Raw genomic sequence first — 72,089 nt, 5'->3', positions numbered from 1 at the left:
GCCCAACTGAGTCCGCTAAGGCCCAGTACATGGGGTGGGGCGATTTTCATGTATGAAAATACATGAATAATTTGATTTGATTTTAACAATCCTAATTAGATTATGATTGTGAATTAAATTAATTAAAGGATAAATAAGTTAGGAGTTTTAATTGGATTAAATTGCTCCTATTATTATCCTATAAGGTTACTATTATTATCTTTATATTTAAGATATAATTATAGATAATAAATAAGAATTATATTCTGAATTAAATTCTTATTCAGTAACCTAATTCTATCTAACTAGGTTTTAGATACAAGAGAATATAAATACCCCCCATGTGTAATTTTCGAAATACACATACTAAACCGGGAGAGAGAATTTTCGACCCACACCATAAGGTCGAGATTATCCACTGTTTCCTTCCGTTCAATTGATTACATCTCTTTTCTCTTAATCCTTGATCTTATGTTGATTAATTAGAGACAATCTATTTTGGTTGTTATATATGGTTGAATTCTAACTTGATCTTCAATTGTTTGTTTTGTGCTTGGGAACTCGAAGTAAGAGTTGTGGGCACTTCGTTTGCAACGGTAGATAGAACTTCTAAAAGGTATTTCCTTTTATCCCTCTTTATATGAAATAACGATTAACGGATCTTGGGTTAATGGAAATAGGTTAAAAAATTTATATTTCCGCTGCCAAACATTAGCCTATTTTCCTTCAGATAGTATATTCTGGTGCATCATTTTATGTCACCTCACGGAGGGACTTCCTTACATCTTACAACAATGGAGATTTTGGCAATGTAAGGATGGGAAATGATAAATTGTCCAAGATCATGGGAAGAGGAGATATTTCCCTTGAAACCAACACAAGTTATCACCTGGTTCTTAAGGATGTGAGACATGTTCCAAACATGCATCTCAATTTAATCCCCACTGGATTACTTAATGATGAAGGATACACCAATGTTTTTGCTAAAGGGAAATGGAAGCTCACTAAGAACTCTCTCATCCTAGCACGAGGGAAGAAGGAGAACACCCTATACATGACACATGGAAAAGTTAGTAATGGGTACATAAACGCTCTTGCAGAAGACTCAATGGAGCTATGGCATAAATGGCTCGGTCACATGAGTGAAAAAGGCCTACAAATTCTAGCCAAAAGAGAGGCACTAACAGGGATGAAGCAAAGTGTGTCTCTACAATCATGCACGCATTGCTTGGCTGGAAAGCAACCTAGAACTTCATTTCAATATGGACAGACACAAAGAAAGCCCAATGTACTAGATATGGTGTACTCTGATGTTTGTGTTCCTATGACTACTAGTACTCTTGGTGGTGCAAGATATTTTGTTACCTTCATTGATGATCATTCCAGGAAGGTATGGGCTTACGCACTTAGAACAAAAGATCAAGTGTGTGAAGTTTTCAAGCAATTCCATGCCAGTGTTGAGTGAGAGACTGGTAAAATCTTGAAGTGTATTCGCACCGATAACAAGGGAGTATATATGGGGATATTGAGAAATTACTGTAGAAGTAATGGAATCAGGCATGAACGACCTGTTCTGAAGACACCTCAACATAATGGCATAGCTGAGAGAATGAACATAACAATTGTTGAAAGAATGAGAACTATGTTATCTCATGCCAAGTTGCCCAAAAGCCTTTGGGGTGAAGCCCTGATGACTGCAGTTGATCTAATCAACCTTTCTCCTTCAACGCCTTTGAATGGTGATGTCCCTAACAAGTTTTGGTCTAGAAAAGATGTTTCCTACAATCACTTGAAAGTTTTTGGTTGTGTAGCTTTTGTTCATATTCCTAAAGATGAAAGATCCAACCTCGATGTGAAATCGAAAGAATGTATCTTCGTAGGCTATGAGAATGAAGAGTTTTGGTTACAGGTTATGGGATCTTGTAGCTAAGAACATATCAGAAGTAAAGATGTTGTATTTTTTGAAGATTAGAACACTGAAGATATTCAAAGAGGTGATAAACTTAGCAAAAAAAAAGAATATCCATCTAACTTAGATCCAGTTCCTTCTCCATTGGAGGACAATGACGAGTGAGATGAACCCAATAGAATTGATGATCTAATTGATGATCCTATTATAAATGAACCAGTTGATGCTGACACGAGGGATGGTCATACAACTGATGGTGCAGTAGATGAGGGGCTAGAAGCACAAGCCCGTGAAGAGCCAGCGGTGGAATTTCAACCAAGAAGATTGACCAGGGAACGGAGACCTTCGAGTTGGTATCCTCCGAGTGAGTACATTCTTCTAACAGATGGGGGAGAACCAGAATGTTATTGATAACAACCCAAATTATTCTTGAATAAGGAATAAGGGAAAATTAATAGAAATAATGGCAAACCATTATTCCTTCTAAAAGAGATATTTATACATGATTAATGTGGAATTAATGATAATTAATGCAGGGGAGAATATGCAAATAATGAGGAAAAGGAAGGAGTCTCTAGTATTATGCCACGCCACGTGGACCATGGCGAGATACGCCATAACGAGATACGCCCGATGAGAGCGAGTAGCGGAGACCCGCCATAGCTCTCAAGGAGAGCGTACATACGCCTTGACAGATCAAAGAATACGAAAAGGGATATTCATCTTACTGACAAAATATTATCCCAAGGACCAAAAGGGATATTCACCTTGAGAACGCCGCAAGAAGAACCGGATGGCGGATCTCCACGGTTCAGCTCAGTGAGATCCGCTGGCGAACCTATGAGGCGAATCTCCTCTTTCACCTGATTCATCACAGTAACGGCTAACCGCCGACTCGGCCATAAAGACCATTAATGAGCTATCAATTAGCTAACCGCCAGGTTAAAGGTAACCAGTAACCGCCAGCTTAAAGGTAACCAGTAACCGCCATTAATGGAGCATTAATGGAGACCTTCTAGTTGCTGAAGGTTACGACTTCCTAGCTATATATAGCCTACATCCCTAGGCTATCAAGGTACACTTTCACTTACTCTTTGTCAATTCAGTTTGCTCTCTTGATCTTCCTTACTGACTTTGGCATCGGAGTGTCCCCGGCCGATCCCAACGGCGCCTCACAGGGAAGTGCTCCGATCAAGGTTTTTTCCTCGAGTTATCAATTGGTGCGGTGAGCGTGGATCTCTAACAAACAGAAGATCACAAAATCTTGATTGTATAGAGTTTCACAAAGAACAAAACAATGGAGTCAACATAATAGAAATCACAATCTCAAACTTTGGCTCAATCAGTACAACAAATCTATCCAAAGATACAGTTCTCCATATATTGGTGGGAAAGAGTTTTCTACATTAAATCTGGAATTTTATGATGAAAAAGATAAGTTTCCTCCCCTTTTTTATTCCATTTTTAATTAAAGAAAATTAAGATCCTTCACTCTTATAAAGTGCTATGAATATCATTACATGTTATTATGATAAATCTAATAAACTGTGAAAGATGAAGTCATAAACACAAATCTTTCATTAAATCTTGCATGCTTACTATGCCCTCATATTTTTATGCATGACAAGTGTAATATGATATTATCATTGAATTAGTACAAACGCATATATAAGACCCGTAATCTTGGGATTTACAAAAAAAAAATTCATCCATTCAATGTGATTTTGTCATTTGATATTAAAATATCATAAAATGGCTCATGTAATTACATATGATTTAGATCTGGTCGGTCTTTTGGATGAACATGCATATAACTATTAGAAGAAATTACAAAAAAAAATCATATTTGGTTTTTCCTTGTACAATTCACCATCTATATATGGCTTTTCTCTCTATAGTACTTTTAATATCAGAAATTCATATTTTTGAATATTGTTTTGTCAAACAGTTATTTCATTCCCTTTTTTACAAGGATGTGTCTATTCATATAAAAACTGTTTATTTGACATTGTTAGAATTTTTGTTACCAACACAAGAGACTTGAAAATATTGAGTCTATTTGTAATTATCCTGTAACTGTCCCTAACTATTAAGGTCATTATGGGCTGATGAATTACCAAATGGGATAAACAAAACTTTCATGCCCTGAGCTAACTACAAAATAGTGCAAGTGTCGGTTTCGGATCAGAATATTAATTTATGCAAAATTCTTAGGATATACATGAGAATTCCTTAAAGATTGGAGGATTGTATGTGAAGGTAGGTGAGAGTGAATTTTGAGTAATTTTCCTTACACTCCAAATTGGAGGAGAATCATGGTACATGTATTTTTCTTCCAAAATTACCCTTTCTCTTTTATTTTATTCGTACAAATGAAATGATATAAGAGTAGAGTAATTTTATATATAACTATATTATTAAACCATCACTTACCTTTCTTTAATTACACCTCATTCAAATGAGGCTTTAATGATCTCTGAATGCCATTAATGTATGGATGCACAATATTAATTGCAAGTAAATAGCAACTATGTAAGATATCTTACCCAATATAGAATGTCATAACTTTTATGACGGTTAAAATAAATATGCTATCTTGGATATTAATGCGAAATGAAATACAAAAGGACATTATTCTTAAACCATTCTCATTATGGTTATTTATTAAAAATTCATTATGATATTCATGTGCAGTAGCAATCTTTATGGTTATGACCGTTATACGTGATATTATTATTAAAACAAGCACGATTAAAATTCTATTATGAATTTGTTTGACATATAATATTTACTCGGTTTTATCCTTTGACTAAGTTCATTCTAGAGTCAGGGACCAACACGAATGAATTATTAAGTTGATTCCAAGATGAATTAAAAATTCCATAAAGAGTCATTGCATCATACATGATATTTGCCAACAAGGCAAATGCAAACATTCTTTTGCTATGAAGTATGTTCCATGGATCAAGCCATTAATCCCCAAGGTAAGTGAATATAGCTTTTATGACTTACCACAATCTTTTAATAATGGACATAGCATGCCCCACTTCTGGAGTTCTTTCAGTACTAACCCACAGGTACAAGGGAGTTGCTAATACTACAACCAGTGCAAACACTGATATGAAAAATAAAGCTCAATCCAAAGAAGTGTATATGCAGAGTCACTTCAAAAAAATTCCTTGACTATGTCATTGGCCAAAAAGGAGTTAGAGCAAATCCAGATAAAATAAAAAACCTTGCGAGAAAAAAGGTGAAAAGAGCGCCTAAATAAAAGCCATGCGAGGAAAAAGGTGAAAAGAGCGCCTAAATGAAAACCCCACAATGGGTGAGAAAGATCCAGAGGTTGAACGGGCGGATCATCATACTAGAAAGATTGTCAACAAGCATATCAAGGTATAAAACAATTCCTAGCAGAACCACCCTTGATGAGTAGACCAATCTGAAGGGGAGACCTGCGTTTGTATCAATCTGTCATGGATAAAGATATGTGCACCGTGGTTATTTAAGAAGAAGAAGGTCAGCAGTTCTCCATCTATTATGTTAGCAAAATGTTGAAGGATGCGGAGACAAGATATCAGAAGTTAGATAAAATGGCTCCCACGGTTGTGACAACATCCATCCGCGTTAAACCATATCTCCAAGCATAACCTCAACATGATCGAGATCAAGATCAAGAACCGGCTTCACCATCATGATTCAATATTAAACACACGAATGATGAGATTGAAAGGCGAGTGCATGCCGCTCTATATATACAAGAGAACAATGCAGAAAGGTACGCCATCAAGTTAACATGAATTCGCCATTCACAGCACGGATCCTAGGGTACGAAGCGGACAGAATGTTTAAAGCTTCCAACTTGCCACAATATAAAAGAAAAGATTCAATATAAGCGGGACATTACATATCCCGAACCCAAAGAAGGGGAGCATGTAACCGTTGGAAGAAACGCCAAAGCGTACTACAGGTTGGCCACCACATTGGTTGGCCACCACATTGAAGCTTGCTGGGAGCTGGCAAACTAGATAGCTTTGTCCAGAATAACAAATAACAAGATGACAAGCAGAAGACAGATCCCAAAAATAAATTCAAAAGTGTCATTAATGTCATAGAAGATGGACCAGTGTATCAGCCACCCGTGGAAAAAGCAAAAATATCCGCTCTGGATAAAACATCCCTCCATTGCTCCTTTTGCAGAAACAGGTCCGGTAATCTCTCCACATGCAGATGCATTGGTAGTAATAATGGCGATTCAAGGATGGGAGATAAAATAAAGCAAGTAAAGACACGGGCAGTTCTCGCAATGTCATCACCAAAGGTGCATTCGCCAAACTAAAGGTTGATCCGATCCAAATAGAAACAACCATTGTTGACATCATTGGAGTGACGGGTCACACTATCCAGACCAAGGGCCAGAGGTTGCAGCCCTAATTTCCATCCGTCGTCTGACAATGTACATTCCCACCAGCAAAGGAGGAGTAATGATTAGCGGGAACCAAAAGGTGGCTAAAGAGACTTATACTCGGCGTCACTATCAATCCGCCCACAATCCAAAGAGGACGAAGTTGAGAAATATTAACTTGTCACTACAGCTTTGGGCGACACAGAAAGCATATTTACATAGGAGAATGAGATCCCCACAGGAGTAAGCCCAGATGTGATTACTCATAAGTTAAACATCATTGAGGATGCGGTTCTAGTTGCTCGGAAAAGGCGGAACCATGTGCCTAAAAATCAGTATTTTTACATATTCTTATATGTGCATTAAACTGTTATAGTATCCTACATTTTATAATTTATTATTTCTCGCCATACTTCTTATATTCATTTGCCTAGCTTTTAGTGCTGATATACGCCCAGTGGCTGGCGAATGAAAAGTTCCACAGGCGGATCAATTACCTCAAAGATAGGACAATTGATCCCATCACGGGCGGATCCCCTTTCCATAAAGATAAGAAGCACAGACCCTCAGGAGCTTTCAAATGAGCTCAACTCTCTCCTCAAAGACAAGAAAAGGATTGATCACCATCAAAAGCGGGTTAAAATCGTCTCAAACATGAGATCATTACACCCTCAACTTTCTCCTCAAAGATAGGAGAACACTCTCATGGGCGGATCCATCTTTAGATGATCACCATTCGAGAAAGAGTTAAAACATTCCTTGGACGCAAGGACTTTACACTCTCTCACTCCCTTCCCAAAGAAGGGTTCACAAGTCCTACGGGCGGATCGCTTCACCTCAAAGATAGGTAGCAAGTTGATCCCCTAGGCAGCTTTACTTCCTCTAGAAGGAATAGAACAGCTTCTAAACCTTCACAAAGGTTCACACATTGGGGTACGGCTGGCCACCTACCCTAAACAATCGGAGAAATCCTAAACCATATTCTAGAAAATTACTTGCTAAAAGATATAATGCATTAGTAAAAATAGTTCTGGAAAGCAAAGGGTTCATCCAAATAATGAAGCCTCGTCTTCATCTCCAAGTAATGAAGCCTCGTCTTCATCTCCAAATAATGAAGCCTCGTCTTCATCTCCAAGTAATGAAGCCTCGTCTTCATCTCCAAGTAATGAAGCCTCGTCTTCATCTCCAAATAATGAAGCCTCGTCTTCATCTCCAAACAATGAAGCCTCGTCTTCATCAAATTCATGAAGCGTCGTCTTTATCCAATTCATGAAGCCTCGTCTTCATCCAATTCATGAAGCCTCGTCTTCATCCAATCAATGAAGCCTCGTCTTCATCCAATTAATGAAGTCTCGTCTTTATCCAAACGATGAAGTCTCGTTTTCATCAAAGTAATGAATCCTCATCTTCATCATAGAAATAACAAAGTCTCGCCTCCACAAAATGCACAAAAGTCCCTAAATGGCTGATCATTCTTACTGATCCCTAAGGGCGGGTCATTCTCCTCAATATGGCAGAACTGAAGAAAAGAAGTCCCTAAGGCGAATCGTAATCCTATGTGGTAGGAACAAATGGTCCCATAAAGGGCGGGTTATTCCCTTTCTAAAGGAAATATAACTCTCAAGAAGCCCCTAGAGAATGGATACGGTTGGCCACCTATCCACAAGGAAGCAAAAGCCCCTAAAAGTGCATCATATCCATATATGATCCCACATAGGGCGGATCTTGTTCATAAGATCCCGCATAAGGAAGCCCCAAAAGGCGCATCATTTCCATATATGATCCCCCATCTAGGGCGGGTCCACTTTCCTCCAAGATAGAAAAATGAAACACCATTTAAACAGCCCTAAAGAGCTTTTTATACCTTTAGGGGGGGCTTCTGATAACAACCCAAATTATTCTTGAATAAGGAATAAGGGAAAATTAATAGAAATAATGGCAAACCATTATTCCTTCTAAAAGAGATATTTATACATGATTAATGTGGAATTAATGATAATTAATGCAGGGGAGAATATGCAAATAATGAGGAAAAGGAAGGAGTCTCTAGCATTATGCCATGCCACGTGGACCATGGCGAGATACGCCATAACGAGATACGCCCGATGAGAGCGAGTAGCGGAGACCCGCCATAGCTCTCAAGGAGAGCGTACATACGCCTTGACAGATCAAAGAATACGAAAAGGGATATTCATCTTACTGACAAAATATTATCCCAAGGACCAAAAGGGATATTCACCTTGAGAACGCCGCAAGAAGAACCGGATGGCGGATCTCCACGGTTCAGCTCAGTGAGATCCGCTGGCGAACCTATGAGGCGAATCTCCTCTTTCACCTGATTCATCACAGTAACGGCTAACCGCCGACTCGGCCATAAAGACCATTAATGAGCTATCAATTAGCTAACCGCCAGGTTAAAGGTAACCAGTAACCGCCAGCTTAAAGGTAACCAGTAACCGCCATTAATGGAGCATTAATGGAGACCTTCTAGTTGCTGAAGGTTACGACTTCCTAGCTATATATAGCCTACATCCCTAGGCTATCAAGGTACACTTTCACTTACTCTTTGTCAATTCAGTTTGCTCTCTTGATCTTCCTTACTGACTTTGGCATCGGAGTGTCCCCGGCCGATCCCAACGGCGCCTCACAGGGAAGTGCTCCGATCAAGGTTTTTTCCTCGAGTTATCAATTGGTGCGGTGAGCGTGGATCTCTAACAAACAGAAGATCACAAAATCTTGATTGTATAGAGTTTCACAAAGAAGAAAACAATGGAGTCAACATAATAGAAATCACAATCTCAAACTTTGGCTCAATCAGTACAACAAATCTATCCAAAGATACAGTTCTCCATATATTGGTGGGAAAGAGTTTTCTACATTAAATCTGGAATTTTATGATGAAAAAGATAAGTTTCCTCCCCTTTTTTATTCCATTTTTAATTAAAGAAAATTAAGATCCCTCACTCTTATAAAGTGCTATGAATATCATTACATGTTATTATGATAAATCTAATAAACTGTGAAAGATGAAGTCATAAACACAAATCTTTCATTAAATCTTGCATGCTTACTATGCCCTCATATTTTTATGCATGACAAGTGTAATATGATATTATCATTGAATTAGTACAAACGCATGTATAAGACCCGTAATCTTGGGATTTACAAAAAAAAAATTCATCCATTCAATGTGATTTTGTCATTTGATATTAAAATATCATAAAATGGCTCATGTAATTACATATGATTTAGATCTGGTCGGTCTTTTGGATGAATATGCATATAACTATTAGAAGAAATTACAAAAAAAATCATATTTGGTTTTTCCTTGTACAATTCACCATCTATATATGGCTTTTCTCTCTATAGTACTTTTAATATCAGAAATTCATATTTTTGAATATTGTTTTGTCAAACAGTTATTTCATTCCCTTTTTTACAAGGATGTGTCTATTCATATAAAAACTGTTTATTTGACATTGTTAGAATTTTTGTTACCAACACAAGAGACTTGAAAATATTGAGTCTATTTGTAATTATCCTGTAACTGTCCCTAACTATTAAGGTCATTATGGGCTGATGAATTACCAAATGGGATAAACAAAACTTTCATGTCCTGAGCTAACTACAAAATAGTGCAAGTGTCGGTTTCGGATCAGAATATTAATTTATGCAAAATTCTTAGGATATACATGAGAATTCCTTAAAGATTGGAGGATTGTATGTGAAGGTAGGTGAGAGTGAATTTTGAGTAATTTTCCTTACACTCCAAATTGGAGGAGAATCATGGTACATGTATTTTTCTTCCAAAATTACCCTTTCTCTTTTATTTTATTCGTACAAATGAAATGATATAAGAGTAGAGTAATTTTATATATAACTATATTATTAAACCATCACTTACCTTTCTTTAATTACACCTCATTCAAATGAGGCTTTAATGATCTCTGAATGCCATTAATGTATGGATGCACAATATTAATTGCAAGTAAATAGCAACTATGTAAGATATCTTACCCAATATAGAATGTCATAACTTTTATGACGGTTAAAATAAATATGCTATCTTGGATATTAATGCGAAATGAAATACAAAAGGACATTATTCTTAAACCATTCTCATTATGGTTATTTATTAAAAATTCATTATGATATTCATGTGCAGTAGCAATCTTTATGGTTATGACCGTTATACGTGATATTATTATTAAAACAAGCACGATTAAAATTCTATTATGAATTTGTTTGACATATAATATTTACTCGGTTTTATCCTTTGACTAAGTTCATTCTAGAGTCAGGGACCAACACGAAGGAATTATTAAGTTGATTCCAAGATGAATTAAAAATTCCATAAAGAGTCATTGCATCATACATGATATTTGCCAACAAGGCAAATGCAAACATTCTTTTGCTATGAAGTATGTTCCATGGATCAAGCCATTAATCCCCAAGGTAAGTGAATATAGCTTTTATGACTTACCACAATCTTTTAATAATGGACATAGCATGCCCCACTTCTGGAGTTCTTTCAGTACTAACCCACAGGTACAAGGGAGTTGCTAATACTACAACCAGTGCAAACACTGATATGAAAAATAAAGCTCAATCCAAAGAAGTGTATATGCAGAGTCACTTCAAAAAAATTCCTTGACTATGTCATTGGCCAAAAAGGAGTTAGAGCAAATCCAGATAAAATAAAAAACCTTGCGAGAAAAAAGGTGAAAAGAGCGCCTAAATAAAAGCCATGCGAGGAAAAAGGTGAAAAGAGCGCCTAAATGAAAACCCCACAATGGGTGAGAAAGATCCAGAGGTTGAACGGGCGGATCATCATACTAGAAAGATTGTCAACAAGCATATCAAGGTATAAAACAATTCCTAGCAGAACCACCCTTGATGAGTAGACCAATCTGAAGGGGAGACCTGCGTTTGTATCAATCTGTCATGGATAAAGATATGTGCACCGTGGTTATTTAAGAAGAAGAAGGTCAGCAGTTCTCCATCTATTATGTTAGCAAAATGTTGAAGGATGCGGAGACAAGATATCAGAAGTTAGATAAAATGGCTCCCACGGTTGTGACAACATCCATCCGCGTTAAACCATATCTCCAAGCATAACCTCAACATGATCGAGATCAAGATCAAGAACCGGCTTCACCATCATGATTCAACATTAAACACACGAATGATGAGATTGAAAGGCGAGTGCATGCCGCTCTATATAGACAAGAGAACAATGCAGAAAGGTACGCCATCAAGTTAACATGAATTCGCCATTCACAGCACGGATCCTAGGGTACGAAGCGGACAGAATGTTTAAAGCTTCCAACTTGCCACAATATAAAAGAAAAGATTCAATATAAGCGGGACATTACATATCCCGAACCCAAAGAAGGGGAGCATGTAACCGTTGGAAGAAACGCCAAAGCGTACTACAGGTTGGCCACCACATTGGTTGGCCACCACATTGAAGCTTGCTGGGAGCTGGCAAACTAGATAGCTTTGTCCAGAATAACAAATAACAAGATGACAAGCAGAAGACAGATCCCAAAAATAAATTCAAAAGTGTCATTAATGTCATAGAAGATGGACCAGTGTATCAGCCACCCGTGGAAAAAGCAAAAATATCCGCTCTGGATAAAACATCCCTCCATTGCTCCTTTTGCAGAAACAGGTCCGGTAATCTCTCCACATGCAGATGCATTGGTAGTAATAATGGCGATTCAAGGATGGGAGATAAAATAAAGCAAGTAAAGACACGGGCAGTTCTCGCAATGTCATCACCAAAGGTGCATTCGCCAAACTAAAGGTTGATCCGATCCAAATAGAAACAACCATTGTTGACATCATTGGAGTGACGGGTCACACTATCCAGACCAAGGGCCAGAGGTTGCAGCCCTAATTTCCATCCGTCGTCTGACAATGTACATTCCCACCAGCAAAGGAGGAGTAATGATTAGCGGGAACCAAAAGGTGGCTAAAGAGACTTATACTCGGCGTCACTATCAATCCGCCCACAATCCAAAGAGGACGAAGTTGAGAAATATTAACTTGTCACTACAGCTTTGGGCGACACAGAAAGCATATTTACATAGGAGAATGAGATCCCCACAGGAGTAAGCCCAGATGTGATTACTCATAAGTTAAACATCATTGAGGATGCGGTTCTAGTTGCTCGGAAAAGGCGGAACCATGTGCCTAAAAATCAGTATTTTTACATATTCTTATATGTGCATTAAACTGTTATAGTATCCTACATTTTATAATTTATTATTTCTCGCCATACTTCTTATATTCATTTGCCTAGCTTTTAGTGCTGATATACGCCCAGTGGCTGGCGAATGAAAAGTTCCACAGGCGGATCAATTACCTCAAAGATAGGACAATTGATCCCATCACGGGCGGATCCCCTTTCCATAAAGATAAGAAGCACAGACCCTCAGGAGCTTTCAAATGAGCTCAACTCTCTCCTCAAAGACAAGAAAAGGATTGATCACCATCAAAAGCGGGTTAAAATCGTCTCAAACATGAGATCATTACACCCTCAACTTTCTCCTCAAAGATAGGAGAACACTCTCATGGGCGGATCCATCTTTAGATGATCACCATTCGAGAAAGAGTTAAAACATTCCTTGGACGTAAGGACTTTACACTCTCTCACTCCCTTCCCAAAGAAGGGTTCACAAGTCCTACGGGCGGATCGCTTCACCTCAAAGATAGGTAGCAAGTTGATCCCCTAGGCAGCTTTACTTCCTCTAGAAGGAATAGAACAGCTTCTAAACCTTCACAAAGGTTCACACATTGGGGTACGGCTGGCCACCTACCCTAAACAATCGGAGAAATCCTAAACCAGATTCTAGAAAATTACTTGCTAAAAGATATAATGCATTAGTAAAAATAGTTCTGGAAAGCAAAGGGTTCATCCAAATAATGAAGCCTCGTCTTCATCTCCAAGTAATGAAGCCTCGTCTTCATCTCCAAATAATGAAGCCTCGTCTTCATCTCCAAGTAATGAAGCCTCGTCTTCATCTCCAAGTAATGAAGCCTCGTCTTCATCTCCAAATAATGAAGCCTCGTCTTCATCTCCAAACAATGAAGCCTCGTCTTCATCAAATTCATGAAGCGTCATCTTTATCCAATTCATGAAGCCTCGTCTTCATCCAATTCATGAAGCCTCGTCTTCATCCAATCAATGAAGCCTCGTCTTCATCCAATTAATGAAGTCTCGTCTTTATCCAAACGATGAAGTCTCGTTTTCATCAAAGTAATGAATCCTCATCTTCATCATAGAAATAACAAAGTCTCGCCTCCACAAAATGCACAAAAGTCCCTAAATGGCTGATCATTCTTACTGATCCCTAAGGGCGGGTCATTCTCCTCAATATGGCAGAACTGAAGAAAAGAAGTCCCTAAGGCGAATCGTAATCCTATGTGGTAGGAACAAATGGTCCCATAAAGGGCGGGTTATTCCCTTTCTAAAGGAAATATAACTCTCAAGAAGCCCCTAGAGAATGGATACGGTTGGCCACCTATCCACAAGGAAGCAAAAGCCCCTAAAAGTGCATCATATCCATATATGATCCCACATAGGGCGGATCTTGTTCATAAGATCCCGCATAAGGAAGCCCCAAAAGGCGCATCATTTCCATATATGATCCCCCATCTAGGGCGGGTCCACTTTCCTCCAAGATAGAAAAATGAAACACCATTTAAACAGCCCTAAAGAGCTTTTTATACCTTTAGGGGGGGCTTCTGATAACAACCCAAATTATTCTTGAATAAGGAATAAGGGAAAATTAATAGAAATAATGGCAAACCATTATTCCTTCTAAAAGAGATATTTATACATGATTAATGTGGAATTAATGATAATTAATGCAGGGGAGAATATGCAAATAATGAGGAAAAGGAAGGAGTCTCTAGCATTATGCCATGCCACGTGGACCATGGCGAGATACGCCATAACGAGATACGCCCGATGAGAGCGAGTAGCGGAGACCCGCCATAGCTCTCAAGGAGAGCGTACATACGCCTTGACAGATCAAAGAATACGAAAAGGGATATTCATCTTACTGACAAAATATTATCCCAAGGACCAAAAGGGATATTCACCTTGAGAACGCCGCAAGAAGAACCGGATGGCGGATCTCCACGGTTCAGCTCAGTGAGATCCGCTGGCGAACCTATGAGGCGAATCTCCTCTTTCACCTGATTCATCACAGTAACGGCTAACCGCCGACTCGGCCATAAAGACCATTAATGAGCTATCAATTAGCTAACCGCCAGGTTAAAGGTAACCAGTAACCGCCAGCTTAAAGGTAACCAGTAACCGCCATTAATGGAGCATTAATGGAGACCTTCTAGTTGCTGAAGGTTACGACTTCCTAGCTATATATAGCCTACATCCCTAGGCTATCAAGGTACACTTTCACTTACTCTTTGTCAATTCAGTTTGCTCTCTTGATCTTCCTTACTGACTTTGGCATCGGAGTGTCCCCGGCCGATCCCAACGGCGCCTCACAGGGAAGTGCTCCGATCAAGGTTTTTTCCCCGAGTTATCAGTTATGAAGAAGTGTTGACTCATAATCAACAAGATGAGTGGTTAAAAGTTATGCATGAAGAAATGCAATCCCTGCATGAGAACCACATATATAATTTGGTGAGCTTACCAAAAGGTAGAAAAGCACTCAAGAACAAATAGGTGTATCGATTGAAGTCAGAAGAAAACAGCTATAAGCCTAGATATAAGACAAGGCTAGTTGTGAAATGCCTCAATCAGAAGAAAGGAATTAACTTTGAAGAGATTTTCTCACCTGTAGTGAAGATGTCATCCATACGGGTAGTACTCGGTTTGGCTGCAAGCCTGGATCTCGATATCGAACATCTAGATGTGAAGATAGCTTTTCTTCATGGAGATCTTGAAGAAGAAATCTATATGGAGCAACCAGAACGGTTCAAAGTCAAAGGAAAAGAAGATTTGGTATGTCGGCTGAAGAAGAGTTTGTACGGACTAAAGCATGCACCTCGACAATGGTACAAGAAGTTTGATTCCTTCATGATTGAGCATGGATATGGAAGGACTACCTCAGACCATTGTGTATATGTGAAAAAATTTGATGATGGTGAATTCATAATACTTTTTCTCTATGTTGATGACATGTTGCTCATAGGACAAAACAATGAAAAAATTAGCAAGCTGAAGAAAGAGTTGAGCAAGTCTTTTTCTATGAAAGACTTAGGTCCCGCAAAAAGAATCCTCGATCGGTATGAGTATAGACCGTGACAGGAGAAATCAAAAGTTGAGGTTATAACAAGAAAGTTTATATCGAAAAGGTACTAAAATGGTTTAACATGGATAAGGCAAAACCAGTTTCTATTCCATTTCCTAATCATTTCAAGCTTAGTTCGAAGCAGCGTCCTACAAGTGAGAAAGAAAGAGAGGACATGGCTAATGTGCCATATTCCACAATAGTTGGTAGTCTGATGTATGTAATGATTTGCACAAGGTCGGACATAACACATGCAGTTGGAGTTGTTAGCAGATTCCTGTATAAACCAAATAGAGAACATTGGAATGCAGTGAAATGGATTCTCAGATATCTCCGGGGAACCTCCAAAATGAGCTTATGCTTTGGAGGTGGAAAACCTGAATTGACTAACTACACAGATGCAGACATGGCAGGAGATCTTGATTCCAGAAAATCTACTTCAGGATACCTGATTACATTTTCAAGGGGAGCAGTTTCATGGTAATCAAAGTTACAGAAATGTGTTGCTTTATCAACTATAAAGGCAGAGTTTATTGCAACTACAAAATCATGCAAAGAAATGCTCTGGATGAAGCGATTCTTATAAGAATTAGGGAAAATGCAGCACAAATACATTTTGCACTATGATAGTTAGAGCGTGATCCATTTGAGCAAGAACTCGAGTTTTCACTCAAGGTCAAAGCATATTGATGTGTGATATCACTAGATACGTGATGTGTTGGAATCTAAGCAATTACAACTTGAGAAGATCCATACTGATGACACTAGTTCAGATATAATGACCAAGTCCTTACCCAAGGACAAGTATGAATTTTGTAGAGAATCAACGAGATTGCTGGAGCCTTTCACCTAATTCGGGAGGGGGAGATTAATAGATATTTCCCTCATTTGGTGAAGAGAAAAATAAGAAACAATTAAATAAAATAGAAAAAAAGAAAGGAGAAGAGAAAAAGGAGACTTTGCTAAGAAAAAGAAAGTCATAAAACTTTGCGAAGAAAATAACAGAAGAATTAAAGGAGTAAATTAGAAAGCCAAAACATATAAAGTTTTGAGAGATTAGAAAGCCTCACCTGTACCCTTACCTAAACTTTTTTCTTACCAAAAAAAGAAAGCCTCACCTGTGTGAGAGAGAAAGTCCTCTTCAGAGATAAACTAAGAGAGAGTTGAGCCACCATAGTTTGGTGAGATTATTATTGTATTGTTGTTAATTTTTCCATAGTGAAATATACAGAACTAGTTTTGTCCATTTTATTTACACAAAGATGGGAAAAGTTAGATCCTGGGACTGCCATATTTATTTATTGGCTATTTATTTTTGTCATCTTTCCCAACAGATTATTTCCGATTAAGCTCTCCACATTTGTTCCCTCAATGGATAATGGAGTAGTTGAGGGTTCATGGGCTCCTAAAGACTTCCGGACAGTATTCAACTCCTTGATTCGATCTACGAATTGAGAACAAAGAGACATATTGTCAAAATTAGCTGCATGAAATCACCTTTTATCTTTTGAAATCTTTTTTATCCGGGGTAGACAATTTCCCATTTTTTGTTACAAAGGCGGAAAAACCTTCACTTTAGATCAAAGGAAGCATCTCACAGTAAGTGCATCGCTTGCTAAGTGTTGTTCCATCTTTCTCCTTAGAGCTTAAAGTATTAGCAGTTTTCCAAGAGGCTGGATCGCAAAGGGGTTTCGTTCCACTTGGTAGCGAAAGGAGACCCTCGGGAATATGGATATTCGGGGTGTGTAACATTCGGTTTTATCCAAAACCACTTTGGTTTAAAGTTCTTAACACTTTGAACTTTCTTTTCCAATAAAGGATGACATAAAGAATTAACAGACGAATAAATCATGCCTTCTTTTGATTTTTTTAGGTGCTAAAAGGACCAAACAAGGGGCCGGTCATGTTCACATCTAAGTCAGAGCAATTTTTTTTCAAAAGAAAGCAATTCAAGCCAGGCATTGGGAGAAATTTGACAAGGACTCTGATTGAATTCATTCAAAAGAGCATAAAGAATGAGGATTCTCAATCATTTGTCAAACCTGTTTAGCAAGCAATGAAAGGTTAAAAGCAAATATATTCCTGAAATCCAAAGCTCCTTCTTCCATTGGTAAATACAATTTATCCCAATTGAGCCAATGAATCCATTTTGAATTAGAGACATGATTCCACCAGAACCAAGCAATCAATTGTTGTAAGTCATCATAGAATGTTTTTGGAAGCAAAAAGCAACACATAATATACTGGGGAATAGTTTGTGCAATAGATTTAATTAAAACCTCATTTACTCCTCTATATAATCCTTTCTCATGCCACCCACCAATCCTCCTCAACTTTATATCCTTTACAAAGTTGAAGACAACTTTTTTTATCGACCCATAATAGATGGAATGCCCAGTTCGGTCCAGTTTGGGGATTCATGAATCTCTAGGATTGGATTGAACTTTGGGGATTCCTAAAAATGTATCTCCAGGATTGGATTGAAAATTTCAGTCCGGTCCAATTCGGAGATTCGGGGATTTGGTTCCAGTCCAATATAGTACAGTTATTTAACGAGTTAAATAATAAAGTACCTATACTTTTACCAAAAATAAATTAAAAATATACTTTACAAGATAATAAATATATAAAATTCTTAATCAAAATAAATAACATGTGTTTGCAATACCAAATATTAATTTCAACGTAAATTAGTAATTGGTGAATCGAATTGCTAAAGAACATAATCTAAAATCAGTTGATTTGAGTTCTAAAATCATTTGCTTCCTCCAAATGTTGCTTTACAACTAAAAGAACTCAACAATCTAATTAAAATATGGATACAAGAGATGCTGCAACTTCAGGATCAGAACAATTTTAGCATCTTAACGCACACAAATCTTAAGAAATGCACAACTTAAGCTAAATACTAACAAATTAAATTACAATAGCAGAAAAAACTTGACTAGATTCTAACAAGTTAAAATTCAATAACAGAAATCAAAATTTGACTAAAGCCAAACATTACCAAATTAATTGAGCTATTTTCATTATCATATGTATACAAATTTTAGGATTTAGCCAACAACCAAAAGAAATAGTAGGAGAAACAATACTTGAAACTAAAATTGCAAACAATTAGATTTCACTTTAGAGAGGAAATTGAGAAGATGACGTCAGAACTAGGATTCTAATAAAATAGAATTTTAGAATAGGAAGAAAAAAGAATGAGAATAGAGAGAAGAATATAGAAGAAAGAAAGGAAGATTTCATTAATCAATTACATAATCAATTAGTACATGCTGATTCTCTTAAATAGGAAACAAGACAAGGAAAGTACAGCTGCCTAACAAATCATCGCACTAATAATTCTAACCTAGCTTAGATAAGAATAGGAAATACAACCTACCTTAAATCACCCTAATAATTCTAACATATCCTAAATAAGAATAGGAAATATAACCTACCTTAAATAAAAATAGGAAATACAACAATTCACTAAATAGGAAAAAATAAAACTTCATATATAAAATATAAATTTAATATGATAAATCTTCAATTCTTTCAATCCAGTTTGGGTCAATCCAATCCAATTCGGTTATCAATCCAGTTCTGGATAAGTTCGGTCCAGTTCTTTGACAAAAATTCAACAATTCAGTTTGGTCCACTTCTTTGGAAAAAGTGAATAGTTCGGTCTAATTCTGGATCTTTTTACTCGGATATTCGGTCCAATCCAGTTTCTCCAGGATCCGCGCCCAGCCCTAGCAAGCAATGACAGGTTAAAAGCAAATATATTCCTGAAATCCAAACCTCCTTCTTCCATTGGTAAATGCAATTTATCCCAACTGAGCCAATGAATCCGTTTTGAATTAGAGACATGATTCCACCAGAACCAAGCAATCAATTGTTGTAAGTCATCATAGAATGTTTTTGGAAGCAAAAAGCAACACATAATATAATGGGGAATAGTTTGGGCAGTAGATTTAATTAAAACCTCATTTACTCCTCTATATAATCCTTTCTCATGCCACCCACCAATCCTCCTCAACTTTATATCCTTTACAAAGTTGAAGACAACTTTTTTTATCGACCCAAAATAGATGGAATGCCCAAATATTTTGCAAAGGAAATAACCTCTATAACATCCAAACGACCAGCACAACAAACACGACAATCAATAAGGACAACGTAACTGAAAATAATATTTGTCTTGTCATAATTAATATGTTGCCCAGATGTCTGCACATATACCCGAAACAAATTTCGGACAACATCACATTCTGTTGAATTTGCTTTAAGAAAGACGATAAAATCATCCACAAAGAATAAGTGTGAAATTATGGGATTAGTATGACTCACTGGAATACCATTCAAAGCTCTACCAGACGCAATTTTCCTAACCAATATCGATAACCCTTTTGCACAAATAAAAAACAAATAAGGTGAAAGAGGACCCCCTTGAAGAAGACCCCTACTTGGTTTAACATAACCTTTAGACATCATATTTATAAGAAAAGAATGTGAAGCTGAAGACAAACACCATTGTATTAAGTTGACACAACACCTCGGAAAACCCATAACCAACATAATATGCATTACAAAGCTCTATTCAACCCTATCATATGCTTTGCTCATATCTAACTTCAACGTGCAGATCCATTTTTTACCCCTCATTATATGCTTCATAGAATGAAGCAATTCAAAAGCAATCAAAGCATTATCAATAATTAAACGACCGGGTACAAAAGCACTTTGTGAAGGGTGGATAATAGTTCATAAACAAGATTTTATCCTGTTAGCCAGTGTTTTAGCCATAAGTTTGTAAGCCACATTGCACAGGCTAATAGGTCTAAATCTTTGAGAGAACTAGGTGATCAAACTTTTAGGATAAGGGTTATAAAAGTATGGTTCAAACGAGAGGGGAAAGTTGCATCAGTGAGAATATTTAAGACAAGAGATACAACCTGACTACCCACCACATCCCAATAAGTCTTATAAAAGAAACCCGACATACCATCAGGACCCGGTGCTTTTGAACTGTCAATTTGTTTTAGAGCCTCTAAAACATCCTTTACAATAAAAGGGTGAGATAATGTATGATGTTGCTCATAGCTGAGATTTAAATAAATTGAGTCTAGAATCTCTACACTATCAATATGATTTATATTACTGAATAAGTCAGAGAAATAAGAAGTCACAATTTCCTCAAAACCATCCTCCTTGTCATGCCACACACCATTACTATCCTTCCACCGCTTTAAAAAATTCTTCGTGCACTTGCCTTTGAATGAAATAACTTCGTATTTTTGTCACCTTCCTATAACCAAGAACTTCTAGCAATCTAACAGTATCTCAATTCCATTGCTTTAACCAAAAACCACAATGCTGCAATTTAACACAAACATTCTCTTGAGTTAAAGCTGAACAATCATAAACATTCTAAATAACATCACGATAAAAAGGATATCTGATCCATATTTTTTTATTCTAAATGGGTTTCCCTCCTAAACATTCACACAATCTGTGTCTAGCAATATAGGAGAGTGATATGAGACTACCCATGAAATAGCAATTCCCATTGGACCTGGCACAAAACACGATTTAGATGTTTATGAATATAATCACCACCATGCCTTCTATTGGACCATGATTATTTTCCACCACTGGAACCCATATCAAATAAATCACAAGCATCGAAATAGTTAGCAAACCTTCCATTGCCCGATAATTATCCATACAGCCACCATCATTCTCAAAGGAATATATAATTTCATTAAAGTCACCAAAACAAACCCAAATAAAATTTTCATGTGAATGAACATCACACATCATATCCCAAGTACATATTTTGTTTGAAGCTTCGGGCTAACCATATACCTCTGTACCTCTTCACCAAAGCACTCCTTCATCATTTGCAAGACCAAAGTGAATAACCTAGAATAGATAAATTGATGTCCTTATTCCAAAATAATAATAAACCACCCGAACGACCAATGAAATTAACAACAAACATTTCAAAACCATTAAAATGATGCTTTAAACCATACAATTTAGAACAATGCATTCGAGATTTCATTATAAAAATAATGTGAGGACAGTTGCTCTTAATACTCCGAGCCAAAGCACAGATCGTTCTAGGATTGGCCGGACCTTGAACGTGCCAACTTAATTTTTTTATAATATCCCGTCATCAGCCTCCACCGATAAAATTGGGTCTTTAACCATCGAGTGAATGCATATCTTCTTACAGATGCCACTATCCTCACAAATCATATCACTAACAGAGTTCTGTAACAATACATTTCTCTTCCCATATTCCTTAACAGTGTGAAGCTTCTGATTAGCAGAAAGGTCCATATCTAAAGACTTCTAGACACGCGCCATTGCCTTCCACTTACCTTTAACACCTTTCCTTTGTACAAACTTACATACTATTGCAACCTTGGAATTTCCCAAATTATTCATCCCAGATAATAGCATTGTACAATCTATAGATGGTGGTTGTGAATGTTTTGAAGTATTGAGAATAGGAGAAAAATCATGATTTGAGGTGTCTGTCCTCCTTTAATGGAGTAATGGAGTAACATAAAAGTTTGTTTTATTACCGTGTACAACACCAGTAGCTAATGCGCCTCGGAGCTAACACCCAACGAGACTCACTAAGGGATAAGTGTACCTCGTCGCTACCAAGTAATAATCTGGACAAGTCCAGGTATCGAATCCACAGGATTTACACCTGCAAGTATCGAGCTACTAGGTTTCTAGTGTTATCAGACCATGGGGGGTTTGAGATTGAGTTTGTTTAAGTTAATCTACTACTAATTAAGTTATTTTACTCCTAGGTAATCCTTAATTAATGTAATTACCCTGAGGTGAAGCGTGGTGATACGATAATATCAAATTCAATCTATTTTATCAAACAATTATTTACCTAATTTGATGTTACTTGTGCCTTAGGCGATTAACCCTACTTATCATTCTATGGTTCCTAGCGCGTGATTACTTTGTAAGGCCGAAACTAGCTCTAAGGCTCATAAATTTGGGCTTAATCTTCTATAAGGTTGTCAATCCTATAGGCTCTGACTAGGTCAAATTCAGCTCACAATATGTGCCAAGTATTTGTTTGGACTTATGAATGAGTTAAACCAGAAAGGCAAAGTGTAAGACAAAGATTAAATAAAACAATCAATTGAACAAAACAAGAACTTGAATTAATATTAAAGATGAAAGGTATGTTTTGTCACGATGTTACAATTAGCCTAAGATTCATAGAATGGATCAGAGGCAAACAAACTGTAAAAGAGAAGAAATCCCTTTCAGGGAACCTGTCGACCAATGCAGACGTCTTCTTAGGACTTGAAGGATGGAGCCTTGAACAATCCTCGGGGAACGCGGAGCTTGATGGGTCTTCAATGGCTGACGGAAGGAGGAAGTGGATTCTTCAAGGATGGAGACTAGGGTTTTTTTACAAAAAGAAAGGATTAAATTTACAAACTGATTAACTGACTGTCTAACTCTTTATTCATAACAAATGGAAGTATTTATAATGAAAAACTCAAAGCTTTCCTAATGAAAGACTAATTAATAAAACATATTTCTAATGAAAGACTAATTAATAAAAAGTTATTCTAATGAAAAACCAACTCTCCATACATTATCTAATAAAAACTAATTTATCTCTAGGGATGGAAGATCCAATTGTTTAAATAAAAAACCCAAAGATAATCCCTACAAATCTGCCAAAATATTCTGTAGGATTTTTATCTGAATTTGAACTCTTGAGTATGTTCAATGAATCTGGTCAGAAAGGCTGAGTCCAATGAATCTGGTAAAAAAAGCATCCTGATTCTGATCCTTTAAATATCTCCACCTTTATCTCTAAAAATTTGCACATAATCTCATAAAATATTATTTAGATAATTCATCCAAAATTAATTAATTATCCTACCAAAAGTCATTTTTAATCCCCAAGTCAAAATTGATTTATTTTTGGTAGGTTAATTTCTTAATTTTGGGTACAGATTAAGTTTAAAATCTATCTATAATTTTAAAATTGAAGGTCTTAAACAGTTAAATTGGGATATTTTGGCAATTTTTTCCAATTGAACCCTCTGTATACAATATTTGTGTTTAACAGCTAAGGTGCTTTTAAGTAATTACTCACCTTCTCAGTATAAATGCTTTTCCTTATACCAAAACGATGACGTCTTTACTAAAGGATATTGTTGTCATTTCACTTCATAATTATAGGGATGCATCTGGCTTCTTCCAGCCATCATTTCCTCATTCTCTTCCACACTTCTTTTTAACCTTTGCCGTTTTCTTTTGCCGACTCTTTTCGGTCATCCCTTCCAACCCAAAATTTTAGTTCCAACGCCTCTTCAAAGTATTCCCGCTGTCCTAAGTTTAATCTCCTTCATTTGTTAGTTTTTACTTTACAATTTTAGTGGATTTAATGAATGTCCCTGCTCAAAACCTTTCACTGGTTTGCTGACTCCCCTTCATCGATCTGCACTCCTACGAAACTAGATCAGAGAGCGGCCTGTTGTATACTTATGTAAGGAGGCGGCGAACCTTGACTGTCTGAGTTACAGATACGCAAGGATCTGTTATTTCTCATCGTTATTCATCTATCTTGACTCATGCGGCAATAGATCGGGAAAAACGTTTACTATGGAAGTAGATCAGCACGCGGGGTGATCTACAATTAGGAGGTGGGCGGATGATCTTCATTTTCTGAGTTAGAAAAGCGTTTACTACGGAAGTAGATCGGCACGCGGACTGAGTCGGATCTTTTAGTTTTAGACTGAATGGTTCTGATAATTTTTCTTGACTCATGCGGCAATAGATCGGAAAAAAATTTACTGTGGAAGTAGATCGGCACGCGGACTGATCTACAGTTAGGAGGTTGCTTATCTGAGTTTTAATTTGGTAAGGGTCTGTTACTTTTGTTTCATCCCATTTTGTTTAACGTGATTTTTTTTTTTAATTTCAAGTAGAACCATTTTTTGATGTTTGAATTTTAATTATTTTTTCAGGTCTTCAAATTTCTCATTCTGAAGGTTGACAATCAGGAAAAAACCCCTTTAAAAGTTGTTTGAAGATAGATATTAGGACGATGCTGAGACTTCAGATCTTTTAGTTTTAGATTGAATTGTTCTGATAATTTATGTTGCCGGTAAATCTCTGCCCCCTATCAGACGACACTAATACAATATTTAAAATTTATATTTTATGTATCTATTATTTCATTACAGTGAATTTGCAGGAGTTACGTAGTCATTTAATAGATGAAGGATGGAGGAGTGATTTTCGATGGAAAATACTGCTTAGGTTGATGCTGTGGATTTTCAGGTGTTTCTATTTGCCTCAATTAATCATTACACTTTTAAAAATTGTTTAAATTATTATTCTTTTTATTTTTTTTATTTTCAGGTTGCTAATCCACTATATCGGCAACCATGCAATTGGGTGGGTCGTTGTTTTTTTTTTAGGATTTCTCATGCATAAATCTATACTGTGTTATTTCTGCAACTATGTAGGAGTCAATTAATTTAAAAACATAAACACCCTAACAGTTTTTACATGGAATTTTTACATTAGAGAGGAATGAGAATCTAATAAAATTTTTGTAGTATTTCTATTGGTAATTAAGTATATTAATCTTTTAGTTTAACATGTTTAACTTAATTATTTTATTTGATTTGGTTATTTTTTCATGTAGCTGCCAAAAATAAAGTTATACATTCTGGAAAATCACAACAGATTGGAAGTTGGCAGAAATGTATATCAGACTTCAAATAAGTTACTATGAAAAAGCCAATGAGAAAAGCAGTAGAAAGAGTAATAGGTAATTTTAATAGGTATTTTGAAATTGAAATATTAAAAATAAAACACATTCTTTTAACTTCTATTATTATTTTTATATAAATAGGATCATTACAATTAATATATATTTATCTTTCCACAAATGCAAAAAATATAGTGTTTTCTCTTAAGTTTTTAGATTTATATTAATTTTATGGAATACTGATAGTTTTTTCATCTTTATATACAAGGGTTATTGGATTATGATATTCAACTATTTAATAACTAATTAATGTTAAAATTGTTTTTTCATTCCCTTCACAGTACATGTCAATAATTGTTTTTCAAGTTTATTATATAAAAGTTAATATTAAGTTTTTTAGAACTATTTTCCTTTGTTGTTTGATACTCTTTCTTACAATTATAGTGTCTTAATAGTTTGAATAAAACAAAAATAATTAATTTGAATAGCCACCAAATGTCATATCATGTCTTTTGTTGTCCTTATTGAATGGTATTTTTTTATCCATTTTTTCAATTTTTCTTTTTATGTTGTTTTTGTTTTTTTAAAAAATTTTGACATTGTAATTAATTTATTTGTTTTTTTTACAACAAATAATTTAAAAATTTGTGGTTATTTGTTCTTACTATGTTATAGTAAGTAAAAATAATGAATCATATATATCATACTATTTTTTTAAAAAAATAATTTCAATACACTTTATTTAATCATATCATATTTATTTATTTATTTATTTTTTTTAAAATTAAAACAATGATTAACTTCAAATTTGACTTTAACACATCTATTAGCTTATGCTTTAATAACATGTCTTTTATAGACATAATTCATAACAGTATTTATTTTATTAAATGTTTTGAATGATAAGTGTACATATGGACTCTCTTTCTATAATTAGTATTATGGATACTTATATATAAACACTTTTTCCATTACATATCAAAACATATCTTTTTATTCTTCACTTAATATACTAAAGCTAAAGCTTTTACTTCCTTATATATAATTTTATATTAAGGTAAAATATACTCCTTTTATTTTATTTTATTATATAATCTTCTATTATACACTCATTTTTTTGCTAAAGATTTCTTCATTTGTTAGTTTTTTTATATTCCAATCTTTATTCATTTACTTCTATTACTATGAAAAGGTATACCAATAATTATCAAAACAATGTTTTCCAAAGTGTATTATTTGTCTAAACAAAAAGTTAGACAAAGTCTATTGTCTAGATTTGTTATACAACAAATCTTTTTTTATATTCTTAAGACTATTTATGCATATACATGTATATATTTTTCCTTTTGCATACTTTTATAATTTTTTAAGTAATTATAACTACAATAATTGTTTATATTTAATATGAATTGACAACTTTGAAAAAAAAAACCCTATAAATACACCATCAACAAACAACCCTTCTACATTCATTTTTCTCTCAACATATTTCTATACAATCATCTTAGTCTAAAGAATTCTTCATTTGTTAGTATATATTCTTTATAGTTTAATCTTTAGTTATATCCTTCCACTATAATTTAAAGTTATTTGTTCTTCTTAATAGTAACTTCTACATTCATTGTTTCTTCCAAAAACAAATCATACACATCCATCTTAGCCTTTTTTTTCATTAGTTAGTATACTTTTTTATATTTGAATTTTTATATATATCATTCTACTACAATTTAAAGTTATTAGAAATTCTTTATCTGCTTATACATTTCGGATTTCTAATGTTCAAGTTCTTCAACAAAATGAGACATGTGTCATTTACACTCAAATATCTCAAATAATGTGTTATATATTCAAAAAATTTAAATACTGTATATGTTTTTTAAAGTTAAACAAGATTCTTTTTTTTATTTTATTTTTTTTAGTTTTAGAATGCTCTCTCATACAAACCTTCTTTCCGTTTATAATTCTTTAAAAAAAATTAAACATAGTTAAAAATTTGATATCTCAAATGCATCCGATAATTGATAAATTAAATAGGTTAATTTAAATTTAGATGTTTATTATTTCTTTATACTTTTAATGTTTGTAATAAAATAAGTATTGTGTTTTTTACAAGATCTTACTGACTTTATTTATTTCTTATAGACTAAATAATCTTCTATAAATAGTATCGTTCTCTTTATTGTTCGTATTTTTTTAGTAGCAGTTGAATAGAAGCAAAGATGTCAGGAAGCAGTTCGCGTTCTTTGAAGAGAAAGAGGTCTTCTTCTCCCGTTGCACAATCAGTACGTAAACCATGGAGTGAAATTCCTAATGATCTTTTAAAGGTTATTGAAGATATGGATAAAACTTTTATGGAAGCGGATGTTGACGACATCATAACGAAGCTGAAGGGCATAAAGGCTTTCGTGTCTTTATTTTGTGACTCAGTGATGTCTTTCATTGAGAAAGGAGATGATGAGAAAGCGGAGTTGAAGGAGAAGCTAGAGGAAGAGAAAAAGAAGCTGAAGAACAAGATTCAGCAATATAACAATGATATTTTAGGTCCTGATAGTGATTTTATTTAATGTTTTTAATTATATTCACTATGTTTTTATTATTATGAACAATTGTTTTTATGTTTATGTTTGTATTTTTTTATATGTTTATGTTTTTATTTTTTTAATGATATATTTTATTATGTTTTTACTTATTTCTTCCAGAAGTTGCTTTATTTTTTTTAATTACATGATTAACCATAAGTACTTATAACAAATCATATATTAACTCGGAACAAATCATACATATATTTGGAACAAATCATATATTCAATTGGAACAAATGATATAGTTATATGGAACATGTTGTACTACAGCCTTTTTGAGTAATTAATCTAAGAAATCTATTATCAAGACATAGATACATTTTATATGATATGTTGAAGTTATAGTTTTGATGCATGATTTTAATTGCGATATGTTTTTTAGTGGGATAAGGATCGAATGAGGTCGGGATATAGTATAGATGTGATAAACGAATTACGTCGAGAGTTGGCACAAATTGTTTTGGAATGTGGTCTTGATAATGAAGATAGTGGAGGAGGACGTGGAAATAGGACTGTTAAAGAATCTAAGTACCTCCGTTCTACTTTTATTTCTCAGCATCCAAAGTTGCAGAAGAACATCGATAGTTGTAAAAGGAGAATTGTTGAATTTGCACTTAGTCCTGTTGAAAGCAGGTAAGAAGTTGAAGCTATGATGTTATATGAATTTATATGTTATTTTGGCATATACTGATAGTTTTTTTTTTGTTTTGAAGTGATATATTTTTTAGTGATGGACAAATGTTTATTAATAAACATGAGATTGTATCACTTTCTGGCAATGATCATCTTTATAATAATGGTGTGGATGCCTGGAGTTCAATTTTAAACAGTGAAGAATTAAAGAAATCTAATAGAAAAGTGAAAATATTTTTTTTCAGTACCTACGCTTTTGTATGTTTCTTAACTTTGTAAGTTTGTTTTTTATTTTCAATTTGTAAATAATTGTTGTGCTAACTGTTGTTTTGATCATTTTGTAGAATCTTCTGTTTTCTGAAGTTAGTAGATCAAAAGAACTTGATTTTAAGGAAAGGCTTCAGAGCGAACTTGATTTTGTCAATTTTAAAAACTTGGTTGACGTTGAATTGGTAAGTTTTATTTTAAAATAACTGATAATCTATTAGCAAGTAGGTTTATTTTTAGATGAACCAGTTTTTACGCATGGTCAATTATATGTTGCTCTATCCCGTGTTACAAACAGCTCGAATCTGAAAATAATAATACATGCAAATTCGAACAAATCTGAAGTAATAGAAAATGAAGGGGCTGAACTACATAAAAGTTGTTTGACAAAAAATGTTGTCTACACTGAAATTTTTAAAAATTTAGTTTAATTCTTGATGACCTTTTAATTAACGGAAAAAATGCATTTTTAAATATGTGTTAGTACTAATAATGTTTTATTCATGCAGATACGTTATGGCTTACATCGCACTATCAAACATGAACAAGGATAGTAAAAATATCAGGATTAAAGTTCGAATTGCTAGATGTTGGGATTTAGTCAACCCTAGAAATTCTAAACAAAGTCTGGAACTTTGACTAATTGCTTATTGATGAACATGTACTGTGTACTTTGTGACATATATTTTAAGTTATCATTATTTACTAAAACGTTTTATTCTAATAGGGGGACACAATTCAATCAACAATCTCAGTCATTCCTTCACAAGCCAAGTATCGAATTCAATCAACAATCTCAGTCATTCCTTTACAAGCCAAGTATCTTCTATTAGAAGGTAATACGTATCATATTTCAGGATTCACAGTCATTCCTTCACAAGCCAAGTATCGAATTTCGACACATCCTTTTCGTTTATGTCTCCCCTACAACACATATGTTAAGAAAATCGAATCCCACACAACAGACATTCCCTATGATAAATTCAACTTCCTATCATTCGAAGATGTAAAGGAACATATGGGTCTGTTTGATTACTTAATCGGTAAGTATTTTTAACATTAAATAAATATTTTTTTTTTAATTTTTTTAGATATAATTTAATTTAACAATTACCAAAATTAGATACATTTGGGTTAATTACAAAGATTGGAAATATCGAAGAAGTCCGAGTTGTGGACCAAATTAAAGAGAAACGCGACATTATTCTCAAAGACACACGGTATGTTTTAAATTATAAAGTTGATTATATGTTCAATTGGTTCAACAAAAGTGAAACTTTAACTTTAACATTTCACATTTTAAATAAGTGGACAATGGATGAATGTCGTTTTATGGGACGAATCAGCCAGCAAATTCCCTGAGTATGTGATATTTTCTTTTGCTCAAAACACACCAATTGCAGCTGCTTTCGTATCAATGATACCTAAGACGTTCAATGGTAATAAGTTGTGATCTATGTTGAATTATTATAAATGTTAAGATAAGTATTGACAATTGTATTATGTAGATGACGTTAGTTTAAACAGTTCATCTGCAACAAGATTCTACATAAATCCTGAAATCCCAGAAATACAGTCTTTTCTAGAAAGGTAAGATATTTATTATATTATTTTTGTTAAATATAAACATGTATATATGTATAATATTGTTTACTAACATTTAATACACGTATTATAGTGTTGAACCACCATACCCTTTGTTGGAAAAAAGCACCGTATACTCTCCAAAGGTAGTCAACATAGATACTAAGAAATAAATGAATCAGAAGACAATTACTGAGTTGATGCAAATAGATATTCATACTGATAAGGTTTCATTAATCTTTTATTTGACATTTATAGTAGAAAAAATTACTTTTATAAAATAAAAGTGAATGTTCTGAAATTTTACTTTTTTTTCCTCTTTAGGAAATAAAGTTCACATGCAAAGCAAAAATCAAGGAAGTTAACCCTAGCGATGGTTGGTGGTATCGCGCATGTCCTAAATGCTAAAGTAGTGTTCAAAATTTTGATGACAAGCTATGGTGCAAAAACTGCCGATACATAGACGACATACCACTTCCTTGGTATGCTAATAAATTCTTCATAACATTCTTTCATATATATATATATTATTTCAGGTTGAAATTATAATTGATAGATTTGTACATTTAAATTTTAGGAATAAAGTTAAATTGGTTGTTGAAGATGCTACAGGGATTTGTGCCTTTGTTGTTTTCGGTTATATGGCTACAGATTTAATTGGTATTCCTGCAAATACTCTTGCAAACAGCTTTAAAGAACGACATGAAGTTCCACCTGCTATGAATAAGATTTACGGTGTTGAAAATGTATTTCAGATTTAAGTTAGCAATTTAGTTGACGATCCATCTAACATATCTTTTAAAGTGATTTACATTTTCAAAGATACTCTCCTCACACCTAAAAAAGAAATTCTAAGTCCAGATTCAACACCTTCTACTCATTTGAAGTCACTTATATCTCAATGTTCTTTGCCACATGGAGCAAAAAGGAAGCTTCAGTTCATAGATCAACCATCAAATGTACAACAACCACCGACAGAAAACTCAAACAAAAAAAAGCGAAATGAGTATGTACAAAAATATTAGTTTTTTTAATAAATAATTTTAATATTAATATGTTCTTTCAGGGGGCCTCAACTTCATCCAAGAAGAAGTAATAATACCTTAAGCATAAACATTAAGGTTAGTTTATTTTCTGTCAAATTAAGTAACTTCGTCCAATTATTTGAAACATATGTACTTATTATTAATTTTTTTTATGTAATTGACAGGTCATCTGGAATGTCTCTCTGGACAATTTCCAACTACTATCTATATTTCTATCTTTATCTACATTTGTATTGTATTGAATATTCAAGCATTGTACCTGCACTTACTTAATATGCTACTTTGCTGAAATTATTATCAATCTATTCTGAACAATTTTAACTTAAAAAAAATCCAGATTTGAAAATTTAATATGCTAATTTATTGAAAGTAATATCAATCTATTTTTTAACAATATTATTACAGAGATATATTTTCATACACTTATATATGTGTCAAATTAGATGGTAATATAAACGAACCCCAATTCCATACATTATTAAGATACGCGGACAAAATCAACATCTCATTTATTTTTTATGGCCTCCAACTGATCAACCACCGACATTTCTGGAAAATACATTTATCGTATAAATAATGAGATTAACAAAAAAAAATTCAACTAACAACCAAACAAAATTTATTTGGGCGAAAATATTACCTTCTCTAGATCAACGAGGACCAAGGACAATTTCAGGAAGGAAATAGGCGAATACTATAAGGAGGATGACAAGAAGAAGTATCTCTGAGATAACCAGGAAAGGGATGGCATCCATGAGTTCTCGATCTTTCAGATTCGCCATTGTCTAGTGTGGATAAAGAAAGGCAGAAAGATGGGGAATATGCAAATTGGTTAATGGAGGCGTGGAGATGGAGATACATAAGTTAGTTTATATAGTGGGTGAATTTTAGGGTTGAGTATTTGATTATTGTCGTACGACGTCATATTTGATATATATTCGTGTTAGGGCAGATGAGAACAGTATACTGACGTTATAATGACGTATTTTTTATAGACGAAAATTATACATTTTATTTTTTTATTTTGTTAGGTATTTTTTATGGAAAAACAATTTATAAAAATTGTATATTTTTTTTAAAAAAATTGTATATTTTTTGTATAATATTATTTAATTATTTTCTGAGTTTTTGTTTACCCGAAGCAAAGCGAGGGTATCTTCTAGTAACATATAGAGATTAAATTATCAAAAGTGACAAAATACTTGACAAAAGTTAGGAATATTTAACAAAATGCTAAAAAGGTAATTCAAAACCTAAATTTGACAAAACAAGAATAAATTACTATTAAAACAAATAAAAAGATAATAAATGATACAAAATAATTTCTAAAACCATACTAAAATATAGGGGGTTTTGACCACCAAAATACGTCATACATATCATGTCCACTTCTGTCATTTTCCATCAGCATTTTAGGGTTTCCTATTCTTTCATTTCATTTTATTCCAATTTTCGTTCTCTCTCTGCTCATCCCGCCGCCTCTTCCCTTTCTATCATTTTCCCACCTTCGGTGCTTTCCCTTTTCTTCTCTTCTTTCTCTCATATGCTTTCTTCCCTTACATTCCGTTTTTGGCCGAACATTGGAGATGATACACGGACAACAATCTGGATCGCCGACTTCAAACAAATGTTCTGTTGTTGAGGAAGGAACCATGCGAGAAGTATGGTAAACTATCTTAACCAATTCCAATAGGTAAATTCTTACATTCGGTAGTTTTCCATGTTTGAGGCTCATATATGATGAGTTCGGGTGAGTTTCTTTTACCTTTTCCGTTTTTTTATTCTATTATTTTTTGATTTGTTTCCTTCTCTTCTTTTTTATTCTTTATAATACTGATCTTTGTGGTGATTGATATTCAAATATGATGGTTTCGTATGGCTAGGTTTCCGATTCAGTTCCTTTTTCTTCAACAAGTCAATTGATTGGTAATCTTGCCGGATCTGATGGATCTATATGTTTGGCTGTATGTCTTCAACAACTGAAATTGTTTTAGGTATATTTGAAACGCTTATCTCTTGCTTTTTCTTTTTCCCATGATCTATATGTCATCTTGGTTATTTTTTGGAGGTTTTTCTATTTGGCAGTTGATTAAAACATGGTAGATTGTCTCTGTTCTTCTCTCTTTTCTCTTCGTTTTTCATCCTTTGTCTATGTCGTTTTTTTTTTAAATTTCCTTTGGTGCTTCATCGTTATACATCAATTACTGATTGTTAGATTTGGATGACAAGATGTCTTTATAATATTATTTATATATCCATTAATGGATATTAAAGGCAATGTATTTTAGTTTGATACTTTAATTTTGTTTACAAGCTTACCCTAAAATGTCTTCAATTGGAGTTTTATGGCCAACGAAGGTTTAATTCTCCGCGTCCTCTTTCAATGGGTCGCCTGCTTGAGGTACTTCTGTTTTCTCTTTAGTATTTTGTATTCGTTTTTTCTGCTTTAGGAGAGGGAAAGGATAAGGACAAAAGATGTAACGCTTTTTTCTTGTGTGCAGAAAATTCATTTGCTTTTGCTTGCATTTAATTTTTCTATTTAATTTTTCTTTTTAAAATGGTGTTATTGAGTTCATTTTAACTGTGTAGTCGGAGAATTTCCACTTCAGGTCTTTCTATCACTCAATATGGGAAGGTTGTTACCTAAGTTTAATCTATACTATATACTAAATGTGTAGAAATAATGATTACGTGTATTTCTCTCAATCTCACTAATGCTGACATGTATTTTTCTCAATTTTATGAATTATTTGGTTTTTTTCCTTCAGTTTATTATCTACTATCCTCTTCTTCTATCTACAGTAACCACCACGTCTTTCACCCATGGGAAGCAACTGCTTCTATCTCCCTCTGTGAATAAACTATTTTTGGGAATATTTTTATTGAATTTATTTTTTTCCCCAACTGCAGAATCCCACCATCTCTCTCAACTGCTACTTCCCACCTCATCCATATCAGCCCATAAACCCAGGTTCTCTCATTGCCTCACTTACATTTCCATTGCTCTTCTCTGTCTTCCTCGATCTCAGATTCATTGCTACTGCTGGTGATTTTAATTCCTTCTCACCTAATTTCATCCTAATCGTTGAAAGGATTTGACAGGTATTCTTCGTCATAATTTCTTCATGACAGTTTTCTTTTGATTCATTTACTGACATTTTGAATTTGTTGCATTTCCAATTTGATTCGGATTTGCTTGGTTTCCTGTTTTTGGTGAACCGATTTTGATTCATTTGTCGTGTGTGCGTTAGTGGCTTTCTGAATGTGGTGATATCACATTGGAAGTTGATTTATATATTTGCATTATTTTCCCTTTATAAGATCCAAGCAATTGAATTGTCAGTGCCGATTTTATCATTGTGTTTTCCGTGTTCTATAGAAATCAAAATTCCTATAATTTCTATGGATCTGAAATAATTTTTATCATTTGTTCATTGCGCATTTTCGGTTTTACCATTAGCCTTTTTCCTATCAGATCCATAGAGAGATCGATTGAACTTTTAAGAGTAACGGAGAGACCAGCCCGACATGAAAGGTTGCCATACCTTTGTACTCATTTGCAGATTTGCACATCAACAGTCAGAGAATCATTAGCCAATGTAAGCCAGACTTTAACTACTAACTTATCCATTGGCTCTAATTTTCCGATTTAAGTTTATCCATTGCTGTTAATGAATATTGGACAAGCCCGAATCGCTAATATGATATATGCATGAATTTTTTTTACTCCACATGTTATGACAGGCCTCTACTTCTTCCGAATTTGTTTGTTATCTTCATGGTTTGATTGAGGGTTCCATTTGTTATCTTCATGGTTTGATTGAGGTTTCCATTGGTTTTACATGGAGGTATGTTTCATATGAATTTTTTTGGTTTATGGTTTTTTCATATACTATTCTAAGAGCTCCACCAACTGAAGTTTCAAGTGTGTAACTTCCTTACATTTTATTCCTATATGATCACATCCCTATACTTTCCTTTTCTTTACCATGTTTTTGCCTTTAATTTTTTGGAATTTCACAAAAACTTTTGAGTTTTAGCACCATGGCATTATGAAGTTTAGAAAATCCATGAAAGAGAACCGCAATTGATCTTCACATAAACCCTAAACAGTAGGTGTTCCGCATTTTTTTATTTAAATTGATTTGGTAACTTCATTGTTAATTTTAGAATGTATTGGGAGATAATTGGTTGATGTTTTTGTTGAAACACCTTTCCACATGATTTTGATTTGATAAAATTATTTAAGTTAATCCATGATTAAGGGACAATTAAATTTAAGTGCTTTGATTTGATTGTACTAATATGTTTGTTCAATGTTGAGTATAAATATAAATACAAATAAAAAGTAAGACATGACGGAGTCAGCATGAGAATACAACACAAGCTGAGTGGAGTGTAACTCGACATGATAAAAGAACAGAAGCTTAAAAGATCAAGCTAATCAACGAAGCTGAGTGGAACGAAACTCAGCATAAAAAATAGAGAAGTCTTCTTGAAGAAATGTGTCTTGCAGAACGAAGCTGACCTTGGAAGCTGAGTAAAAGAGAACTCAGTATCTGCATTAGCAAACAATCGAAGACAACGACTATCAAAGACAAGCTGAGTAATCTTCAGGACAGCATGAATGTTCCGTTTGCTAAAAGACAAGATCCGACAACTGTCTGCACCAATAATAGAAACCTTGGAATTATGCAAAAACCAATTTCGAGATGTATGGGTCAACTTTTCTGTTGCTAAAAGACAAACTGGCACAACACATGAAGAAGCATCAAATTTTTCTCCACGCCTTAAGATCCATGAACAAAAACAGATCAGTAAGACCCAAAAAAGCAGGAGAAGAAACTGGATAAAATTATGAATAGAGAACGAAATACTCACCAGAAGAACCATAAGAATCTCTGGATCTCACAATCCTTGAACACAAACATAATAATAAGAGCAAAAGATAACGGAGAAATAAAAAATGTAACAGTACAAAAGCCTATCTAGCTGTTTTAAATGCTGCTGCAAAAATAAACAAATTCTAAGTTGAAAACCATGTTGCCTAAAGCTAGCACAGAATTGTAGAACCATGTCGCAATTAGGAACCTAACTAGCTTGTCACCCGTGCTTTGCACGGTAAGCATATACCATTAGATTGTTTGAAATTTTTATTAGTAGAAATAGAATTTGAAGAAAAACCTTAAGCCCAAGCAATTAACGGTCAAAACCACCAATGCAATATTTATTTAAACAATATCTCCAATCTTCAAAATCATACATCAACTCTCGCTTTGAAACAGTGTTACCGAACTTCCATTTCCTTCACTATTTTTATTTTTGTATATCTCCATTTTATTATTTGAAAATTTGATCTCTTTCTCTTTTTAAGGGTGTTCTAACTTAAGATTGGAAATTTGCAGGCCACATAAAGTTAATGAGCTCACCGTTTCAGTTTGCTTTTGTTGGAGGTCAATTCACTCAATTTCATATCTTTATGGGTGGTGGTTTTTTCCGTAGTACCTCACTCAAATTTTTTTGGTTGAGTTTTTCTTCTTGCCGTGTTGTGGCATGGAAGAAGGCAACAACTTATTATAAGGTATGATTGATGCTTCTTAGGTTTCTTTAATTTCTTTTCTTTTAAACTCGCTGCGTTTTAGATTTGACATTTCTTTCCTTGGATTGTCTGGTCATTTTATTCATTGCTTTAAGGTCGATTTGTGTTTTGCTGAGGTGAGTTGTTAGTTTTTGTTTTTTCTTTCTCCTACTTTTTTCTCCTTGAATTTGGACCAGCTTTGATTTTCACTTATTTCCTCATTTTAATTTTTTCTGTTCTTTTTTACTCATTTGTTGTCACTCATTTATACATCTCATCCAATAAGTTAACTATTTCTATGAATTTTCTTATTCTAATGGTTTTAATTCTTCAATCTACGTAGACAGTTTCTGAGAAATCTGATATTTTTTTTATTAAGCTGTATTCATTAATGTGGTATAATTTTAATTTGAATCATTAATGTGGTATCATTTTAATTTGAATTCACTGATTTAGTTTGATAAAATTTTCTTTGTACAGGTTTGGCAAATGAGTATCATTTTATATCTTTCATCTCAAGAAGTATGCACAAAGCTGATGAGCAAATAATATTGGGGTAAGATTTGAACTTAAAAAAACTTTAAAGAGGATAATTCCATACTTCTGCATAACTCTCTTTAGTTCATTTTATTGTCGTCCTTGATCCTCCATCTATCTTTGTACTTTTAATATATATAGAAAAGAAATTGCTTAAAATATTATTAATGGTTTTATAGTCTTGAGATCTACAAATTGATTGTGCAGCTACCATTTATGATTCTTTAATTGCTTACTCCGTATTTTGATTCCAATGGTTTACGAATTTTGATGCAGATCAATTCAACCATGCCCTTCAAAATCTAAAAGGATAAAAAAATAAAATCATTTAAACTAAATGCACTTCTTATCAAGATGGACCAATCATGGATTACAAGAGTTTTATTCTACAGCAAATATGAAATGGAAGTACATGTTAATTGGTTTACGATGAGATGAAATATTTGGAAATCTGAAATTGCATCCATCCAATTAAGTTGAGTGAAGATTCTGTGTAAATATGAGCATTTCTTTGTGGATGAAATTGTTTCCATCCAACTGTATTTTTTTTGTGTAATATATTTTTCATTTTAACCAAATAAAAGATGTAAGTTATTTGATTATGTTTTATAGCTATTAAGAATACATTTTAATAGTTATTTGTTTTGTTGGAGTATGTTTATAAATACAATCGATCATGTTATATATTAAAAAATATATATTTTTTCTTTTGTAATATTTTCTAATTTTTTTTAATTAAGTAACTTGCAGTATCTCTCTAAAAATGCAAATCTACTACTTTATAATTTTCATTTTAAATATGTCAAATTTGTTGAGTTAATTATTTTTTCGAAGCGAAGCGATGGTCATTTCCTAGTATTGTATATAGTATAGGATGCTTTGAAGCCAATTAACCAGGGGTGAGCAAAAAGTCTAATAACCGATGACTAAACCGATAATCGAACCGAAATTCTTATTTGGTTCGGTTATTTTAAAAATTTGGTTCGGTTCGGTTGTCAAATTTTCCTTGTTCGGTATTCGGTTATTGGTTCGGTTATTCTGGAAAAAATATTAGTTTAACCGAAAACCGAACTGAATATATATTTAAATAAACATAATATAATTTGACTTATTTATTTGTTTTTCATATTTTAATTTGTACAAAAAAACCCAAAATTTTAGTTTTAAACATTATTGAATTAATTTGTACTAATATATAAGGTATTTGGTTAATTGAATTTGAAATTGCAAATTCTAAATTAATGAAGCTCAAATTTCATAATTTATAACATTTTAAATATTTAAATTAAAAATATAAAAATTTCGATTATTTGGTTGGTAACCGAACTGAACCAAAATAATTCGATTCGGTCAACTTCGGTTATTTTAGTTATTTAGTACGGTTTGATTTTTAAAATTATACAAAATTTGATTCGGTTAACCAATAATCCGATTCGATTATAACCGAACCGAATCAATGTTCTAAAAATCGGCCAAGGCGGTTGCCTAGGCGGCGATTTTTAGAATACCGTCCCGATTTACACTAATCAGGCGGTATAAATCGGTTGACCGATTTTTAGCCTTCTATGCGGTCTCAGGCGGTCCTAGGCGGGTCTAAGCGGCTCCCAGGCGGCCTTTTTGAAAAAATCAGCCCTTAAATTTTATGTCAATTTTTTTTTTAATTTAAAAAAAAATATATTAAATAACAAAAAAAAAAAACTAAAAAATACGTTAAACCATCAAATGTATTTTTAAGAATATTAATTTTATTTTACTTTGACACATTTTACTATGAATGTTATTTTTTTTTGAAACACTATAAATGTTATTTTATTGATATATTTGTTATTTTTTAAAGACATTAATGTAAATAATATTAAAATATGTATATTTTTCTATCCTAAATATTTTATATTGTTATTTTTACATAGTATAATTCATATATTAATTGTAGTTATATAATATTTTATTTAATAAAAATTAAATATATACAAAAATACAAATTCGATTAATCCCGATTAATCTCCGATTAATCACCGATTAATCAATAAGGGCCCTGTCCGTCCGATTAGCGCTTAGCGTCTTTTATAACATTGAACCGAACCAATGCTCACCTCTACATGCGCCATAAATATAATTACTAAATTGCAAAATACGTGGCTTAAAGAAGAAAAAAAGAAAAATTCTATTGGTCCAAACCAATTCGGAACCTTCCTAGCGAATAGTAACCGTCGGATGCTTTCATAAAAAAACATAACCGTAGGATGATAGTATCTCTTATAAAATCACACTTACCTCAAAGTCAATTTATCAGAGTCGTGTTAACCAAACAAAAAATTTATCAGAGTCGTTGGACGGTTTCCTCAATAATAGGATTTCTCTACTGCGTATAGAGATATAAACTCATGTTCAAGGCGGCAATTTTGCTATTAATATCCTCCTCTCGCGTCTTTTATAACAGATATGTGTCTCATCATGAACCTGTTAATACTACGTCTTGAGCATATATTTGCTTGGTTCATGGCGCAGAAGTGGTTTCTGGATGAGGAATTCGTTGTCTCATGTTCCATGAGTGAAAAACAGATCTATTGGTATGTATTCTGTCTTCCCTTCTTTATTTTTGTTATCTCCGTTTTCCGTCTGCTTTTCCATCGATCTGTGTCGTATGTTGTTATATTTATTCAGATCTGTTTATATCTGCAGGCTAAAATTAACTTGCCTTGCTTAGAGGTTGATTTATGGATTCTGATGTTCAGCTCCAGCTGGTTGAGGTAATTGCTTTTGATGTTGAACCGGTTAAGAGCTCTTTTTGTGAGTTCAGATATGTTAATAGATATCTGTGCCGGTTCAGAGTTTTGATGGTAGGCGATCTCTTCTTCGTTGAAGAAGCTCTGCGAACGGATCTGAGGATGAGTGGTGTCTTGCCAAGCGAGTCTGGGCTATTTAGGTGACACAATTGTTTGTGGTTGTTCACCTGCAAATTTTGTTCGTTTATATATATGTGTTATGCGCGATTGTTGTCTACCGTGATAGTGAATCCTATGGATCTAGGATGATGGAGGTTTGGCGGACAAGATGTTTGGTTGGTTAGTTTGTTAATTTCTGCTGCTGTTTATGTTCCGACCTTTGCCATGACGGGTGCGCTTGCATGGCAGGTCAAAAACATTAATAAAATTTTATTTTTCGGGTTTTGAGGGGGGAGATGGCACGGGGTTGGTATTTTTTCATTTTGCTCGGCTCTCCCCCTTCGTGTGTGCTGTCCTTCTTTTCTCTTTCTTACTCTGCTTATTCTCCCCGTGTCTGGTCGGTTACATATGCAACTTCATTGACAAGCAAACAAGGCACAAATCATGCCTAGGCATCATGAACTTGAGGTATAATTTTCAAATCATCTACATATCGAATTAGATAGCACTAATAATTCAAATATTATGCTCACTACACACAAATAAAAACTAAAGCCAGTTTCATCATCCCCTGCCCAAGAGATCTGCACTAAATATTCAAATACATTGCTCACTGCACACACAGATAAGAAACTAAAGCTGGTTTTAGGCATGCCCTCCCCAAGTTACCTGCACTGTATCGGCATAAGCAAGATAGTTAACTATCCATTTTCGTTATCGATATATATATATTGTACATGTTTGGCAAATCCAGAACTGAAGACTACAATTGATTGACGTAATCTCACAGCTCCAATCAGGCGGTCAGGTGATATAAATGCAATATATTAATATTCGTTAATAATTTGTTTTGGCGTTCGGAAGTTAATGGAAGGAAAGGGAATGGAAAGTTATGGAAATGAAAGGTTAACCTTGTTGGGTAGTTTATGGAAAGGTGGCACCTATTAAAGTTAATGCTTATAGAGATAATGGGTTATAATGTTAACTCCCACTAACTCTATAAAAAACTGCCAAACAAGGGCTAAGAGTTTATTTTGTTACTGCATCCTTTATTAAAATACAATAGCATGATAACTTTTACATGCTGGTAGAGGTTGTTTTAACTTTTATCTGACAAATACCTTGATAGCATGTGCAATTGTTGCATTCTTATGTTTTGAATTTTTTAAAAATAAAAATATTTTTATGAAATTCTGTTAATAAACCTGTAGCAGTGTAACTAACATCCATAGACAGTTTAATTAACTTAATATACAAAAACATCCAAAGACAGTTTAATTAACTTAATATACAAATTTACGTAATATACTAATGAAGAAAGTCGAATGAATCTTATCCAAAAGAAAAGAAAGTTGAATGAATAATTGGCTAATACTGGTTTTGACAATCATATTTAACGTTCAGTTTTACATTCTCATCAAAGTTTGATTTGTCGAGATCTCTTACATTTTGTTGTCTCTTACATATATATTAATATATCTTTTTGTGTGTGTGTATAAATATATATAGATATATCATATATATATAATATACACCCTTAAAGCAATATTATTTTTCTTTTAGTCATATCAATTATGTTCGGGATTTAAGACCTCGACGTTGTAAATTTCTATGTAGTTACATGGTAATGATGGGGAAGATAGGGGCTATCTATCTTGTCAGGAGTCCCAACATGTAACTTATGTAATATATTAGTGCTTGTAGCTTGTATGTTGTACTCTTGCTGTATGTAGTGAACAGTACCTGGGGGCTTGGCACACTAATTGAAGCTGTACCATGTTCTTGTTGAGAGCCTATTGAAGCTATTAGTGAATATGGAAGTGATACAGTTTGTTGTCTCAAGGAAAATTGTTCTTCAAGTATGTTTCTTTCTTCTGATTGCTCACAATGATCAACAACAAATCTTAGAGGTTTGTGTTTTAGTATTGTTTTATTTCATTGAATGTTCTGTTAGTTTAGGCCTTTGCTAACTGTATAGCATTGTCTGAGTGCAGCTACACATTCAGCGTACCTTTGCTCTTGTTTGCAGACATGGATCCCTGCCAGTTGATTACTATTACCTGTGTCTCAGCCTGCCTGATGAGATGTCACTACTCTGATATTGTAAGTTATGGTTTTGTGAAATATTTTTTATTACTAGAATTTTGTTTCCTCAATTCCTAAAAGGATTATGTTGATCTATATTAATTGTTTCATGTAATTGCTTGGGCAGGAGCGATAGCTGACTTGTGAAGCTTATGTTGAAAGCTTAAGTTGGATTTTTTTCTCCTGATCCTTGTCTACTTGATTGTACTCTTGCCAATCATTTGCTGGCTATTTGTTCATTGTGTCAATAGACAAATCACAGTTCTGAATTTCTATAGAGTTCTCTTTGAAAGAGATCATGCTTGTAGGGGATCTATTGATATACACTACTTTGCTTGCGCACCTTGGTTGAACTGTTGATCCGCATCTATTTGTACTTTTGGAGACTGGTGCAACCTGTGGATGAAGCTACTGTTGATATTAGTTAATGTACAGTATGTTTCTAATGCAAGTGAAGTGGTATCATCGCGAGATCATTCCTAGGCTACAAAAGCTGCAAAGTTGTTACAGAATCTATGTGACCATTCCTAGGTTTGTGTTCTTGCTTGTATTTCAATATTGTTTTGTTTCGTTGAATGTTCTGTTAATTTAGACCTTTGCTAACTGTATAGCTTTGTTTGAATGCAGCTACACATTCAGCGTACCTTTGCTCTTGTTGGAGACATGGATCCTTCCCAGTTGATTACTATTAGCTGTTTCTCAGCCTGCCTGATGAGCTGACACTATTCTGATCGGGCCAAGGTGTTTTTTTGAAGTTCTAAATTGTAAGTTATGGTTATGAAGTATTTTTTATTACTAGAATTATGTTCCCTTAATTCCTGAAAGGATTATGTTGATCTGTATTTGATTGTTTTGTGTAATTGCTTGTGCAGGAGTGATACCTGACTCTTGAAGCTTAAGTTTGGTTTTGTTCTCCTGTTCAACTGATACCTGACTCTCAAGGCTTAATTGCTTGTGCCAATCGTTGGCTGGTTATTTGTTCATTTTGTCAAGGACCAATCACAGTTGCAAATTTCTGTGAAGTTCTCTTTGAAAGAGATCATGCTTGTACGGACTCTGGAGTTCTCTTGGTGGAAACTGTGGATCTACATCTAATGTATTTTTGTAGACTGGTGCAACCTGTGGATGAAACTACTGCTGATATTAGTTCATGTACAGTATATTTCTACTGGAAGTGAGGCAGTATCATGGCGAGATCATTCCTAGGCTACGAAAGCTGGAAAGTTGTTACAGAAATCTATCCGTCCTTTTGTGCAGGCTGCTGCCTCAAAGTTCCCCAAACGTGTGTCGGTATGTACCAGTTCTTTTGTGCAGACTGCTGTCCCAAACATTCCCGAAGGTTATAAAGAATTGTTGTGTCATAAGTGGGGAAAGCTTGACAATTCATAATTTATTTCAATGATAAATTATAAAGAAATGTTGTCATAAGTGTGAAAGCTTTGACAATGGTATTTATTTTTCAATGATAAACTATAAAGAAATGTTATGTCATAAGTGGGGAAGCTTTGATTTTTTATATATTTTAATATGTTATTTCAGGCAAAGAGATAATTTGATTTAAATTTTGGAATGATTTAGCAAATTAAAATTTAATTTGATTTAAATTTTGGAGTACACAATTATGCAAGGTAGGAAGTAGGAGAGAGGAGGTGGAGGAAAAATAATTATAATTCCTGTGAGATCTTGAGAAAATATTGAGAAAAAGAATTAAATTTTTGAGGAAAAGTAATACAATCTCAAAAGAGTCATTGAAGGTCTATAAAAGTATATCAGTTACGAAAATCAATGTCTTTTTGAATACATGGTGACTTCTAACGATTCTAAAACAATTGTAATTGAATACACCTAGATTTGTATAGACTTTTTTTTAAGTCTTTTAAAATCCATATCCAACAATACCTCAAACTTTCATAAACTCCTTACAAATTTTCATAGATTTGTCCAAATTTAATACGCCCTTAGTTCAGTTGTTTTATCTGGTTTAATAGTTTCATCATAACATATCAAAGTCTACATTTTTGTAAATGAGCTTTTTCTGGTTAAATAGTTTCAGTCTTGCATATCAAAGTCTACATTTGTGAAATGAGCTATTTCTCTGAAGCTAATACTACCGTGCATTGTTCATTATTTTTTCAAATATTTAATTTGTCGTTGTGCTTAAATCAAAGTATATAATCTTTGGTCGACAATTAGGAAAGAGGACTTCTTCCTTAAGCCAAGCATCGATCCTCAATTTTTTTTATCTATCATCAGGCTATCTACGAGTTGATTTATGGCACGGCCTACAAGGTATTCACAAATATTCTGTCACTGATGGTTTTTTTTTTTTTTTTTTTTTTTTTTTTTTATCGATGCTATTAATTCTTCAAGATTATTAGGACATTTGTATAATGGGTGCATATACTGTTTGATAGAATCTGATGTAGCTGATTTGTTTAACTGATGGTATGGATCATTTTTTCTAAATGTTCTGGTTCACTAGTATATTGATTGATAGAGCAGGAGCTAGTAGAGTATCTTTTGCCAATCATCTAGTTTGAGATATACATGGTTATTCACATAAATGAGGTTCCTTTGATGGAGTAGGACGAGGTTAATCTTGTATAAAGCCGGGCATGTAGATTTAAAAGTCTGTTTTCTTCGATGCACATCATTGCTTTTTACTGTTGCCTGGTAATTGTGTATATTTCGTCTTTCTTCTTCTTGAAGCAGAAGATGTAGCATCTAAGGCCAAGCATATTGCTATTAGGCCTATATTTACATGATCAAAATACTGCTGGAGTAATCACTTCATTAGGGGATGATTGGTTTCAAGAGTAGCAGTGTTTGAATGACATCAATTGATTAGTAGTGTGTATTGCTCCACGAGTATCAACCTAGAATTTCTCCACAGGAATGGTTTCTCACTGATTGGGTTGATTGATTTGTTGATTCCTGTTCAGTGGTGATGTGTTTTTGAAACGATGATTCTCTTGATTAATGACGGATCTAAGATTCATTAATGGTGCTCCATTGAAATTTAAAAACTCAAGGCTCCATGTGTTTTTCATGGTGCTCAATTGAAATTTAAAAATTACAGGGATTCATATACATTAGTTCAATGGAATTTTTGGGCGATCAGTCTCTCAGCCCTCCATACATTGTCCCTGCACTTGATGATTCATTCGGTTTTTTACTTCTTCCATCACAATTTTCCAACACCAATATGAAGAATTCCCTTGTGAGTTTGCCATTGTTAGCTAGGCATCTGGTTGACTTGTTGCGTTATAATTCTACAGGATGCGGCTTGGTGAATGGAAAATTAAAATTTTAGAACTTGATTTGTGGCTGAGTAAGTAGATCCATGAGCTCGATTTGGTAAGAGCCCCCTGGTCAATTGACTTGGGAGGATGGTGGTTCGAGTCCACCTGGATCTTTGGTCTGCTTTTTCTTTCTAAGAGCAAACCTATTTTATAACTGTGTTCTTTTGTGCCAGCAAGCGAAGAGAAGATATCAGGGTCCTTCCTGAGCAGGGTTGAGGGAGCCTAGAGCCCGGGCGCTGGAGTCCACTGGCCACCTACTCTACTCCTGAGTACCAGTGGTTCTGCTCCTTGTAGTCCTCCCTAATATTCGTTTATATTTAAATTTTGTAGTGTTTTTTCAATATTTTAAAGTGATTGGTTTAAGATTTGTTATCTAATGTAAGAAGTAATGTAAGAAATCTTATGTTCAATATCTCATTTTATTTTATAAAGTTTTTATTTAGCCGAACTTTTTTTTTTTTTTGAAAAATTACGCATCTATGTTATAGTTATTAATTACTTTAAATTGATTTTTTATCTTTATAAACTCATTTTTATGATATCTTTTTGATATGTATATTTTTTTTTTAACTTATGAAATTTAAATAACTAAATTTTTAAAATAATTAAAATTATAAAAAATTTATAATTAAAAATAGAAAAATGTAAAACTGTTACTCCCTCTATTCTTAAATAGAAGACGTTCAAGGGTTCTAAATTTGTTCATAAATACATGGATGTTTGTAGTGTTTTAGGTATATTTTTTTTGGTCAAGTTTGCCTTTGATAATTAAGAAGATGAAAGACTAGGTTTAATGTACTAATGGTTATAGAGGAGAGAAGTTTTTTTTTTTTTTTTTTGTCAAGTTTGCCTTTGCTAATTAAGAAGAAGAAAGACTAGTTCATGGTTATATATGGTTATACGGGAGAGAAGCTAGTTGTTTCTCTCCTTTTAATACTACATCAATGGCTTTTTTAATATTGATGAAAAGTCCCAAATGTTATATATATAAAAATAAAGGGAGTATAATTTTTAAAAATAAAAAAAATGTAGAAGTGTTGTAATTTTTAAGAAATTAATATTGAATTTATAAAAAATTAAATGTTTTCTCTTTTTATGTTGGAAATTTGTAATTTTATAGTTAATATATCAAAAGGATAAAATTTTGGCATGTTGGAAGCTAAAAATACAAAATATGTAATTTTTTTAAAATAATTTTATCTGCTTTGTCTACACAATCATATGATAACGTTTTATTGTATTTTTATTTCATACCTTTATGCATAAGGAATGTGCTCGGGTGAAGCAGTCAGAAATTTATCAACCTTCTTAACACATGACACACTTACCAGCCTTCTTAACATATGACACATCTTAAAAGTGTGAAACATTTAGCATGGTGCTTTTAGATATGGTAGAAGAATTTAATACATAAAATTTCTTAATTATTATATTGTTTTGCTAACATATTCTTGCATATATTTTGAATATATCAAATATTTTATTTTGAATTGATTAATTTTTGTAGCTTTCGCTAGACGATTCCAATAAAAGGGTAAAATAGAGCAAATATGGTCATCCGTTTTTTCTTATGGTTAGTTTAGTGTTTGGAGGTTCATGATTAACAAGTTTGTGGTGTTGTACTCATTCTAATTGGTGGTGGTGTGGTATCAGACAAGTTTCTGTAGTTTCAATTTCAATATCTGTTATTGGAATTTGAATATTTTATTGTAGATGTAATAAACCAAGTGAATAATTTTGATGTATATTTTCTCTTGAATATTGGAAGCTCAAGCATATATAGAGTAAGTGTTTCATGTTCATGCTATGAGACCGCGATTGGTATCAAATAAGGTTGGATAAATACTGACGATACCAATTTTTCTGAATTAGATGATTGGTTCAAGATGGAATTAAATAATCAAACTGTTATAAAAAAGTTTAGCTTGATTTTGGATGCTCACCTAGATTTGTTGAGCTTTTCTTGGATTATGATTTTGAGAACTTCAAGTCACTCAAAGATATTAGGTTTTTTATTTGCTACCAATCATGTGGATGAGGTGTGTAGTGACAAGGTAGATATGAATACATGTCATATTTTGCATTTGAAAAGGAAGAACATTCTCAAGTTTGGGAAAGATGAGATTAAGTACGTTTTCAACTCCGATTATGTGATGACTTAAGCAACAAGACGAGATATACTTCAATTCTATTTAAGTCGAATGTAATACAAACACAATAGACAAGAATTTGGTTAATCAAGTCACTTAATCCTTACGAAGAGAGGAAGAAAATGGGATAAGTTTTGATTCGTATTTGTTAAGTCTCAATTGAATTACTAATTTTTTTTATGTGTTTTTAAGGCTTAAATCGTTTCAATTGGTTTCCAGGACGTAAAATGAAAATTTGTAGCATTATCTTATACGGTTCTGAAAAGATTAGTAACTAAATGCAAATAATTGAAATTCAATTTCTTGATCTGTCGTTTTGGTTTGTTCGATTCAAATTTTAGTTAGCATCACAACTCGAATTGGGCGTTATCGTCAAGGTTCCTCATAACAAGATTACTATGACTACCATAAATATAAGCTTTTGGATATGGATATTGTTAACATCAAGGTTCATTATAGCAAGATATACCATCGGTACGAGGCTATGGGAGACGAACACACTTTGTACCCTAAAGCTAAGGAAGCCTTTGAATGTACAAAGCATATTGATCGGGTGTAAAAGAAAATACGAGAATGTTTGAAGTGTAGTGAAATGCGAAGAAATAAATCAAGTATTAAAGTTTAAGTACTTTTAACATTAGATTTTTCATTGTTGTCCTATCGATTTTCCAGTAGATTCTCCATTGTGAGTGCTAGGGATGGATCTACAGTGAGGGCAATGTGCACACTTGCCCCCACTGAGATTTTGAAAAAGAAAAACCCTATGTATTAATTTCTAATTTTTGACCACCTATAGCTCTTCCTTTGGGTCGCGTGGGGAAGAAGAAAGGTAAGAGTTAGGTTTGTTTTGTGTGATTTTAATTACATAAAACGACGTCGTTCCACTTAAGTGGAACGATGTCATTTTGTGTATAACTAATCAAAAATTACAAATAGAACCCTAAATCTACTAATATTCCATCGAGGTCTAGCAATAGAGATGAAAGAATTCTAATCCTATTTTTTTTTTCATTCTCAATCTCTCTCTTCATTCTCAATTTCGAATTCATCAAACCAAACCCTAACCTCAAATATGCTTATTCTCTCACTCTCTCTCTCCATCGTCGTCCCTCACCAGTATACTCACTTCCATTTGAATGAACCAACAGCATAACAGAACGAACGAAGGTTCTATTTCTCTTCTCTCTCTCACTTCAAATTTGAACCAGAAAAAAGAAGGTTGTTGTTTGTTAATTTATCCTTTAATTCTTAATTGCTTGTTATTATTATGATTCATGAAGTATGTTTTTTTTTTTGGTAGAAAAGGAAAAGAAAAAACAAACAACAACAACTACCCAGGGATTAGCCTAGGGAAGCTAACCCCAATCCCATCCTCTAAAAGAAGAGGAGAGATGAAACTAGGGGAAACAGAAAGGGTAGTAACACCTAACGTCCCCTCATGGCCCGCCGCCGCCAAGCGATCTGCAACTCGGTTCTGCTCTCTAAATATGTGACTGAACTCTAAGAACTCAAAGGAGGAGAAAAGCCTTTTAATAGCTTTGATGAGGTTGCGACTATTAAGACCCATAGTATGATTCTCAGAAATCATTTTGATGGCCTCCATGTTATCAGACTCCACAGAAAGCCTCTTAACACCCAACCTTTTAGCAAGATTGATACCAGTGAGAATGCCCTAGAGCTCCGCTGAGAAGGAAGAACCCAACCCCAAATTCTGGGTGAACCGAGAAAGCCAGACGCCCCCCGCATCTCTAAGAACACCTCTAGCCGCAATCTTACCATTACTGAGGCAGGAACCATCAGTATTCAGCTTCACAACCCCCTCTCTTGGCCTGCTCCATCCCACGAGATGGACATCAAAAAACTGGGAGGATCTGGCAAGGGACTCTCCTTTGAAACTATCAATAATAGAGGAAAGTTTTTTCGAGAAGAATTCAGCTAAGTTTGTCATAAACACAGTTTTATCTTCAAAAATCTCCTCGTTTCTCCACTTCCAAACTTGGTGACAGATAATAGCAAAGAAAATGTCACCATGCTCCATGTATGAAAGTAACGTACTACTAATACCATCAGAGAACCAATCGACCTCAGAATGGACCATGAAGGAAGAGAAAATATGGTGTGGGAGAATTTTCCTCCAAACCTCTTTACTATTAGAGCAATCCCTAAGAGCATGGCACAAAGTCTCAACATGGCCTCTGCATCTACTGCAAGCTCCAGAATCAGCCAAATGCCTTCTGTGCCTATCCGAATTAGTAAGAAGCATGTCCTTAACGCCCAGCCACAGGAAACTCCTAATACGGTAAGGGACTTTGAGGGCCCAAATGGACTTCCAAACATCCGAGGGAGGATCGGATCTATTGAGAGAGAAAGCTTCAAAGGCAGATTTGCAAGAATAAACTCCATTGTTAGTTAGTGCCCAACAATGCCTATCCATGTCTTCCTCTTGATTACTCACCTTCACTCCCCGAATTCTAAGGAGAGTCTCAAGGCTAAAGAAAGTATCAAACTTTGACCAGATCCAGTCCCCTTCCGAGTCCACCACATCGGCAATCCTCTAGTTACGGATATCACTAGGCGGGGGGGAAGAACACACATCTACTAACGGTTTATCCCCAATCTAGTTATCAAACCAGAAACTAATGGACTTACCATTACCCACCTCTAGACCAACCCCCAAGCAGAACTCAGCAAACACAACGCTAAGCCCTTTCCAGAGGAAGGAGCAATTGACAACTCTCTCTTTAGGGCCCCCGAAGATTTTGTCTTTCTGATACTTACCACAAAGAATGCGAACCCAAAGAGAGGAGGGGCATTGCCACATATGCCAAAGGAGTTTCATTAATAAAACTTTATTATTGTCCTTTGCTTTCCTAATGCCCAGACCACCAGAATCTTTTGGCTGGCAAACCTCACTCCAAGGCACTAGATGGATCTTCCTTCCCTCCGCAGCTTCCCCCCACAGGAACCTACGGTTAATCTTATCAAGATCATTAAGCACAGGGTCCGGAAGCTGACAAGCCTGCATGATGTGATTGGGAGCTGCACAATTAACAGATTGAATTAACATGAGGCGGCCAGCGAGAGAAAGAGTCTTGGCTTTCCACGTGGCACACTTCGTATTAGCTCTATCCAAAGTATCTTTGAAGGAGACTTTAGACACACGCTCACTGTGGATGGGAACGCCCAAATACTTCCCAAGAGAATCAGTAAGAGGAATACCAAACAGATCACTTAATCTTTTACAAACTCTCTGATTCATATTCTTTGAGCACATCATCCTAGATTTCTGGATATTAAGTTTCTGCCCAGATGCCGAACAAAAGCAATCCAAAATATCCATAATGACCCTCAACTGATCCTCATTGCCTTCAAGAAAGATAAGGACATCGTCTGCAAAGAATAAGTGAGTCACCTGGGGACAGAAGCTGTTGATCGCCACTGGGTGGAAACTCCCATTATCAATCGCATCTTGAATCAGGTGAGAGAACCTCTCCATAGCAATAACAAAAAGGAAGGGGCTCATAGGATCCCCCTGACGGATTCCCCTGCCCGGGGAGAATTCCTCCGACATATCCCCATTGACCATAACTTGAAACACATGAGAAGAAATACATACCTTAATTAACCTTCTCCAGCTGTCCGGGATTCTAGCTCTCTCAAGACTCTCCATCAGGAAATCCCAATTGATTCGATCATAGGCCTTCTCCAAATCTAGCTTCAGAGCCACAATGCCTTTCTTCCCCTTCCTAATCTTCATCGTGTGGACCATCTCTTGGGCGATCACCACATTATCCATCATTTGTCTACCAGGCACAAAACTACCCTGATTCTGACAAATGATTGCAGGAAGAATGCCCCGGATTCTATTAGCCACAATCTTTGTAACCGTTTTGTAAAGAACATTACAAAGACTGATGGGTCTCATATGCAAAAAGGAAGAAGGCTTATCAATCTTAGGAATCAGAACCAGGAGGGTTCTATTAACCAGTTCAATATCCTTTGAACCATTGAACACCCCTAAGATAAAATTATAGATGCCTTCCTTCACAACTTCCCAATGCTTATGGTAAAAGCCCGCCGGTAGACCATCAATCCCAGGAGCTTTAGAAGCCCCAATGCTGAAGATGGCTTGGTCAATCTCTTTTCGGGAAATAGGTTGAAAGGCTTCCTGACTACTTTCCTCACTGATTAGAGGAAAGGTAGCAACAGAGTGAGCCCCCTCCAGATGAACAGGTTCCTCTTTGAACAGATCCTTGTAGAACTCCAGGGCCAAGTTCCGAATAACCTCATCTTCATAAACCCAATCACCATTAGAATCCTTAATGACCTAAATTCTATTTCTCTGCCTTCTGATCAAGGTAGAAAGATGGAAGTACCTGGTATTATTACGATCCCCATCTCTAATCCAGGACTTCCGAGACTTCTGGAACCAAAGGAACTCCTCCTGCCTAAGCACAGCCTCCAGCTCATTCTGAAGGGTTCTGAGGAGGCCCTCCAGGATGTGATCAAACCTCCCCTCCAACCTGCGTTGAATGCCCTCCATCCTCTTTAATAACTTGTTCTTCCTCCTAATAATATGCCCAAACACGTTTCTATTCCACCCCTGCACATTATTCCTGAACCCTTCAGCAGCTTGCAGGACATTCGAATGAGGTTTCCAATTCTCGTGAACGAACTCTTTGAACTTAGGATGGGACTCCCAAGCCAACTGATACCGGAATGGTCTCTTACCCCTAGGATGCTTACCTCTCAAAAGTCTAAACAAAATAGGACAATGATCCGAATGACGGAACGAGAGGTTCAACACAGAGCACTCAGGGAAAGAAGTCTGAGCTAAAACATTAGCGTAGACTTTATCCAACCGAACAAAGGTATTATTATGCTTCCAAGTGAATTTATGACCAGAAGCCCCCAGATCGGAAAGCCCACATAAATCCATACTATTCTTGTGGTGAAGGCAACGATTGACATAATGATTGGAACCCCCTCTCTGATCACTCATAAAGGCGATATCATTAAAGTCACCCGCCATAAACCAGGGCTCAGAAATGCTGACACTCATAGAATAGAGAACCTCCCAGAGCCGTTTTTGATTAGAAAAGATAGGGTCAGCATACACAAGGGTAATCAAAAAAGGAGTATTGCCGAAGATACTCACTTTACAATGAATGAACTGCTTATCCATGCTTAGAACATCAAAATGAATCCGATCTGGCCTCCAGAAAAGCCAAATCCCACCAGCCCGGCCAGTTGCCTCCGATCTAACACAGTACCAGTTCTTAAACTTCTTAACCACCTCATCTGCTTTATCGCCACTAATCTTAGTTTCCAAAAGAGCAAAACAAGATGGATTAAACTGCTTAATAAGATCATTAATATGGATACGGGTAGCCTTGCTAGCCGCACCCCTAACATTCCAACATAAGAAATCCATAGAAAGGAGGACAACTGACCACACCCCACCCCTAAGCCAGGTATTTACTAGGGGCTCCTGAGAGCCTTACCGAGGTACCCGCAGGCCCCCTCTTCTCTGGAAAAGCCATAGTGTTAAGGGCACTTTTTTGTTTTCCTTTAAGCTTTTTCATACTAGTTTTGTTAACTCCCATAGATTTCCCAATCCCAGGATCAATACCAAGAACATGAATACTAACCTCATTTGATTTCTTCATCTTTCGAGCTGCAAGGGTCAGGGTCCCCCCCTGGGCTTCATCTTTAGAGACAAAAAGCGGGTTAACAGATTCAACCACCTTCTCGACTGGATCTACAGACTCCAAACCTGGCATGCTCTGATCCATATGATTCTCATCTTGGTCCGACTTTTGAACTTCCTCAATCATCAGGGCCCCAAATCTGGAACCAGGCATGACTGCTGAAGATGCCCCAGTCTCCTCCCTAGCTTTGAGGATAGGCTTCTCCTTGACATTTGGAATAACAGTAGTCTTTGATGGATGGGACTTGGAATTTATGTTGATATCAGGAGGACGATTGTGAACAACTGAAGGTTGAGTTCTACGTCTAGCGGGCCTCTTTGCCACCATCCAGGGACCAAAGTTCCCTTCGTTCCCCTGGTTCCCTCCAGTTATCCCCACACTAATCTCAACCCTCTCCTTAACAACCTTCTCCCTTTTAGGGCAACCCTCCTGAGAATGACCATACATGGCACAATCATAACAAATGTTATGTAAGCCTTCATACTCAATGAAGAACACTTTATCCTGAACACAGAACTTTGATAGTAAAGGTTTAGCCAGATCTACATCTATACAAACCCTAGCAAACTTTCCCCTAATGGCCCCAATTATAGTTTTGTCCACGTGGTGGACCTTACCAACCAGACCTCCTATTTTACTAAGAAAGTTTTCACTGTAGTACTCAATGGGAAGGCCCGGAAACCTTACCCAAGTCAAAATCCTGTTAACCGAACAGTCGTGAGGATTAAAATTAGGAACCCAAGGCCGTACGGCCAAAACATGATTGGAAATGATATATGGGCCTCCATTGATAACCGAATTATAATCCTCAACCCTGGTAAATTTAATGACATAGTAGTCATTTTCCAGGTCAGTAATACTGACTTTACCTTTCCTTGCCCACTGCGCTTGTATCCTTTGGGCAAAATAGTTAAAGCTAATTCGCTTACCTAGGACATTAACTATTAAAGACACCTTCCACTTCTCTCTGAGCTCACGCTTCTCTGCAGCGGAAAGTCTAATGACCACACAGAGAGGATCCTCCTGCCCATTCTCGTCCTCATCAGAATCCGAGAACATATCGTCAGATTCTCCCACCATTAAAACTTCCTCTAAAACCGGCTCTTCCTCAACCACCCCCATGACCGTATCCTTCCAAGAGTTTTTACCAACCTCACTCATCTGAACCCTAGGTCTGGGGGAAGCCGTCTTCCCTTGAGCTACTCCTTCAACACCAACCATACCCGATTTATTAGAAAAATCCAGACCCGAGGCAGCCTGCCTCCCTGCCTGCCCATCGCTACCCGGAGAAGAACACCCCGCGCTAGGCACTGCGCCGACAGCCCCAGCCCACCGCCCGGCCGAGGAGCCGGCAGTGCCTGGGCAGTGCCCGGCACTATCGGCGCACAGCCCTGCGCCAGGCACCCCCCGCCCCGCATCTCCCCCCGAGAATGGGGGAGCCTTGCCCCCGGCATCAGAGATCACTGCCGCCCGCGGATCTCGTTGATCCGCCCCCAGCCGCAAGGGCGCCTCCCGCGAAATCCCTACCGACTCTGCCGCCTGCGGATCTCGTTGATCCACCCCCAACCGCAAGGCCGCCTCCCGCGAAATCCCTACCGACGCCCCATCCTTGCCCACGAAATCCCTGCCGACGCCCCGAATCTCCCCTGCATCCACTCCACCGAGCGCCCCGCCCCGATCTCCACCAGGCGCACGCCCTCCACCATCCAGACACGCCTCACCCCTCTCGCCCCATCCCACCAGGCTGCCGCCCCCTTCCCTGCCGCAAACCCCCTCCTGATCCGACCAGAGACCAGCCGCATCCAACCCCTCGCCGCCCACAGCCCCCCTATCCCTAGATCTATCCCTAACTCGCTTCACCATAAACCCTAGCCGAGAGAGAGAGAGAGAGAATTCATGAAGTATGTTAATCGTTTGCTAATTTTGTTTTTTTTTAATTTTTTTTTATCGTTTTCTCCTAGTATGTATTTGCTGATTTTATTTATTTATTTTGTTGTTATTTCTCTTAATTGATGTTTTATTATGTATTTTGTAAATTGTTATAATTAATTTTAATTTAGCTATTGAGCATTTCTAATTAAAACAATTTGAATTTATCATTTAAGTAATCCAAACTTGATTTTACGATTTTCAATTTAGCAAACTGGATCCGTCCCTGGTGAGCACATGATACTTCCGAGAAGGAGTCTCACCCGAGTCGCCTGAAAAAGAAGAGCATTGTATCACGAGCGGGAGGGACACAGACGATTAATGATTCTTGATAAAACTTGACATGGAATAACTTATAGCTGAACTATACAAAGTCGGTGCAATTTTGATCTTTTGAGTTTACTAATTTTGGTGTTCTAAAAAATCTTTATTTAGGTTGGTTAAAAATTCAAGTGAAATCTGTTGAGAAATTGTTGGATAGTTGTCCATTGTTGGAAAGTTTGCACCCAATCTGAAAATTCTGTATTGTAGATAGAACACTTGACTACTACACCTTTCAGAGATAGGTCTCGGATATTCACTTACTCGTCTCTCATGTTAATTTAGTTTAAACTTTAATGCTTGATTGATTTCGAATAATACTATGATTGATTGATTAATATAAATGTGAACGGAAAGTAGAAAATAAATAAATAAATTACATATTTACAACAAATGAATAAATGAGGTAAAATACTAAATTGGGTATACAACATGGGGTACAGTTATATATATATATATATAAAACCTGCAAAACAATAATAGTTAGAGTCGCGGGCTTCAAGGCCCGTCTTTAGTGCTTTTGGGACGCTAGACTTGTGAACAAAACTCAAAGTATAGACTCAAGAAAGACATATACAGAATATACGAAGTGGGGAGTGGTACATGGAATACCGTGAAATACAATTAATTCTGATTCAATAACTGATTGATTGTTAGAAATATCTTCGATGTGTCATAATAAATGTCAATCAACTTTTTTCAAATATAACATATTTGAAATAGCTAATTAATATTTACTATGAAAAACTGATCCCTAATTTTAACAATCAATCAATTATTAATAATCAACGATTTACTGATTGTTAGAAATACATTCGAAGTGTCATAATAAATGTTAATCAACTCATTTTGAGTATAAAATACTCAAAATAGTCAATTAAGCTTCGGTATGAAAAGGTAATATCTAACTTCAATAATCGATTTGTCGTTAACCCGATTTAACATATACCAATTAAAATAGCATATTTAGTTGTTTATTGTTTTTATCTTTTATTCATTTTGGTAAAGACATCAAAATGGAGGGTAAATTACACCAATGGCTATTGAACTTTACCTATTTTCATATTGTGGCCACTAAACTTCATTTTTTTCTGGTATGACTATTGAACTTTACAATTTGTAACTTTACACACCATAAGGTACTAGTTTATAAATTTTCAAACCACAATAGTGCCGATCGAAAACAGGTGTAACCACAAGTTTTATTTTTGTCATTTCTCCTTAAATTAATATATAATTTTATTCAAAATTTTCCAACATTAATAATGTCTGAAATTGAACAAATTTGATAATATTAAATATAAAATTGATTTTTATTGTGAACGTTAAAGATAAAATTACTTCTGAGTAACATAGAGTTTTTTTTTGTTCGCACTTTATTCCAATTGTTTTTGGATATTTTATTTTTCATGTGAAAAGAGTTGTAGATTCCTTTAGGATGCAATGACTAAGTGGTCAACTTTCTAGAATACAATTGACTTTAGTTGTTTGTTTTGGACCAATATTTTGTCCATCTTTTGATTTCTTTAATTTCTTCGTCTCTCTAGACTTTGTAACTTTTAAAGGAGTTGAAAATTCAAGTCTACGATTCATTATATGTTTTGTTAACGGATTCCAATTGGAAACTATCCTGAAAATTCATTAAAGGACAGAACGGTAATTTGTAAAAAACAGAATAATTTTATGAAATCTACTATATGTATAATAGCGGAAGCGTAAAGAAATTGATGAGAAAAGTTTTAGAGACTGATAACTTGTTACCTAATCTTGTTTGAGTGTCAAGATCATAACTATGATCCGACGTCGTAATGATTCTACAAAACAGTAAGTAGGTTAGACGGGACCGGTGTTCGACGAACCCGCTCTGATGCCTAAGTCAGTGTATGAGTTAGGACCGAATACGAGGGTAAGAATAAATTTTGAGATAGTAGTTAACGTTCCGAACCTTGTGCTTATACATGTCTATTTATAATGTTTGATTAGATTAAGGTTGTCCCTTTATTAAGAATTTATGAGTTTAGCATTCCTATTCCCTTAAGGAGTTCGAATCCTTTATCTCGTAGGATTCGAGAAGTGTCTCTTGGTGATTGGATCCAAAGTTTTGCGTATTGGCTGCGAGTTTTGATCAGCAGAAGTTAGGCCTTTTGTCGTTGGCCTTAGGCTATTGTCCCAATTATGGGCTTGGCCCCAGTCTTTACGCGACCTTTTATCTAAAAAAGGGGTGATCATGACATCATCAACATGATGTCTTTTGTATGATATCAGATACCCCCACCTTCCGTGGAGTTTATATTCTTCTAGGATATATTTTGTAAAAGTTATTTCATAAGAGGACCATTCCATGTATTTGGCTTTTCCGCAACCATCACCTTTTGAAGTCACCATGAGGCCGCCTATTTTCATTTTTTGTGTGCTGATGTGGCCAACTAATAATGGTTCTAGGATCTTATGCTCTTTGCGGCACATTTATGACATCTCTTGTTTCAAGGCTAAGAGACCATTCACTTGCCTTCAAATCTTTTCGGTTTCTTCATTCCCTTTATCTTCTTCTCTTTAATTTCAAATTTTTTGCTATTCCCATTTTCTATGCGTATTTTTCTCTCACAAGCTTTCAATTTTTCTCTTTCGTCTTTGAATTTTTCGACATTGCTGCTCTTCTTTAAATAAGTTATTTTTTCCTTTGGCCTTTCATTTTCTATCTTTCCTCGTTGGGATCTTCTCGTAGAAAGGGCAATGGTTCTAGTAAGAAAGGTAAGCCTCAAAGTGGTAGGGTTATAGAATCCGAAGAACCTAAAAAACACAAGGCTCGTCATTTAAAAAACTTCGAACAACCCTCTACTTTTGACGAGCTTTCTCTAGCTACGTTAGTTTCTACTTTCCCAGAATTTACCCACCTCGAAGTTAGGATTCCTTCCCCCAGGCAGGTGATAACTGAGGCGCCCAAAGTCCATTTGGGCTTTTATGAGATGTTCCTTGAGAATGAGGTTCGTCTCCCCTTTTTAGATAATATTTTGGATGTACTGCATGAGCTTGACATACGTCCGACGCAACTATCTCCTAATGACTAGCTAGATCTTCTGGGTTTATCCAAGGTTTATGAGGACTTGGAGTTTGTGTTGATGGGGCCTTTGCTTCGTCATATCTGGAGTCTGAGACGAAGGCCAAATGATGATTCTTTATGGATTTATAAGCTTCCCACCAATCTGCCCTCCTTCGTGAACGATAAACCCCCGAACAATAAGAACTTTAAGCCTCGCTTGTTCTGGGTTTGCCTTCCCAAGGATGAGAATGGTGATATTTTGGGGGATTCATTTTATCCCCTTGGCTTCCCTTTCCGCTGCTCTTGGAATGAGGTTTCCATGGATAAGGAGACTTTTCATCCCATAGCTCCCCTTTTTAGTGAGGAGAGGGTTAGGTTTGATGTTCTGACCCTTCTGCACCTTGGTTTCTCGAGGGATCAATTGGTGAATCACTTGGCCATGGACATGACATTTTTAGTAGTGGATGTGAATAGAAGGGTTCATCCAGAAGGAACAACCACTTATAATCGTATCTTTGCAGGTTAGGAATACCCTCTTTTGAGTATTTTTTATTTTTGATTCATGTATGTGCAAGTTCTAACATGAGTAATATGGGGCACAAAATGTTAGCTCGTTAATTGGACGCGAAAAAACGTGATGTGAAAGAGGTAGAAGCCGCGGCGAGGCGGGATGAAATCGCAAGCCTTCAGGCTGAGGAGGAGGCTGATGCTCCTTCGGTTGTGGCTACTTGCCTTCCTCAATGGTTGCCTTCTTCTCCCTCCAATATGAATTCTAGTAGATCTTTGAGGGCTACCGAGGTGTTTCTCCTTCTAGTAAGTATCCTATAGCTTCTATTTTAGTTTGTTTCGTGATGCAGTTCTTAGTGTTTGCCATGTGTGTGTTTGCAACCACGACCTCGGCCACTGGTGCCGTTGGAGTTAAAGTCGTGCCATTGGCGACCGTTCCCATTTCCTGTGGTGGTCATGTTGAGTCAACTAAGATCCCAAATAAATCTCATTCATTTGTGGATTTGGATGAAGATGAGACCTTCTATGCCTTTGATGGGATTGATTCTGAAGCTGGGGGCGAAGCTCATATTGTAACGCAAGCTGAAGCCGCGGTTTCTACCAGAGTTGTTTCTGTGAATGCTTCTAAAGAGAATAAGCATAATTTCACTAAGACAATCAAGCCACAAATAAGGGCGGAGAACCCTGATACCCAGAAGGACAAGCGGTTCAGTGGCTCCATGAAATTGCCACACATCCGTCGGTCTAAGATGAAGATTTGGAGGCTGAAACTAGGGCTTTAGTCATGGTTCCTTTTAGAGGAACCCCAAGATGCTACTATAGAGGCTGCTGAAGCGGAGAGGACTGATAAGTCCTTTGGGAAACCTTTTGTTACACCGGTGGCAAAACAGAAAAATTATGCTAAGAAGAAATCTATTCAGGGTGGGGCTCAAACTTCACAAGGCGAAGCTCCCCCCTGCTGGTATAAAAATATGAGCTAAACGAGGTTGTCCTTCTGCTTCTTTCCTTTGTCCAAAAGGACTAGGGTTGTTTTAGGAGGAAAGGAACCTTTGCCTCCCACTGCCCCACTTACCCCCGTGCTTTGTTCTTCTACTGTAGATTAGAATGCCTTACGTATTGCATCTGCTGCTCCTGGGGTAAGCTCTATTGTTACTGCCTCTTCTAGTGGAGGAGAGGCTTCAAGAGTGATTCATGATTGGCCTCTTTGGATTCATGCGGAGGCAGCCTTGTCTCAAGAGGCCTTGAATCAGTATGTGAGCACATAGAATGTGTAAGTGTTTTGTGTGGTGAATAAAATTGTGTGTTTCTTCAAACTTTTTGTTTTTGATGTTAAACGCTTGTCTTTTTGAGTTGATTAGGGTTCCATCAAAGACAAATCTATTCATCAGGCCCACGATCAATAGATGATTGAGCTAGATAGCATTCGTCAATCGCATGTTTATTACCTTTTCTGACTTGTGTTGTTTATTTGTTCAGCTCTTTTCCTGTCTCTGACTTATTTTGTCTCCCATTTCTTCATATAAACGATGTCTTCAAGTGTCGAAGTTAGAGAGCATATTAAAGAGGCCCTTCATCGTAACGAGCAGTTGGAGGTTTGACATTGAATTTCAATCAGTCTTCAAACTGCGATTTATTTAAAAAAAACTCACAAACTTCTGGCTCGTCGAGACAAAGAGATTGTTGATCTTCAACGTGAGTTATCATTGAAGGATGAGCAAATTGCCTCAGCTAAGGAAGTTATAAAGAGCTACTGGGTTGATTTGGGCTGTTTTGAGGCTGATCTGGTGGTTGTGCAGGTGGCCCGAGTGCAGGCAGAAGAGAGGGCAAAGGCCTCTAAAAAGCCATCCTTAAGAGTGATGAGGAAGCATGGAAGGCTTTGGCTGCCGCCAACGCTAGATTGAGAAGGTGCCAAGAGCAAGTAGAGAAGTTCCAACTTGAACGGGATAATGCTGAGTCTCATCTAGGGAACCTAAATAAAGAGAAAGCTTTTATGTGGCTCGTGTTGAGTCTGCCAAAGCCTCCACATGTTTTTCTTCTCAGCTTGTTGAGTCTGAGGAAAAATTGAAGCCGGGTGGGGAGAAACTAAAAACCTGTGGAGAGGACATGTAAGAGTCCAAAGATGAAGCTTTGAGACTTAGGCTTTTCTTAGAAAAGCAATCTCCGGACATTTCTCAGCTTCGGGGACAACTATCTGATGAGCAGAGAAGTCATCTTGAAAAAGTGAGAAGTACTCGTGAATCGGTTTCACTAGGATGAACCGATTTCGAGTAAAGCTATTGAGGATAATTAGTGAGAGATACCCCAATGCTGACATGTAATTTTGGGTGAATGTTCAAGTGCCTCGTGATAAGGAGCTATATCCTGAGTTCGACCACTTATTCCCTACTCCTGAAGGTATCTTGGATTTGGGCCTTCCTTTGGAGTCTAATTCTGAGTTTGATGTTAAGAAGATGCCAGATTTGGGCTCTTGGTCTTGCCCTTTTATTGTCCTTTTTTTTTGTAACTCCATTTTTTACGTGTATAGTGTAAACAATTTATAAATGAAGTGCACTTTTTAATCATCTATTTTCTTTTACAGGCGTGTATGAAGCATCCATTTTTTTTAACCATACGGTTCCTTTGTTTGTTCTATGTAAGGGTTAATTTTGAGAAAGTACCTCATTTACCTTGTTTTTTAGAGTGAGTGTTATATCAAAGAATATTTTCAACTTAAGACCTTTGATCGAAATCCTTTTAGCATGTATATGATTGACATTTAATGTGGTCGGTTAAGGAATTCTTGAATAATTTACTCAATAGCTTGATTGCAAAATATCTTTTATTGATGTGCCGAAGGTAGGGAAACTGATACATTTCATCATGTTAAGACAAAGCATAATAGACAAAGTATCTACCGAACCTTCTATTGATAGTACTTTCGAAGTGTTATTGTGTTCCAGGTTCTAGGTATAGACAAAGTATCTACCGAACCTTCTATTGATAGTACTTTCTAATAAGTGCTATTGTGTTCCAGGTTCTACTGATGTTCCGTCTATCCTCATTAACCTATAAGTGTGTGCATTGACACACTCGGCTATTTGGAACGGACCTTCCCATCTTCGTCCCATTTTTCCTTTTCCTTCATGTGCGTGTGAGGCTTCAGTGCTTCTCATGACTAGTTCTCTCAGTTGGAATTGTCGAGGCCTTACATTTTTGTTATAGATGGCTTTCATCCTTTGACAGTATGCCTCCATTTTGATGGTTACACTCTCCATTTTTTTTCCTCCACCATGTCCAGTTTTTTCCTCGTGTTTGCTTCATTATCATCCTCGGAATAAAAAAGTTCTAGGGCTTTCACCCCTAATATCCACAGGTATGACTGCTTTCGTACCATAACATAAGGAGAATGGCGTTTCACTTGTTGCTGCCTGAGGAGTAGGGCGATACGCCCATAAGACCTGAGGCTGCTCATCCACCCAATCCTTGTCTTTGAGTTATAACTTTTTTTGCAAACCAAGTACTAAGGGTTGGTTCTTGACTCAGTAAGACCATCATAAGGTGATGCTGAATGGAAGGATCTTATCAACGTTAGTGAATGATAAATCAACGTCCATGAATAATAAATCATAGATCGAGCTGACAAATCGAAAAAATTGGGTGCTACTGTATAACTTTGTACCGACTAAGTTCACAAGTTGGAGATAAGCGGACTCGAACCGTTGGCGTCTGCCATAGGGTAAGCCACCGCCTCTTGGGGGCCCGACTGATTCTACCATAGAGACCAACGATAAACAGTAACTCATCCTCCCCCTCGAAGACATCTTACAACTTTCATCTTACTATGCTCTCAAAGAGAAACTCTTCTCAAAATCTCAAAAGGTGGTGAGTTGAAATCATATTTTAAGTCTAACTAAGGATTCTTGAGGTTTTGGAGGATCCGGCTGAAGGAAAATCAGGAACAGAAAGCTTCCCCTCCCCCCATGCCCACTCTTTGGTCTTAAGAACGCTGGTTTTTAAGAGCGAGTAATTGCCCTTCTCCAACCTTTACTGTCCGACCTGAGACCAGCCAGCTAATGTGTTCCACTGATTGGACATGGTTCCATGGTCGGTCTGTGACCCCTGGATACCGAAGGCGTCCTTGGGGTGATCTTGTAGTTCCTACCGAGCGGAGGCGATGTGGTTGGTCCATGGATTTTTCTTTCTTTTGCCGCATTTTGCTAAAAGGTTGAAAGGAGATAGTACATCAAGCTGTTCGTAAGGACTTTCTCGGATGTACTTTTTGGATTATAAATTTTTAATTACTTATATTCGATATATATTATTTTTTCAATAAATGAAACAATTATTATTCTTCAAACAAATAAATACACCATATCATTATATATCATTTATATAAATATTTTGCATATATACATTTTTAAAACTGAAATATCAAAACAAAAACTTTAGGACACAAATATGGCCTTGTAGGAAAGTTATAAATTATAATGTACTAACCAACTACCCCCACACAAAAATTTCAATAGAATCGAATGTATTAATTATAAAACAGTATATGGATAACCGATCATAAAGCGTGACAAAGAAAACGTTCTAGAATTGGCATGTGTCTATTTTCTAATTTAATTACAATCATGATGCTTCTTTTTCAAAAATGTACATTCAATCGTTTAAGATCACATAAATAAAATCTGACTACTGTTAAACCTTGATAAATGAATGTTCGATAAAGTAATAATCTCGTTTATATAATAAATTCTTTCGGTCCCGATTTGGACCAATGGACTAAAGTAATAACCTCGCTAAATCTATTAAGTAATAAAAATATTTAAATCTTTAAGGGCCCAATGAAAATATAAATTAATAATTATTGAATTATATATATATAAGAGATCAGGTGTGACACATTTCTTATGGTGTGACAAGCCTTATTGTGTAACAATGATTAATTTTGTAATTAACCAAAAGGATGTGACAAATTTGTAAATAAAAAGAAAGAGAAAATTGTTTTATTTTTTTTCTTTAAAATGCATTTTTCTAATTTTTTCAACCTCGTTTTTCAAAAAATTTTATACCATTGGACTCGTCTTAATTAAACGGTCATTTTAAGATCCATGAAGCTCAAGTAAAAAAAAATTTCGGTGAACGGAATCCGGGTGGGCGTTTTCCGGCAAGCAAAAAAGTGTCTAGAAAATTCTCAAAAAATTTCAAAAAATGTAAAACATTATTCTAAGAAACTTTAATTCTTGGATCGAAGCAAGATTTCTTACGGTTTAGTCCCAATAAAACCTTTTCCTTAATTTTATTCATTTTACATACTTCAACAATTTGTTGGGTAAAAACTGTAAGCAATCTCGCTTTGAGCCAAGAATTAAAGTTTCTTAAAATAATGTTTTACATGTTTTGGAATTTTTTGATAATTTTCTGGACACATTTTTGTCCTACTTACGTTGTTCCAAATCAATGTACCATTTGTTCCAACATAATACTTATATTGTTCCAACAGAAAATTGTTTTATTTCTTTTCTTTAAAATACATTTTTCTGACATTTCTAACCTCGTTTTTTGAAAAATTGTATACTATTAGACTCGTCTAAATTAGACAGTCATTTTAAGATCCCTGAAGTTCAAGTAAAAAAAAATCCGGTGAACGGAATCCGAGTGGGCGTTTTCTGACAAGAAACAAAGTACCCAGAAAATTCTGAAAAAAATTCAAAAAATGTAAAACATTATTCTAAGAAACTTTAATTCTTGGGTCGAAGTGGGATTTCTTACGGTTTAGTCCCAATAAAACTTGTTCCTTAATTTTATCCATTTTACATGCTTCAATAATTTATTGGGTTAAAACTGTAAGGAATTTCGCTTTGAGCTAAGAATTAAAGTTTCTTAAAATGATGTTTTACATGTTTTTAAATTTTTTGATAATTTTCTGGGTACATTTTTTGTCCTACTTACATTGTTCCAAATCAGTGTACCATTTGTTCCAAATCAGAAAAATGTTTTATTTCTTTTCTTTAATATACATTTCCCCGACATTTCTAACCTTGTTTTTCGAAAAATTTTATACTATTAGACTCGTCTAAATTAGACGGTCATTTTAAGATCCCTGAAGTTAAAGTAAAAAAAATTCCGGTGAACGGAATCCGGGTGGGCGTTTTCTGGCGAGAAATAAAGTATCCAGAAAATTCTCAAAAACTTCTAAAAAATGTAAAATATTATTTTAAGAAACTTTAATTCTTGGGTCGAAACGGGATTTCTTACGGTATAGTCCCAAATTGTTGAAGCATGTAAAATGGATAAAATTAAGGAAAACGTTTTATTGGGACTAAACCGTAAGAAATCCTATTTCGACCCAAGAATTAAAGTTTCTTAGAATAATGTTTTACATTTTTTGTAATTTTTTGAGAATTTTCTGGGCACTTTTTTTCTCGCAAAAAACGCCCACCCGGATTCCGTTCACCGGAAATTTTTTTACTTAAGCTTCAGGGATCTTAAAATACCGTCTAATTTAGACGAGTCTAATTGTAGACACCGAGTCGGAGGACCTATGATGAAAACCCACGACAAACGGCTAAAGCGGTTGATTCCATTAATTAGGAAATTTAAAAATCAAGGGGAAACTCGGAGAGCCGGCATGTGATAGCCCCGCTAACAAATTCAGCGTCTCCTGAGTAAGGTCGGGCATGTTCATCGTCGTATCGATGTATGAGAAGGCCCCGGAAGTCGGGCATTGGCCGATGAATGACCAATGTCGCTCCCGGCGATAATCGTCGTTCCGTAAATAACGGCGTGCGACACGTCGAATGCCCGCCCGACGGGCCGGGTGTCGAAAGTCGCCCATCGGACGAGGGGCGTCGCTCGTCGAACGTTGGGCGCAGCCCGAGGCACGTCGGCGTCGCCCGACGTTCGATGGGCGGACGCCCCACGGCGTCGGGCGAACGCCCAACGCTCGTTGGGCAGACGCCCAACAACGTCGGGCGAACGCCCAACGGGGTTGGGCGAACGCCCCACAGCAGTTGGGCGTTCGCCCAACTAGTTTGGGCGTCCGCCCAACATGATTTGGGCGTCGCCCAATTCCCGTCGGGCGACGCCCAAATCTTCTTGGGATCCGTGCCTATAAAAGGCACGGATCCCCATGCATTTAGAGGGAGAGGATTTTTTGGGACTCTCTCACTCTAAAACATTTTTTAGAGAGAGAAAGTAATTTTTTTGGGAAAAAAAATTTTCCCTAAAAAATCCGAATTTCCTAAAAGTTAAATATTTTACCAAAACATCAAAAACACCGAAAATTCATAATTCGTGAAATCAACCGGCACCAGCTGTCAATACCGATCTTGAGGACTAGACTCGTTTTTATTTATTTATTTATTCTATTTATTTATTTATTTTTAGGATATAGTTTTATTTGTTTATTTAGTTATTTATTTATCACGTTTATTTACTTTTCCGCGTTTATTTAATTCCCGTCTCGTATTAAACAAATGTTTTTATTTTGAATAAAAAAACCCTCGTTTTGACATCCCAACACGAACCGTGACCCGATTTGAGGGTAGTTCGGGCTCAAAACGTTGTAATTATAAATTTTAAAAATATTTCCAAATAACGTTTTGAAAAAAAACATCGTTTTAGGAGTCTCCGTTATAGACTATGATCCAATTTGGGTAGTTCGGAGGTCCAAAACGATAGAATAGATCTAATCTAAAGTGTTTGAATAAATCTGGAAAGTATAGGTACTGCTGTTGATATTCTGCCTTTTCTGTCCTAACAGCAGATTAGCGACGGATTTGCCGTCGGTAATCTGCTGGAATCCGAAAATTATCCTTTTAAACCCATTTTCTCAACTTTTTGGCATTTGATTCTTGTATATATAAGTATATAATTATGTAATATATTTATGAAAATTATTTTTGGGTCCTATAACTATTAATTATGTATTATATAGCTATTTATTTCATGTTGAAATTTAATTCGTTTGGATTTAATTTTATAAAGTAATATATGTGTATATATATATATATATATATATAGTTTTTGGATTATTTGGGTTATATTAGCTATTATTAGGTGAAACCATTTTGGGATAAATGATATTCTCTTATTTTGGAGTTTTGTCCATTATTTTTACATAGCTTTAACTAGGATAAAGAATGTATTATATTTAGTATTTCCTATTTTCATTATTATACATATACTTAATAATGTAATATAGTATCTTTTATTTGTTTTCTTTAAATCTATAGATATATCATTATTTTTAGTTAAAAAATGTATATATATAGGTATATATTCTTTTTCTTATTCTTTTGACATTTATGGGTATATATTTTAAATGGGGTTTACTTAGTGAATTTTGGTTTAATTGGTTCATTATTGTGATTATGTTTAAGTGAGGAGTAAATTGAGTGAAAAAGGGGAAAATAAACCAGATTTTAACTTAATTATTCAAGCTAATGGTTTCTAGAGGTTCCTAATGTAATTAAAAAGTTTTTTTCTAATTCTTTATCGTTTTCAAACGACTCCTCAAATGTCATGTTTTAAAACCTTAATTCGTTCCAACGACGGATTAAGCAAACCTTGTAATTAAAATTGTTTTTTATTGTAAATAATGGAGTTTTGAATCGTTTTCTCAATTAAAAGGTTTTGTACAAAAATAAATGGACTTGTATGCTTAATCACGTTTTTGGTTAAAAATTTTCATTTCACATCACTCGAACCGTTCCAACAGCGATTCGAGTGGATATCATAACGGGGTTTTGAAATGTACCTAAATCGTTCCAACGGCGATGGGGGTACGAACCATGTAAATAAAAACTCGTTTTTGGGAATGAGATTAGCGTAGAAATAACATATAAATCGAAGCATAAATCACACTGTAAATAAATCAATTCTTTCTTTTATCCCCCTCTCTCTCCTATTTGCTTTAAATTCATGCAAAATGGGTGATTCTTTAATAAAATGGCTTTCAATAACATGCTCAAAACGGTTTTCAAAGCGAGAAAGAAAAGGTTTCAAATGAATTTTAAACTTAAAGAAATATACGATTAGTCCGTTATCGCCTAACACGCTAAGTAGGAGGCCGGTGGTTCATAACCGGGCGATATCGGGGTGCCTAGTAGCCTTTCTCCAGAAAGGAGCTAGCCTTCTCGGCTCGTACCTAAGTTTCCCGAACCCTCACCGGTCTCCCGCAAGGGATCAGTGTTCATTTTCCCATTCGTGGGTGGCGACTCTTCCATACTCCGAGCTCCGGCCCTGTCGAGCAGCTTGATTCCGCGATTGGTTTCGGTGCCAATCACAGCATCTGTCGTCAACGGTGTCCACCCCCCGGTCCACCAGGGCGAGGCCGCGGCACCTACAAGTGGCGACTCTGCTGGGGAAGCGAGAAATTTGATTCCGGAAGGCGTGTATTAAGCCCTTAACAGGGACGAATCGTATTATTTCTTTTCGTATGCATTCATAAGCATTATTACAAACCTTTTGGGTAATTTCCGCGAAACCTCTAGCGAGAGTCCATTAGTCGCTCGAAAGAGGCTAGTGTAAGTTCCCCCTTGCAGTAAGGCGCCAAAGGGTCCCCATCCATTCGTTAGGGGCGAATTTGTGCGGTCCTGTGAGGTCCCGCGATCAACCGTGTCAGCATATAGTAGCCTTATAAGTTTCCATAGGATTACCCGTTACCATTTTTGATGTGATAAATGAATCAATTCGTGTTTTCAAATTGCCATGATACGTGTCTAATCCTAAAATATGTAAAGGAAATGAAACGATGCGTTAATATATACTCTTAAACCGATATATAAACTACCCCAAAACATCGAAACAATTCGAACTAAAGACGACTTAGTCATCTCGTATGAATGGACTTGTGCGACCCGCCTGGTCCCTTTCCGTGTCCCGAAAAAGGCACATGTTCAGGAAATACGTCGTGACGTAAGCACGTATTAGTATGAATCGGTTTGGTATTAAGGATAGTTATATCTCGATTCAAAAGACTATATTAACGATAGTCGTTATTCACATTCTTTAAATACGTTGGGATAAAGCGAGATTATGACGAAACGAAAATGAAAAACATTTCTGTTTTGAACGACCCCGTTGTAACATAAAGAGTTTTGCAAACGTGGCCCGTCCTTTCCGAATAAAAGACAAGCTCTTACGTTATACCTTGCGTTGTTCTAAGGAGAAATGGACGTATCCGCAAAAATGATTAAGAAAATAAAAAAAAAATGAAACCGACCAAAATCATTCCGTATCTACGATATATGTCAATCCCGAGAGTAGTTAAAGAAAATGAACCAATGCCGTTGAATACGTGCCTCGAACGGGTATATACGCCGATTAAAATCATGAAGTCGAATTAAGCTAAACCGTATAATCGCACCATATGGACGAGACTGTGGGTTTGACTAATGGCTCGATCATTTCGACCGTTACCAAAACTACCAGAAATATGGCCCGATCTGCGTGTTCGCTTACTTCGTGCTAAAGTGAAAAGAACGGTAATATCCCTTCTTCGAATAAGCATGCAATTCGACGAAATGTTGATTTTCTATAACCACGCTAGGATGATATATCCCGTAAATTGGAAGAAATGAAAATTTGTTGCTAGCCGAAAGATTATCGTGCGCTCGAATAACACTCACCGTATTTTCACGTAGCCAAAACGACAAACGGATTCTTGATGCTAAAAACAAACACGTTACGCAATGGGTCCGTTCCCTAACATAAATCCAAAAGTGATACCATCACTAAACAAACACGTGGTTATGTCTCTCGAAAGATCCAAAAGATCCCGTTGTAATCCAGAAATCGAGACACAAACCCACGCGAATAAAGGGGAACGAGTCATTATCAGTAACGAACGATTGAACTAAAAAATAACTCGTACCACGTCTAAATCCAAGATACGCTCAAAAGGGAGTCAAAACCCGAACTAATGCGTCTCGCGAAATAACAAAAGACGAGTTATTCGAAAGGACAATCCATTTGGTCGATATCTTAGTCACTAAATGCTGATACGTTAAAACGAACTGTATTGTCTGATAGATGATTTACTTTTTCGCAATAATCGACGACATCACGCGTCCCCTGGACTGCAATGTGAGCCCCAAACCAAAATCCTAGGAAAGAGACTTGGACCATCGAGTGTGTGGAAGAATAAGGGTGGAAGAGAGATGTTGTGATACGTGTGTTTAGACTAACGTTTACTCATCTTATCTTATATATCCGAAAATAATAAACGCACACACCACGAATCATGCATATAAAATCATGCATACATACTGAAACGAGTGTTGCTTACGCAGACATCATCATTAAGCGGTTGTGGTTTCGTGAGAGTAGTCGGCTAGTCAGACAGTTCGACCAGTTGCAGATTGACAGTTCCGAACCATCGCAGTCGGCAGTTGTGGCTTCTGAATCATCTTCGTCCGAGTATACTCAGTCTTCGGTCAGTATGTCTGCGACCGATGAAAAGGTGGCCGAATTAGAGAATTCCATGAACAACATTAACGATCAGTTGGCCGCAATCCTAGCCCAGCTAGCTGAGTTGGCCCTGAAGGATAACAAGAACGTCAGTAAGCATGCTGAGAATGAAGTGAACACTGGTCCCCGCTTCGGGAATGAGGATGACTATCAGGACTATATCCAGAAACAGCTTGAGAAGGAGAAGGCTAAGGAGAAGGAATGGAAGCAGCACATTACTCAGGAGGTGCAGGATCTGCGTGGGGGAAGCTTCGGAAGTTAGGACTTTTATAATTTGAAGAATTGTTTGTCGGCAACTGCTTTGCCTTTGAAGTTCCGGCTCCCTGACATGAAGAAGTTTGATGGAACTGGGGATCCCATGGCTCATATGAACCAGTATGTCGCAGTGATGAAACACACGATCCTGATTGAGGAACAAGTTCTTGGATTATTCAATACTTATCTGGAGGGGGCTGCCCTCGTGTGGTTTCATGCATTGCCGTTGGTAACAAAGAGATATTGGAAAGAGTTGGCAAAGTCATTTATCGCTCAGTATAGTTTCAACACTATGCTTGAGGTTACGTTGAAAGAGCTAGAGAGCACTAAGCAGCAAGCTGGGGAGTCTTTGTCCGATTTTGTAAGGAGGTGGAGAGCCAAGGCGGAAATTATGAAGCAGAAGCCGCTTGAGCAGGACCAGATTCGAATGGTAATTGGCAACTCCTTGCCGTATATTAAGAATGAGCTGCGGTATATGCCTTTTTCTGATTTCATTCAGATGTATAGTTGCGCGTTGACAGTTGAGGGGGACGGTGAGCCGAAGAAAGCTTATACTAAGTGGACTAAGTCTGGGTATAGTGCCGGAGGGCCAAGCGCAAGTGCAGAACCTGCCGCAGTGAAAATGCTTGAACTCAACGCTATCGAGAAAAGGCAATTTGCCAAGTTTGATCAGACCTACGCAAAAGTTTTCGAGCGATTGCAGAAAAAGGGGCTGTTGAAAGCTCTTACTCCTTATAACAAGGCACAACCTACCCCGCAGATACAAGCTAGGGGATAATGCGAGTTCCACAGTAATTATGGGCACAATATGGAGAACTGTGAGAGATTGAAGCACGAGATCCAAGATTTGATTGAGGAGAAGAAGATAGCTGATCCTTCGTCAGCGAACCCTT

At 35.8% G+C, this 72,089-nt stretch overlaps 1 long non-coding RNA gene across 2 annotated transcripts; it reads left to right on the top strand.

The window, feature by feature from the left end:
• The first annotated feature begins 39,861 nt into the window (after window positions 1-39,861).
• LOC136200728 (uncharacterized) lies at window positions 39,862-44,094 on the top strand. Of its 2 annotated transcripts, XR_010673471.1 has the most exons (7): window positions 39,862-40,124; window positions 40,237-40,304; window positions 40,385-42,349; window positions 42,434-42,542; window positions 42,652-43,055; window positions 43,152-43,288; window positions 43,397-44,094. It is a non-coding gene; the product is annotated as an uncharacterized lncRNA (long non-coding RNA). The 2 variants fall into 2 exon arrangements; XR_010673470.1 differs by having other exon boundaries at window positions 40,237-42,349.
• The last annotated feature ends 27,995 nt before the right edge of the window (window positions 44,095-72,089 follow it).

The sequence above is a fragment of the Euphorbia lathyris genome, chromosome 7, assembly GCF_963576675.1.
Source record: "Euphorbia lathyris chromosome 7, ddEupLath1.1, whole genome shotgun sequence".
In the NCBI taxonomy this organism is placed as follows: Eukaryota; Viridiplantae; Streptophyta; class Magnoliopsida; order Malpighiales; family Euphorbiaceae; genus Euphorbia; species Euphorbia lathyris.
This window is presented reverse-complemented; position numbering and strand designations above follow the sequence as displayed.